The 72,089-nt window shown below is 37.6% G+C and overlaps 1 protein-coding gene across 11 annotated transcripts; it reads right to left on the bottom strand.

Annotated features, from left to right (window-relative positions):
- Window positions 1-10,175: 10,175 nt before the first annotated feature.
- LOC131043578 (transcription factor ILR3) lies at window positions 10,176-40,762 on the bottom strand. 11 transcript variants are annotated; one of them, XM_057976801.2, is made up of 6 exons: window positions 40,664-40,762; window positions 40,189-40,359; window positions 17,801-17,863; window positions 11,358-11,438; window positions 11,007-11,169; window positions 10,176-10,805 (listed from the first exon to the last, which is right to left on the bottom strand). In XM_057976801.2, the coding sequence occupies exons 2-6, from the start codon at window positions 40,302-40,304 to the stop codon at window positions 10,539-10,541; spliced, it is 690 nt and encodes a 229-aa protein (XP_057832784.2). In that variant the 5' UTR covers window positions 40,305-40,359; window positions 40,664-40,762; the 3' UTR covers window positions 10,176-10,538. The 11 variants fall into 11 exon arrangements, with proteins under 11 accessions (XP_057832784.2, XP_057832788.2, XP_057832783.2 ...); XM_057976805.2 differs by having other exon boundaries at window positions 11,358-11,435; window positions 40,664-40,758; XM_057976800.2 differs by having other exon boundaries at window positions 40,594-40,724.
- Between the last annotated feature and the right edge of the window lie 31,327 nt (window positions 40,763-72,089).

The raw sequence follows: 72,089 nt of genomic DNA on the forward strand, positions 1-72,089 counted from the left end.
AGGATGATGCAAATGAACATAAGAGTCACAAACTCTCACTTCTCCGGGTCCTTTTCCGATCACTCCTCTGTGAGGTAGCCCTGCATAGTCGAAACTCCTGATCAGGGCATATATGACATATGAGCTCATGTGGAATGATTTAGTAGGTCTTAGTCTTCTCAACTGCACATCCAGACAATGGCTAATAATTCTAGCCCAATGAATCGTTCCTTTTCCTTGGACTATCACTTGGATGAAGAAGAACATCCACTTTTCGAAGTAGAAGGCTTGAGGAGCCCCTGTAACTCGATTGAGAAAAGTTATCAAATCTTTTTACTCCTCCTAGAAGTCGATCCTATGTGGTGTGTTGGGAATCTTGCTCAGGCAAGGACGACTTTTGAACAACCAATTCTTATTGATGAGATTCAAGCAAGTGTCGGGATCATCTTCATACATTGACTTGGCTCCTCCTAAACTTTTGTAAATCATATCTTTATGCTCTGGAAGATGGAGAGCCTCACTTATAGTGTAATGCCCCGCCAGGAAACCCCGAAGGGATAAGCTAAAATAACAAGAATAGAGTGCAAATTTTTTTTTTTAAAAGTTACAACACATAAGATGCATCAAGATATCAAAGATTCAGATACATAGCGGAAGACTTCAACTAACTCCTAAAGAGTTTCCCAACGAGATTACTTAAATTTTACAATTCACTTAACTCACACGATTAATCCAATAAGCTAATTATCTTAACAACGAGATAATTCATAAACAGGATAAGTTTCTTTCAAAGGACGGAAATATAAATCACAACAAAGATTCATCCATTAAGATCCATTCATCAACCTCATTCAAGCTTTTCAATTTAAAATTACAAACCATACATCTACGTTTTCTAATGCACTAGGATTTCATCATGACATAGGAGATCTTTCCAAGCATATTTAAATTCCTTAACAACAACTGAGTATAATTCATTATTCTAAGATACATTATTACATATTCCAACTTATTGCATTAAAATGACGATTTCACACATGCATTACGATAAATCGCATCTCAACCAATTATGCATTCGATCCACATGGCATTCAAGATAGAACTGAATATAAACATTTAAAGTTATTTCCATTTATCCACTTAACCATTCTAACATAAGTTAATCATACATGATAAAGCTGAATAAAGGAAACATAAGAGAATACACTACATAACACCATAATGATCTCGGAGTTCACCCCTAAAGGGCTACATCTCCGAGTCTGCTCAACTGCAAGACCCCCTCTAATAAATAATAAAGGTTAAGAATACAAGAGGTTACACCATTTCAATCCAGCCATCAAGGCGATACATAAACAATATACAAACGACCACATCGGTCAATTAATACATAAACGATCCTTACAAGGAACAGGATCCAGCTGAACATAATCAAAGCTAATAACATAAGAGTCCATGAGAGCATCCATAAAACTGAGCCATCACCACCCAAGGACTAACATGAAACCGACACTCACAAGGGCAGAGACAAAAAGGACGACTCACAAGATACTCCTAACAGGACAAACGACAACACACTAGCGAACGTAGGGACAAGTGTCATCACACGACCTGGTATGGATACCATGGCAAGTCTTCATAGGTCCCGACCCATACACTGGTAACCCTGGCAACCTAATCCGAACTTCCGGCCCATCCAAGCCTCATGTGGACCCACACATCCTTTTGTGAAGACAAGGAAGATGGTTTGCCATTTCAGGCCTTCTCACAGTATGCCGAATCTATGATAGCATTCGTCCCATGTGTGAGGCACATTATCTTATTTAGAGATTTCATTCTAATCTATTTAGGTTATCACTTATTAGACTCACTTTCGACGGGTTATCCAGCAACCACTTTGGGCGCGGCCCCCAATCGAAAGCCACTTTCCCATACGACACTAGACTAAACTCAGACGAACTCAAAACCAAGGAATACACATGGTCAGACGAACGGAGTTCAAGAAGAGAGATACAATCATCTGGTCAAACACGACTCAAGGGTAATCACTTACTGACAGTATTCTAACTAGAGACCGGACCAACGACGGTCAACCACAATCATCATTTGACTCTCACACAAGGAATATGACCAACTTTGACAACATCACAATACAACAGTCAACTCGGAAATCGAGGACTAAAACAGGTACCCCAAGACAATCCATACGACAGGGTCCTTTTAAACAAAGCAAAACATGCCATTTCATAATTAAAGGCGAATACAGAGATAAAACTCGCAATGCAATAATCAGAAAAGACAATATTTCCTCACTTTGATTTAATCATTAAACGACGATCAAGTTTTCTACAAGATCTAAAACAACTTACAGTTATCTACCTTATCAAGGGATAAGTCGTTCTTGGTTTTCTAACTCGTTAAAATTCAAAGCATAAACAGACATATAAAGCCGTGAAGAGTTTTTAAACCAATTCATACTAATAAATTCAGACAACCATTAATCAACTAAAATAAGATATTTAATCTCCAACAAACATCAATAAGTAATTACATCGTATTTCAACGATCTTCCAATAACATATTATTCTCTATTTTGTTTTTAAACAATACTACCTTAATTAGCCAACTTCCCTAATCAGCTAGCAGGTAAGGTATAAACTTATTAATCCAAGATTGGTCCAAAATATAGCCAATTAATATTCGATTACGAAATTATCAATCTAGAACTTAATTAGACAAGTGCATAAGCCACGAAATGGAATTGAATAATAATTAGCTTATAAACTCCATTATAAAATTAACTAATACCCAAATCAACATTTAACATGACATTCCACCTTTAATCATAATTAAGAGTCTAACTAAACTTAACGTTAAAAATACTTTCATTTAAGCGATATAAAAATCACATGCATTTTTTTTGAGTTAAAAGAAATTACATTAAAAAAAACATCTTTCGTTATACATGATACTTATCTCATATGCATTTTTTTTTAAATTACTAAAAAAATACATTAAAAAAAAAAACGATTTTTAAAAAGAACTACGTTTTAAACAAGTAAACGCATTTAAAAGAAAAAGTGGAGGCGAGCTGGGAAGGGCCGTGCCCTAACCCTAGCGCCGCCCACACCATACCGCAGGGAAGCCCCTGCGGGCGGCGCCACTGCGGTGCCCGCAGGCTCCGCGGCGCCCTGCGGCCATCGCGGACCTACGGCCACCGCAGTGCCGCGGCCACCAGCGGCTGTGAGTGCACCAAAGGCAACGGGGAAAGCGAACCAGCGGGGGAGCGAGCGGGGGAGAGGGGAGAGGAGGAGCGGGGGAGCTCCGCTCCCCGCCTCCAAACCCCAAAACCCAGTTTAAAACAACTCGCCCAGCTCAGGTTTTAACACCGACGCCCAACATAAAAAGATAGAGAATTTCGGTTTAATAACAATTCGTTTTAATAAACAAAACTCGCCCAAAATTCGGTTTTAGAGCGTTTAACACAGCGCATAATAATAACAAACACAATTCGAAAATTAATATATTTCTTTTAAAACACAGTTCGGTGCAAAACAACATGAACGCCCACAACAAAATTGCATAATGAATATGAGCTTCGATTTACAATGAGTTCGGTTAAACGAACTGGGTTTGATGTCTCATTTTCTTGATGGTTTTGCTCATCCATAACAAACACTCAAGGGTTTCAAACGCCCAAAGGAAAAAGAGGAATTAACAACACCTCAAACACTTCCAGCCAAGCTGGTTAATTTACCAAAACAAATCATAAGCATGGCATTCGAAGGAGAATCTAAAACCAAGATAAAACCCCCATTTTCATTTTAAACCAAAAACTAAAAATGAGAGTTGGATCCTACCTGATCTCGCATTCCTGGCAAGATCGGCTGAAGAATCCCAATCTCAACTGCCAAGTCTCCAATTTTCCATCTCCAATCCAAAACTTCCCAAAAATGTCCCTCCTCTCCAATTTCCCCAAATTTGGGTTATATGGAAGAGTTGACCCAAGAATTCCATTTTTGGAATAAAAACTTTTATTTAAAAATAATACTCAAAAATTAATTCTTTTCAACAATATCAACAATATAACTTGCTTTTTCAATAAAAAATCGATTTCCTCATTTAAACAAATTTAATCTTTCAATTCAAATAAGCCAACAGAACACAATTAACTCTATGGCGATAAAATCTAAAACTTTCTTTTCAACAGCATATATAAACGCATTAATATTCAAAATCAGACATTAAATCGAATCTACTCCCAATTTAAAACGAGCAATTCATTAACAACGAAAATCGCATAACGAATTCTCAATCAATTTAATCCATTAATCATCAATGCACAAATGCATATTTAATCAAGATAATTACTAAGGACTAAATAATCAAATTAACCAAACACACCAAGCACGCAAAACGAGAAGGTCAACCAAACAGACGACTCGCAAACCCAAACAAGAAGGGGATTACCGACGATGACCGGCGATGCTCACTGGAGCACAACTAAGGTCAACTAGGGTCTTACGACCACCTAATCCAACTCTAAGGGTTACAAGAGGTACACTCAAACCTGCAATCTAGGTGAAGACGAACCTCGCACTCCAGCGGCATTGTACCTGAAATTTCCTGCAACCAAGAGTCATACGTGCATACATATATAAAATTTAATGAAAGCGTTAGCTCGATGTTAAAACCATGAAATAGGTACACTAACGACTAGCATACAACTAGAGTGAAGACCACATCAATAGCTATGCGTTAATTCAACATCTGACTATAACATAATATTAAGATACTCTAATCAAGATTAAACCAAGGTTAGAGATCGATTACGGTAGGGGTACTACATATAGCCTCCTCTGAAAGGTAAGCCAAAGTGTTTCCTTCCTTGGATACGATCGATCTCGATTGTGAGTCATAATGGCGGGCACACTCGATCATCAGCTCATGACACTGGACTGCTGGAGAGAAACCGACCGCCTTGATGATGCCACTTTCAATTATTCTCTTCGCGACAGGTGATGGCTTGCCAATGTAGGGGACCTCTCGAAACTTCTTCACACTGAAGTTTCCCAAGTTGGTATCTCCGATATTGCTCCATTTGGACACAATCCTGGTCTCCAATTCTTCGTTCTTCTGATCTTCCTTCATGAGAGTCGGGCGACTAGTGGATGCTCCCGCCTTTGGAGTCGCCATCTTGACACCTACATAACATTTCACAATTAGTAATATATCTTGAAGTGTAGAAATATAGAGTAGAGAGGAAGATTAAAGATATTAATTAGGAAACTTCATGATAAATCTTGAGTTATCATTTCCTAATTAACTATGCCAAACTTAGAATTTTCAAAATAGAAGTTCAAAATTCAAATCTTCAACAATGGTGTCAAGATGATTTCGCCATACCTCCTCTTGAGTATTAAACTCTAAGAAATGATGCAAAATAGGTGAATTTCGCTAGGCAAAATGTAGATCAAAGCTCTCCCTTGAATAAAATGCACCTCCTTTAGCCTTGACAAGAATCAACTCCACCTCCTTCTAGCCTCCAACACTTGAAAGAAAATCGCTCCAAGCAAACCAGATTTCGCACCTTCAATTAGCCTTCCAAATTCGCACTTTGAAGCAATGATCGAATGATTTGAATTGTGAACAAACACCTCCAATATATAGAGCACTCACCCCTTTGCTCCCTCTAGGCCGACTTGGCAAAAAGAGGTTAAAAAAATAAATAAAATTCCAAAAAGGAGGGCCCGACTTGGCAAAATAAACAAAAATAAGACCTTAAGCGCTCCATATTTAATTTTGATTTAATAAAAAAATAATTTTAAATGCCTCCAAGATAGAAGTTCGATTTTTAAGGCTTAAAATTAATTTATTAAATGCCAATTTAATTTTAATTTTTTCAAATGCCTCAAAATTAGCAATTTTGGCGATCTAACGCAATTTGGAGGATATTAATTTTTTTAAACAAGGCTTGATGAAATTCCATGATGATTTCGCCCTGGACCCTTAGAGAGGGTCAGGAGCGATTTTCCATTTTAGGCTTATAATCCACCTAAATTTGATTGTTGAACCCTCATCGTTATTCCCAAGATCAATTTCCTTGCACAATTGGGTAAATTCATCGAAAATCTTGAAGGCAAAAATGTCTTTTGGAGGAATTTCACCCTGGACCCTCAGCAAGGGTCAGGAGCGATTTTCCCAATTTTGCTCAAAATTAGTATTTTTCAACGTTCTAAATCTTTTCCAAACATTCCAACTAGGCCTTCACACTGACTTGCAAACTTGGCTCCATCAAATTTTGGAGAAAAAGTGTGATTTTGAGATTTTTCACCCTGGACCCTCAGCAAGGGTCAGGAGTGATTTTTTCATTTTTGACTACAAATCCTCATTTCCTTATCAAGACACCTTCTCAACTAGCTAGATTGTGTTAATGCCTCCAAAATAAGCAATAAAATTCTCTTTCAAGTTTTTTCGCCCTGGACCCTCAACAAGGGTCAAGAGCGATTTTTGCTTCCTGGCTTAGCATCATCAACTTCTCTAGGCAAATCATCATCCATCGTGTTTTTTAAGGGCTTTTCTTCCTTAACATAATCTTGCCTTAGCACAATTTTGAAGGAACTATGCTGGTTTTATGATTTTCGCCCTAGACCCTCAGCAAGGGTCAGGAGCGACTTTTGGTTTTAGACCTAGCCCTTCATCCTTTAGACTCCAAATTGCCTCTAAGGCATAACACATTGCGTCCTCCTTCCATCCAAGCAAGATTTTGTCTTAATTCTTCAAATAAAGGAGAGAAACTTAGAAATTCGCCCTAGACCCTGAGAGAGGGTCAGGAGCGATTTTGATAATTGCCTTCAAATCTTGCATTCTTAACATTTCTTCTTCACTTTGAGGCAATTTAAACATCATTTCAAGCTCATGCCTAGGCTTAGATTTATCCAAACTCGAAGAAAAATGTCCAATATTAGGCTTTTCACCTTGGGCCCTCAGCAAGGGTCAGGAGCGATTTCTCAAACCTGGCTTGATTGCTTCCTCGTTGATTGTCCAGGTTATATTCAATGGGTAAAACACACTTGCTTTCACCTATTCCAATTATAAAAATCACTTTGACTTTGCAAGAAAATGTGCCTTTTGAAAATTTCGCTCTGGACCTTCAGAGAGGGTCAGGAGCGAATTTTGCCCTCTAGACCAAAATGGTTCACTTTTCATCATGAAATGTCTCTGCTAATGAAGATTTCATCTTGTTTCACGCTATGAATAAAAGTTCAAGTCCAAGAAAGGTCTAAAAATGTGCATATAAAGAATTTCGCTCTGGACCCTCAGAGAGGGTTAGGAGCGACTTTTACTCCTCTTGGGCAAAACTCCTTCAATTCATCATCTTCAATCAAGTCTGGACACTTTATCACACTCATTTCATCCTCCACCATGCCTTTGGTATCTCAATTTGACCAAACAAGGTCAGGAATGACTCCAATAAGTTTTTCCGCCCTGGACCTTCAGAGAGGGTCAGGAGCGATTTTGATGATTCCAACAAGATCCTACATCATTTCAAGTTAAAACTCCTTCAGGTGGGTGGAGAAAGTCATTCATTTTCCATTTATGCCCAACACTTGGTCCTTTTTCACTACCAGATGAGGGAAATCAAAATTTCGCCCTGGGCCCTCAGCAAGGGTCAGGAGCGATTTTTCCCTTAGCCTTCAAAATTCATCATTTTTCATGCCTTCAAGTCTTCAAAAGCATCAATTCACGTCCAATCATCCCTCCTGGAGACCCTGCACAAAAGAAATTAGAAAAGTCAGTGACAAATATGCCTTAAATAACATTTTCGCCTTGGACCTTCAGAGAGGGTCAAGAGCGATTTCACCCTTTCTGGCTAAATTATTCAAAATTTAAGTCTCCAATCACTTCATAAAGCAGAGTTAGGTCATTCTCAAGGCCAGGAACCAGTTAGCAAGCCTTCTCAAAACAAGAATTTGTGTTTTAGGATGAAGTTCGCCCTGGACCCTCAAGAAGGGTCAGGAGCGACTTCTCTATTTCAAGGCATCATTTTGCTTTCAAAAAAATCATCAAAACTTCCCCAGGCAAGAACACACCAAAATCCTCTTAAAACATCTCAACACTTAGCCAAAATTGTGAAGGAAATCCAGCCTACAAGGTTTTTCGCCCTGGGCCCTCAGCAAGGGTCAGGAGCGAAATTGGCATTATCAGGCTCTTGATCTATTTCCTCACTTATTCAACTTAGCCCACTAGACTCACTTTCTTCACTGACTGTGTTTAACTGACTTAGACCAGGAAACAACTGGACCTTACCGTAAAAACCTTCAATCTAGACCTATCCTGAGACCTATTTGACTCCCCTGACAGGCTTACCTTATTTCACAATCTCAATTCTTCAGGAAGACACTTAACAATTTTCCAAAATTTGATTGGACTTAGTTTGAATAACGCCAAAAGGGACCCTTAAGGTTTAGCCCTAGCCCAGACAAGCCACTTACTCACTCAAAACCCTTAAAGCAGAGAGAAGAACAAGCAAAACAAAAGCCAAAAAGAGGGGGTCCCCATTCTAATGGGGCGATGTGTGAAATGGTCACAACAGGTACTAACTATGCTAAAAAATATCTAACCTTAATTACTCAACCACCTCTACTTCATCAAACATCAAGCATTGACCTTTAAAGTGTTCATTTTACTTAGCAAGGACATCTTCACCTTAGATGACCCTGGAGGGTCCACTGACTGAGCAAGGGAGAGATTGGGTTTTGGAGGAGGCACTAACTAGAAAAGTTCAGACTTTTGAGGGGTCGTTGATTGTCAGTTGAGAAAGTTCAAACTTTCTAGGGGTCGCTGACGATAAGCTAAAGGTCGGGTGGGGGATTTGGGGGATCATTGACTGTAACTTAGCCAAACTTTGATCGAAAGTCACTCGCCTTGCCAACTCAAAGGGTCCTTAGTCATTGTTTGAAGCCTTCTTCACAGTCTAAGTCTCCATACTACATCAATGATTTCAATCTCATAGCAATTCATATTCTTGATTCTAATATCTTCATCTCAGGTGATAATCACATGAAATGGTCATCATCTATCACCCATAGTCAAGGTGTTGAGGCACAATCCACTCAACTTCATCTCATCTAAAGGCAGTAGTATCTAAAGGATTGAACTACTGCCTGACCTAACTAAAACCCTCAAAACTAAAGCAAAAGAGGGGGTCCCCATTTGAGATGGGGCGATGTGTGAAATGGTCACAACACTACCTTTCCACTGTGGAGGGGAGGTAACATATATGAGGAGAACAAGAGGCCTAAGGGTCCATTCAAGTTGGGTAACCCTGGATGGGGTTGGGGAGCTGAATTGCGGGTGTCATTCCGTGCTCTTGGGCTTGGTGGACAGCTTCGAGGTGCCTTGTAGGATTTCCTAGGGTGCTTCATAATGTGGATAGGTTATTGGGGAAAGCTTAAGAGAATTACGCATGTACATTATGAATATTATTGAATTGATTAGAATCCTATATTTAACATTGTTGAACTATATGCTTATTTATTTTGTGATAACTAACCTGGTGGCAGGCTCTAAATCAAGATACTAAGTTGACAATTTACATTCTTGTGCATAATCAGAACCCTATTTGGGAATTCTAGAGAAAATTGAGTAAGTCAATAGGGGGCATTACAAAAATCCAACCCATCCACAACCAAACAGCTTGACTTGGCACAACCCCAAAAAGACATGCTGGTTTTCCATGCAGACAATGCCAAGATAGATCCCACCACTGCCTCCAACAAAAGATATTAACCCCAAACCTTACAGAAGCACATGTAGCCACAGCCATAATTTTGACACAAGGAATCAATTCTCTACAGCTCTGTTACTCATATTTTTTACAGCACACATTCGATCACAACTGAACTGTCACATGTAGTTATGCATTCAACTAGAGAGGAATTTCATATCTCTTATACATTTCATGTAGGCATAGGGAATGCGTTGAGAAACCAAACCCCCATACAAAAAATACATCACAGTCGAAGGAACTAGAAAACCTTAACTATCAAGTCAGAATACTACATACTCAAGTAAGCAATGGTGAAATACTAAAACAAATCTGTCAATATCACTCTCAAACACACGCTAATCTTAGTACCCTTAAAACCAATCAAATTGAGGTTAACAAATTGTATGCATGTGTACGAAACATGTGAATAATGCAAACCATAACGTATTAAAACAAAATTAATTTGGTACAGTAATGGAACAACTACTGGATTCACCAAAACCAAAGTTCTTTTGAGTAAACATAAGCAATTTGCTTGGCTGGAGATAAATAGCCAACGTAAGCTCAGGAATTGTTCCATTAAACTCTGGCTCGGTATTTCTTTTAGAGATGCACCTAGGAGTTCAAACTCCAGTGCAGAAGGCTTGCAGGGCATTAGAAATGACAAACTACTAATGAGACAAAGCAGCTTGTCCACAGCCAAAACCTCAATACTTGTGATTTTCACATGATCATAATGGTCACAGATGATAGCAAGACAATTATATCAATGCAAATAAGAACATGCTTAGGCAACAGGAGGCCTTAGCACATGATCCTGAGATATGTCAACTGCAGCTGGAGGCATCCATTGCCACATTGCCAGTCCGGGATAACCAGGAATTGGGACAGTCTTGTTCTTTGCTGCTTGACATTGAGCTGCAAATGCATGAATTGCGGCTGGATGTGCCATGAACCCTGGAGGCATTGTCATCATAGCCTTTATTTGTTGTTCTAAGACTTCCTTTTCTGCTTTCAATCTTGTCTTTTCATCACGTATCTCATTTTTCTCTGTCTGTAGAATAGAACAATCCAGGCTAATTAAATTAAAGTTCAGTTGAATGAATCACTGAAGTTCACACCCATAAGAGCTATTGATTTGTAGTACATACATAAGCCTTCCAACCTACAATCATGAAATAGAAAGCTACAGAGAAGAGTAACCATTTTGCTGCTAAGTTGGGAATCCTGGGAAGGAAACTTAAAAATAGCTTGCCTTCATTTCTTTAATAGCTTGCCGAAGTTGTTCGTTTGATTTTTTCATCTTGCAGGCCTCATCCCGTAGTTGATTCACAGCAGAGATGGCATCACATAAGATTGTAGATTTATCTGTCTTTGGAGGACAGTCTGGTTCCAATAAAGCACTTAGCTCCAAGAACCTGCAACCACCAGCAACCAGAGGTAACAAAGTTCACTAATAAATGGTTTCCATGTAAAAATATTATATTGGAGACGCATAAAAAATTGGAGGATGTTCTACACAGAAACAAGAAATCATAAATGTGTATGATGAAAAAGAACCTGTAAAAGTTTAAAATCCATGACTTGTAAATAGACAAAAGCAAACCTGTCGTTTAACCTATCCCTTCTCATCTTTTCTCGGCAAGCTTTCATGCCAGATTTGCTACAAGATTCATCTCGTGACCTGCTGAAAGCAAAACATGACAACTATTTTTTATCTGCAGAATAGTTAATGCTACATTTTATGCCATTGATAATTCTAAATTACATCTCAAACATAAAACATCCAACATACAACCATTTAATGTGACTTCTTAATTGCAACACATGTTTCCGATCATATCAGTATTGGAACTTATGTAAAAACAGAAATTCTTTCTGCATTTAGATTTCCACGCAAAAATATAAATTACTCATCAGTCAATACATGTCATCAGTATAGTCATTTTTATTAAGAACTTTGAACATATTGATGATCGTCACTGCATATTCAGTCTCAAAAACAAAAATACAGATACTGTCCTAATTAAGAACTCAATACATATAGGCAAAATAATGAAAACTTGACAGACTCTGGTTCAGAAAACTTCTGCAACTAAATAAAATCAAACAAGATGTTCTTGCTGAATCATAACAATACATATATAACATAGCTATTGTAAATTAAGCATGCATAATTAATTTGCAATGAATCAGTTTGTGTTCTGTTCCAAAACTACCAGAATCACAAAAGTATATAATATGCATTTTTCACATTTTGATTGATCAATAATATCATCTCTCCTTGTGTTTTCTCCCTTAAAATCTCACAAATAGTATCAGAGCTGGAGAGCTACTAGATTACAGAAGCATCAGAGTATAAGGTATGGAACAGAGGGCAATCTTTGATATACATCTGGAGCTAATAAAAAAACCAATAGCGCAGAGACAATTAAATTGTGACGAGCTGAAGAGATTTTCAAATAGGAAAAAAGGCCACCAAACCAGGAGACAACACAATTAAGAAGTTAAGCATAGAAGGCAGTTAGAGATTCCAAGTACGGTTCAGTCTCAAAGAAATTCATCTCAATATCAGTGGATACTCCTTAGAAGATTCTGAAAAATTCAGACCCAAAAAGTTTTCAGACAATTCTGAATAAGGCACCAGAAATGTGGACCAGAACAGACACAGGAGAGCCGTCATAGTCTGAAAAGAATAGACTGAAACAATCTATTTATGCAGATGACAAGACACTTTATTTTGTTATATATATCAGGATATGCTGAAGACACCAAAGACGCATTGCAGAAAATTCTTCAGTGTTCAAAATCACAGAGAAGAATGCTAAAGAAATTTCCTCCATGGTTGAAATTTTCTCAAGAAAAAATTGTCAGTCACAGGTTTGTTTTTGGGTTTGCTGTGTGTTTTCAAAATCAAGACATGAAATTTGCTGCCACATTTGCTCTGAACTTGGTAGAATCGGGTCTTCTCTCCCTAAATACAACAAAGTTACAAATCATTTCCCATACAGAAACTAAGATTAGAACAAAGATGATCTCAGTTATAGATATGCATTGATCATTTGATGATGTTTTGAAATTACAGACCCTCCACACCCTAGATGCCAGAGGTACAGTGTATCCCTTGTATTACTTCCTGAAAAAATAAGTTTTCTGTTTATTTAAACATCAAATTACATAGTCGATCTGACCAAATTAATAAAGGCATCACGCTCACATAACCTAAATGGCTATAATTTCCAAGAATATTAGACAAGATAGAGAAAATTTTGTTTGAGAAAACAATGTTCAAGAGTGTTTTGCTGGGATGCAAGAAGAAATCTGTAAGTGATGATTCTTGTTTGTCATCACTAGTGGAATCTAGAGATCGAATGGTATCAGAGCAGTTCATTTGATTGGGAGAACCAGTTGCGTGCATTTGAAAGGTTAAGCCCTCCACAAGATTGAGTGGAAGCAAAAACTTTGTACCTTTTGAGCACAAAATTGGAAGAAGCGAGTGGTTATTGACAATGATAATGGCAAGGGAAGATGAGGAAGAAGTTTGATTTAGGAAGTTGGCAGAAGATGTTGCAATGATTTCCAATGTTGAAGGGAAGGAACATAGACAAGAAATCATGACGGTAGTCTTAGAGTCTCTTGACAGCCAAGTTGGGAACACCAAAGGCACCTGATGAAGAAAGAGAATCTGAAAACCAGAGTAAGAGCAAGGAGAGCCTTCATCTACTAGATTCTTCAAAGCTAAAGCAAACATCAATATTCAGCCTTATGATGGCGAGATTAGTGCAAAGAAGGTTGATCAATGGGTGTACAAAAGGTGATGATGGCTCCTATGGTGAAGAGAAGGTCACTTAAATCTTCCATATCAAGATCCAAGTAAGAGGCAAGAAAGTGGATGCTATGTTTTATTTGTGCTCACAAGTAAAACCTCATTTCTTCTAAGTTGGTTAGTGAACCCGATTTGGATCTCTTGGATCATCCCCATCCATATGGATTAAGATGGATGAAGAAAAGGGTAGAGATGAACATAAGCAAGCAACGAGTTGTACTTTGGACTTATTCCTAAGTTCATGGATAAAATCTAGAAGGATGCTGCTTACTTTAAAAGAAAGAATCGGTATATCAAAACAGTGCTGAGATTGGACTGCACTCTCATGGAGGTAATGACCATTGGGTTTAGTGAAGCTATCTAAGACTTGTGCAAATAGGTTTCCTTTCAGTTTCCATGATGTTTTAATTAGAACAATCAAGAGACCATTGAGTCTTTGGTTCATATCAGCTTGAAGGGCTTTTTTCCAAGCAAGGCCAAGTTGAGTTTCAAAGAGGAACTGATGAAATGTTTTCCTCACTTGGTGAGTACTTGAGCTTTTGGACCAAAATTATCCCTATGGTGGAGGTATGATCCATAAATTGGATCAGAGAAGTTGGACCATTAGGGTTAAGTGTTGTCACTGCAGTTGCAAGAGGTTGTGTTAAGCTTTGTGATCAAGAGTTTGTCATCATTTGAGGCAATAAACTGTAGATAGGATTGTATTTTTTGTCAAGGAAATGTTTGGAGTGAACTAGAGCAGCCTAGGGATAACTTAAAAGAGAAATTCAGCTCTTTAAACTATGCGGAAAACCAGATTGAGCGAAATCACCAGTTTGCATAGACAACATCTTTGTCATCAACTGCAATGAAAACATTTTCACCTCCTAGCAGAAGTAAGAAATTCATTGCAGTGTGAGCATGGCATGGAAAATGAAGAGATTTGACGTTTGATCTTGCCTTCTTGACGTTTGTGTTTGCTGCCAATCTATAACACTACCCATCCTAATATAAGTAGAATATAATAGTATATACTATATACTAGATAACTATAAATGAAGATCAAAGGATGCTTTATTCAAAGGTAGTGCTTGTAAATTCTAATTGTAGGTTAGGGAGGATCATGTATCAAATCAGAATGCCTTCCCTAACTAAAAGAAGCAAGTTTGAAGTGTTCAAAAACTGCCAAACAGAAAACAACCAAATCCTAACAACTACCCACAAGCCAACAAGTCAATAACAAAAAGTCAAGCACAAACATATCAACAAAACATAATAAGTTAATTTTAAGGACTACAACATCCCTCTCAAAAAGAAAAGTCAAATTCCTGGCCAACAAACAAAAAACAAAATTTAAAAATAATACAAATCAAGTAATATCATGAAAAAATTTCCAAGTTGGTGGATCTAAAGAGGAATATGGGCCTCCATGTTGATGTTTTGCTTGTTCAATGAGGAAAATTGAATCATAACATAAATGTTCCAAAACAAAGTATGGGCAGAAAGCCACCGAATGTGGAGTTGTCAACATAACCAGCTTGAGTTATGAGGCAGCTTGCTTGAGTTCTACCTTTGAAGAATTGTTTCCGAAGACAAGCTTCCAAAGAATGTATGGTTCTTTTTAATTTTTAGTGATTGTGTTAGTATGTTTTGTTTTTAGTACAGTAGACCCTAAGAGGGGTGTTAGAATGTAAGGCTTACCTTTGTAATAAAGTGTTAGTATTGTTATTTTTAGCATTTAGAATCTAGAATAGCTGTCAATGTTATGTTTGTCAGTTACATCTCCCAAACTCTAAGATGAACCTCACTGTAATTGTCACTCCAATATCTAATAGAATAATATTGTGTCCTATGTTTTGCACCATGGCCAATGGTTTTGAGGGTAGAGCTAAGCTGTCATAACCAATAATCAAACTTCTCATGTCACTTACCAGGCTTCTTTCCATTTATTATCTGCCTCATATCCCCCTAAAGCCTGTAAAGCATCTCTTTATGACCCGGTCACAATGATACATCCTCAACATGAAGATTGCTCCAGCTTGGATTACACATACACACGCATGTGCCCACACACATATACCATATGCAGTTATAAAATTAGCTAGCTCAACCTTTACAAGGATTATGGAGTTCTACCTTGTCCAAGAACTATTTACAAAGAAAAGCTTCCGAAAATATATAGTTCTTTTTAATTTTTGTTAATTGTGTTAAATTGTTTTGTCTTTAGTACAATAAGCCTTAAAAAGGGAGTTAAAATATAAGGCTTAAGCAATATGCTAGTATTGCTAATGCTATATTTAGCATTTAGAATCTATGACAAGCATCATGTTTATCTTTGTTGGTTACATCTGCCAAACTCTATATAAGGAGGTGAACCTCATTGTAATTGTTACTCCAATATCTAATAGAATAATAGTGATCTAATTTTTGCAACATGGCCAATGGTTTTGAGGGTAGAGCTAAGTTTCCATAACCAATAATCCCTCCATTACGGTCATAAGATGTTAGGGCTTATCATCAATAGTATAGACACCATGTCACCAGCATGAGCCATATATCACATTTATCTCATTCATAATATCCTCCTTTATGCTTTCTAAACACATTTATAACAGCACCCTCATTGTCCCCCAGTCCCATAGATCCTATGACTTCTGGACATTACATGGCTCTAAGGCTTATGTCGATCATTGCATTGGCATATCATTTATAATTTGGAAATACTGTTGTTTAAAAGCCATTAGCATACAACACACAGCATTATTCATGCATCATAAGGCATCACTGTGGCACACAAATCAACACCATTCAGCATGAACCTTCATAATTTCTAGAAATTAAAATGAATATAGGGATGGAAACACTGTACATCATAAAACGTCATTTCATAATGAAACATAACTTTATTCAACATTTGCTGGGCCAGAATGCATTATATTATCATATAAATATTAATTTTGACTAAATGATAAGGGGCAGTCCTCAGGGGATCCAACCAAAAAGTCGTATTTTATGACAAGCAATAGCTCTACACCTAGCAAACAAAATCATACATGTAAAATGCAAGCACCATATTTTTACAGCCAAGAAAAGAAAGAAAAATACCTTTCGACACAAGCTTCTGCACCCTAATGAGGGAATCAGAAACATGCTTAACAAATGCACACCAGGAGCATCCACTTCATGTATGAAGATTTGAAATTAAGGTTTTCAGGTACTTGTGTATTTTCTTGGTGAAATTGGGCAGTCATCTTATGAAAGAAAAGGTCTAGTTTGGTCCCATGTATCCATCATGGGCACTATTAAAGAGATGTTCTAACTTCTAACTAATAGATGGTTTCCTATCGTGTTGCAGTGCTGTCTGTGAGCCTCATAGTATTTATTGTTTTTGTGTGGCTTTCGTAGAGGGCTTAAAGCCTTTCTAGGTGATTTTATTATAACATGGCTCTGTCTAGTTCAATCATCTTAAATACTATTTCAGATCAAATGTACCATATTCATGCTGATCTGTAGATTTATTCAACCTTTTGTCATTGTAACATGCATAAACAATTCAAAATTCTGCAGAATAATTGAATTCACTGATATGATGTTTCCTGGTTATCTCTTACAAGTCTTAAAAAGACGAATTCATGCTAGACAGAAAACAAATAGACAATATTCAATTACTGATATACAACCACCTTATTCCTGAACAAATGGTCAATAAATTGATTATTAATATGCCTATTCTTTATTGTATTGAATTCTGCTGGAATCAAGGTCATAATATACCATGATATAGTCCACGTGATGAGGAGCAAATACAAAATAGACAGTTCATGATGCAAATAGAATATGGGAAAAACATAGTAGGTAAATGATATTAAAATTAGATTCTATTTTTAAAATATTTGGAATCCTTCTAAAGAATCTTTAGATTCACCAAACCAAACAATTGCAAATGGCTGTTACAAAAGTATCTTTTGATAAACAGATGACTGCTTGCAATTTCCATTTAACTCTATAAAATAGAAACACATAATTGAAATATGCATTATAAGCCTACATTTGGAAACAATCAAAATATGTGATATAATTCGATGCACAAAGAATCTTAAAAACTGAAAATTGTAAAATATGAGCAGTCATCAAGAGAGAAAATAGAATATATCATAACTAGGGTCCTTCCTGATAGAAAATGAATGTCGCTTTTTGGAGAAAAGGGGTAGTTAAACAATTGAAGTGATCAATCTGAGTATTACCTCTTTCTAGGACACAACTTTTCTTGATCCTCTGTATCATTTCTGAAACTGTTACCTTTGTCACTGGCAAAGCATAGCAGTAAAAAGGAAAACTTAGTGACTGAACAAAAGATAGTCAACAATTAAAGCAATATTCTCTATGATATTTCATTCAGCTAAGAAAATTGACTAATCTATAATGAAAGATAATTAAAGCTCGAGAAAATTCTTTATGAATACAGAATGTTTTCCCTACAATATTCCGAAGAAGCACCTTTCAGCAGTAGTTAAACATCAACTATACATCAGATTTGCACACTAATACCTTTTATAATTAGTAATTCCGATTTACTTCAACACAGTTCCCAATTTTTATCACTATATAATTAGTAATTCCAATTTACTTCAACACAGTTCCCAATTTTTATCACTATATAATTAGTAATTCCAATTTACTTCAACATAGTTCCCATTTTTTATCACCAAGTATATATTGCTAACTATCCAAAAATGAATTAATTGTCAGAATGATTGCAAACTATATTAATATTCACTTGTTGAAACTTGACTGTTAAAACTTGAATCCTGCTTACATTAACACATCTTCAACTCCCTTATATGAGAACTTTTATCTTTTACTATAGCATAAAATAAAAAAAATTGAGTTGAACTCAAGGTTCAGCTTTTTTTACATGATTTCCTGTTTCAATTCTTTTCCCCAGCCTAACAAACAGTCTAGAAACTTTCATCAGATTGATCCACAAAAATTAAGCACAGACTTCTTGCAACTCCAAATGTATTATGGATACATCTATAAATCCATCTCATTATATATGTTAGCGCATTATCATAAACGCTCCATGTGTGTCTCATTGTCTGACTATCCAAAAAGGAATTGACTGTCAACAAAGTCACAAGACAAATAAGAATTCAAGGCAATGCATGCATTGACTTACTAGAATTGGGATAAAATTTGTCATTGACAGTGCTAGAATTAAAAGTATGATTACATTCACACATCTTTAACTCCATCTTATGAAAGATTTTCATCCTTTGTTAAAGTGAAAATGATGCAGCATGAAGAAGAACCCTGCCCTCAAACTTCACATACAAATCATCAACAAACACTGTTAACAAGCAGAGACTCTCTGCTAATAACAAATTCAGAATATAACATAATAGAAAATACATCCATATATTCAAAGTGAAACCACTGGATAATCACATTACAAGAATGGCCTTCATGGCCTCACAATCCAAACAAACATTCTCACATTCCCCTGCATTCTCTATTCTACCCATGGACTCCACAAGCTCTCCATTCTCTCGTTAATGGCAACCCCACACTATCCCAACCTTCCTGGACGCTGCCAAACTCTATTGGCCACGCTACTTGCTACCCTGCCCAACACCCAGCACCTCCTTTTCCATTTTTTCTCTCCCCAGCCACACTTCCACTTCATTTCTCTTCACCACTACCCCCTACACCAATCCTTGATCCTCCTTAAATTGCCTTCAATTGCTTTTCTAACAAACTGCAGCAGCACATGGCCAATCATAAGTGCTTGGGAAGATTCTCTGAATTCTATGAGCATGCCAATAATATATATATCCCATTATTACATACCCCAAAACAGAAACTTTCAAAGCGTTATGCATAACACCTGAATTGTTTCAGAAATCTTTCAAGCATGGTGATAATGTCTCTTTTAAGGACTGATGCATTCCTTCAAATTATAACTTTCCCAAAATCAATAGACACGTAGACCTTCCATATTCATGCATTGGTTTCTCACTCATTTCCAGCTGTCAAAGAACGATCCCTCGTATTAACATTCAATGAATGTCCATATCATGTTTTTGTTGCTCCCATTTTACCACGTGTAGGCAGATGCTCCTGCATCAGACCACTCAGTAGAAAGTTTGTGAGCATAAACTCACAAAAGTGGAGTTGAGTGATAGAATCACCCTTTTAGATTGCGAACAATCTGCAGCGAACTCCATCGCTGTGGTAATTGCATATGAAATTATTTCTTTTTCCTCTTCTTCCAACATTTTGTCAGGACAACTGTCACCTTTCTCTCGCAATTTTGGTTACCACTCTTACCTCCTCTCATTTTGTATTCACCATATCCTGTCCGTCTTGGCCAATGGTTCTCTCCACTCTTCTTCTCCTTTGTGGGATCCAACCCACCATCAACCAATCTCCTCCACCAAATATCCTTTCCACTCTTCCTCTCTTTTGTGGATTTGAATCCACCATGAACCGACCACCTCCACCAAGTTTCACCTGCACAATCTTTTACAACTTCCACCAACAAATAGGCAACATCTTTATTCCACCTTGTCACCACACAATCCTCTTTTTCACTTACTTCAACACACAGATCCATCTCAAATTCTTTATTAAAAGTTTATAAAAATTTACCTCCTCATCATGCTTCTAAAATTTGACTTTATCAAAGTTATCAACTACTGCACTTATTTCCTCTGTCTCTTTACTCTCATCTACATCAGAGAACACATAAAAATTTGATTTTACTTTACCTTCTGCTGCAACCTTTGTCCCACCTGAAATCAGCTCTTCCCATAATCTATCAACCGCTTCAATATGCTTCAACAAATCTTCCTGCTCAACTTCTTCTTAATTAGCTTTAGCAAAACCATCAGATTCCTCTTTTACTGCAATATCATCCTTCATCTCAAATTCACCTTCCAAGAAGCTATTGATTCTTCTAATCTCCTCTTTCAAGATGGCATCCTCATCTTCATTAATCTGCTCCTCAAACAAGGGGCCCTCGAAGTGCATCATCTTAGCTTCCCCATCTTGGCTTGTCACAAAAACTACCGTGTCTTCTATACCTTTACCTTCTTCAAGCATTTCTTCAATCAAACCTTCATCTTCAAACCTATGACTAAGCATGATGTCATTATTGTTGTCCTTTGCACTGCTCAAATCTGCAACACTTGATGTTGTCACCTCTTCAAGATAACTCTCACTTCCCTCTCTAGTTTCTTCTAAACCGAACTCTAAAATTTTATTCTTATTTCTGATTTGTTCAATTAATATGTACACTCTATTCATGAGATCCTTCATCCCATTTTGCACCATCTCTTTCATATTTGCAATCTTATTCTTCTCATTGATTTTCTCCTCCTCTTTTCCAACATCACTATGTCTTTTAATCAAAATTCCAAAAGTCTCTTCCATTGTTTCTTCTATCTCATCAATCATACATGCTATTTTTCTTATCTCTATTATTTTTTTATGAAGTCTACAGAAATTGATTCTCTCTTCTAAGTCCAAAATCCGAACTCTTGGTCTCACATCTATCCCTTTCATTGTGTTACAAGAAATACTTACTTTACCTCGATCTTCTCTTTGCTACTCAAATCTTCAAATCCTCAATCTCGCACATGTAAACTACCTCACATTCGGCGATCTGTTTACACTTGGAGGAGCCTCAACTCCTCAAACCCTCTAAAAAGTTCTTGCAAGTTGCATGTACGCATGCAACAAATCTCTCACACAATCCAACCCTCAGGGCCTGGTGCAAACTGCCTCCAATCGGCGCTTCTGCCTGCACACTCAAGAACTCCCGCTCTGCTACCACTGATGCAGCACGAAGAACCCTGCCCTCAAACTTCACATACAAATCATCAACAAACACTATTAACAAGCAGAGACTCTTTGCTAATAACAAAATCAGAATATAACATAAAGAAAATGCATTCATATATTCAAAGTGAAACCACTGGATAATCACATTACAAGAATGGCCTTCATGGCCTCACAATCCAAATAAACATTCTCACATTCCCCTGCATTCTCTATTCTACCCATGGACTCCACAAGCTCTCCATTCTCTCTTTAACGGCAACCCCACACTATCCCAACCTTCCTAGACGCTGCCAAGCTCTATTGGCCACACTACTTGCTACCTCGCCCAACACCCATCACCTCCTCTTCCTTTTTTTCCTCTCCCCAGCCACACTCCCCACTTCATTTCTCCTCACCACTACCCCCCTACACCAATCCTTGATGCTTCCTTAAATTGCCTTCAATTGCTTTTCTACCTAACTGCAGCAGCACGTGGCTAATCATATGTGCTTGGGAAGATTCTCTAAATTCTATGAGCATGCCAATAATATATATATCCCATTATAACATACCCCAAAACAGAAACTTTCAAAGCGTTATGCATAACACCTGAATTTTCAGAATCTTTCAAGCATGGTGATAATGTCTCTTTTAAGGAGTGATGCATTCCTTCAAATTATAACTTTCCCAAAATCAATAGACACGTAGTCCTTCTTGTTGTGACCTACTCACACATCACCCCATCCAAGATAGGGACCCCCTACCTTTTAGGCCCTTTTGGTCGTTTGGTTTTGGTTTTTTTGTGGGTTTTGGTGGCAGTCTCGTTAGTCTCTCGGTTTTGCGAGTGTTTGGAGGTCGATTTGATTAAATCTGCTTTTCGTTTGAGTGATTTTGGTGAAGTCTAGGGCCTGTTTTGTCAATTTTAGGGTTTTTGCCTTTAGTCCTAGATTTTTGGGGTTTTTTTTAGGGTTTTGGAAAAACTAAACATACAAATGGAATCAGGACCCTTCAAGGAACCTCCCAGTAAAATTTGAGCCAAAATGGAGCAACTTCCTATTTTTAGAAAGTTCCTATTTTTCAGGGATTTTACCGAGTCCCGGAATGTCGTCATTTTGTTGTCACGTCCCCTCCTATATACTCTTATTTTGATACTTAGTTGTGTTGATGCCTTAGATGGATACTGGTTTCTGAAACAATGATTTTGATGCCCTACAAGATTTTGGTTTTGCTAATAGTGGTATTTGATTTAACAATGATGCCCTAAATGGTATTGAATGCTAGAAACAGTGGTTTAGCCTAAATGATGCCCTAGTTGAAATTGCTTTATTTCTTATTTTTGAATATTATAAATATATGAAATGTTGTGATGTTTCATTTACGTAAAGTAATGTTGTAACTCATCTTTTGATTTAACGAATATAAACATTAAGGTTGAATTGTCGAGATGTCGGACTAACTACTCTAGTTTGGACAAGTGGATGCAAGAATGACTTGGCCTCCAAGAAGAAGGGGAAAAGATATCACCGGGAAAGAGGGAAGAGAGATGGTTATAGTCAATGATTGTATGGTATACAAAGACTGGTATGTACTACCTGGTGTCAGTTAGTGTGACCTTGTCAACCTAGGTTTCCCTACTAGGACCATGGGAAATATGTATGTTAGTGTCTCCGACTTGCTCCATGCTCGTTTGTTTAACCTTGGTACTGGCATTGCATTATCATTAAATGTACCTTCTAATATTGTCTAAATTAATACCTTTATTTAGAAATGTTTTCAACTTGAGAAGGTAGACTCCGTATATATTCACGTTTAAAATATATATTTTGATATATCTTGATCAATTGTTTTAATGATTCTAATAAAGGTTTAATATTTATTAAATTTAAATTGATTTTAAAAAGGAATATTTATTTACCTTTATTATTAACTTAATGTAATTATTAAAAAAAAATGACTTAGTTATCTTGATTTCTCTTTAACTTATTTACGCTTCTCATAAAATTTAATTCTATATAACATAAGTTCGTTTGGCGTTATAAGGTTTTATTACCAAGATTATTCGATACTCTTTATCGGGGAGTCATTCATTCTTTTCGAAGGAGATACCATATTAATTTTGGGGGTATGACTTAAGAGTTCGAAATTTTCTTTTCTTTCTTCCTGGGACGCGGAGATTGCTTTCCAGAACCATGACGGGAGATGGCAGATTTGGTGCAACTCCTCCGTTAAACATTAGGGTGGCGGAGCATTTAGGAAAGGAAAAACGATTCTTTGCGGGGGATATTAATTTGGTCTTCTTTCTTATTTTACTTCTTTCTTCTCCTTCTTCTTCCTTCAGCTCTATTCTTCTTGGCTGGACGGGAGAACTAACGGAACAGAAGGGGAAGGCACTGTATTTCCTGGTTCCTCTGTAGTGGAAGAAAGTGCATACCAGCCACCGTAGTAGCTAGAACTTCTCAGCCAGTCAAGCTGTTGCAATATTCTTCTTATTACAAGCACGTGGTCTCTCTGTCAACTTTCAATTTCAGTAAAGAAGCATATTACTGTTGCAATGAAGCATTGATAATGACTCGAAGAGCTCTTCAGTTTAGCGTAGTGTTCTCCTGAGGAAAACTTGCTAGATAAATTCCTTAAGCAGCTCAACAAAAGCTCTTTCTTCCTTTCTTTCTTTCTTCTTCTACATAATTGTTTTGAAAGAGACGTTTGGTGAAACTTACTACTGGTGTTTTATTGTTTATTTACTGTACGGTAGGGATTTTGGTTTCCAGCATTTCAGAAAATGAGAATATAATTAATGCAGAAAAGAGTGTCAACCTCACCAGTAAATTAGGAAGAATCCTTATGAGTTACTGTTTCTATTTTTTGTTAATAACCTAAGAGTGCAAGTCGGATAGGGTGGAACTGGCCCACATGTAATCTTGTAGACAAATCCTTGGCCAAGGTGCACTAGCTGCATGTAGTGCTTGTCAGTTCTGAGATTCCGAATACAGTCATAGTCAGGAAATTATACGAGTTAGCAGGTAGCTATAGGGTTTAATTTGATTACGGCTGTAGGATCTTACACTAGTTCCAGCATGACTTGACGTAACCATTTTCCTTTACCCTTACAGAGGGTCGGGCCACTTCAGTTAGAAGTGAGCAAGGGGGATCGGAAACGATCTAAAGATGGGTGGATAAAACCCTGGTGATATCTTTTTCCCCTCCAAGATTCAGAAAGAATTTAAAGATGAGAAAGTTTGCTAGAAAATAAATGAAAAGTACATTCTAAACCCTTCATCTTTTCCTTTATATAGAATTTAGTTGCAAACGTATTTTCTGTTCATGTTTCCAAGAACTAATGTTTATTTTGTTCAATGAAGAATATTTTTCTTCTTGCACTGTAATTTTGTTTTTATTATAAAAAAAAACATTGATGATGGCATCAGCTTTCATGTTCATTATTTTCTTTTTAAAAAAAAAGGGTAAGTAGCCGTTACTTGCTTTCCTGTTATTTAATGTTCTTTAACTAGCCGTTATATGCTTGAGTTTTTATGTATGTTATATTTGCCAAAAACCAAACTTACTATTTTTAGTAAGTTTCTATTTATAGTAAGTCATTATGCGTCCTGTTTTAGGGTCTAACACTAACATTTTTAAAAAGTTTCTATTTTTGGAAAGTTTGTTCTAACAGGACCATTCAAGCAAGGTGATGAAGATCAAGCATTCACGACTACTTCTAATTCCGGAAAGTCAGAAAGCAAACAGGGAGAGTCAGAAAATGGTTAAGTGTTGGGAGCCCATTCCTGAGGTGGAAAGCTCAAGAAATTTGTCTCTATCCAAGAAATCACCCCCAAATCCATATATGGTGGCCTGATTCGAAAGAAGCTCTGAAATCCACCTAAGTCCGCAAGAAGCAAATAAAGGATGGAATTCCCTCTTCAAGTCAAAAATCCGCCCCAAGCCAAGTACAGGCGCCAAAATGAAGCATGCATGGAGAGATGGAAAGTTGCAAGAATCCATGCCCAGGGTGAAACAGCGCCATGAAATGGAATTGGGCGCTAAATTTAGGTTGCCTTGGAATTCACAAAAAAATCAAAATTCCTCCTCTATAATGAAATTCCGCCCTACTCCTCAGGAGGGCGCTAAAACACACAAGGCATGGAAAGCAGGACAAATGATGAATTCCATGACCAAGGCAAAATCCCACCCAAGAAAGTCAAAGGGTGCCAAATCCAAGGGATGGTGGAAAGTCCAAACGAAGTATGAATTCCTCCACAAGCAAGAATTCTGCCCTAGGAGTTGGAAGGCCGCCAGAATGGAGTGGTCATGGAAGGAAGAAGAAATTGTGAATTCCTTCTCCTAGGTGAAATAGCACTTAGACACTATGGAGGGCGCCAAATTGAAGAGCTCTTGGAATGCCCAGAGAGTTAATGATTCCTTGGCCAGTGCAAAAATCCACCCCAAGCTAAGGGAGGGCGCTAAAGTTGATATGCCTTGGAGAATGCCCAAACCCATGAATTCCTCCTCCATGGAGAAATTGTGCCCTAGGGTTCATTAAGGCGCCAAAACACACAAGGCGTGGAAGATGGAGAAAATTCAAGATTCCAAGGAATGGAGGGATCAACGCCTTGGTTAATGAAAGAGATATCAGAATGACTAAGGCATGGAAATGATGAATTCCACCATGCAAAATGAATTCCATGCTCAGGATTAAAAACTGAAGAAATTTGTCTAAGGCATGAAAGTCCAAGGGTCAAGGAGGAATGAAAAGTAAAAATCCCCTCGTGAAAATTTTTGAATTTTCCATTTTTAGACACCGAATCTTATTAGAATCTATAAATTTTTATAGATTCGAAATCGTGAGGGATTTCTCTATCCAATGGACCCGGCTCCTAAATTTTAGGAAGATCCCTAAAAGATAGGGGATGTTGAAAAAACATGAAAATTCCTTCCAAAGCAGAAAAGGACAAGTTAGAATGGAAAATCAAGTAAATCTTGAAGAATCTGTCAATTTCCCTCCGAAATTTGAAAGAATGGAAAGTTAATGAGTTGGCGAAGGGAATCTTCCAAGTATGACGCATAACTTAGTGCATTAAGTGAAACTTCTAAATTAGAACTCACTCACAAGGGAAGTTTCTTTTGCATGGCGCAGTGATTGGGAAAGTATGATGCATAATAAATTCAATTGCTAAATTGATGCCTCCTAAATTAGCAGTATGATTTGAAGAATTCTATATAAGCATGGAGAGGCATTTCATTTCTCACATGCAGGATTCAAGAAAGAAGAATTGGAGAAGTTAAGAGAGGTCATACTTAGTCGATTTTTCATCATTTCCAAGGTGCTTTTCAGGATGGCGGAATCAAGCAAGACAGCTACCCTCACCAGGCAAGCAAGCATTGATCAAGGCGGAGATGAAAGGTTTCCTTCCTCGTTCCCAGATGAATTCTAGATGGAAAGAAATCAGCGATACAAATTTGGGCACATTCAATCTGGTTGCGTTCAAGATCAGAATGTTCGAGACAGCAGGGCATAGTCCGTCACCAACAGCTGTCAAATTTGTCAAGAGCGGAATTGTTGCGGCAGTTGGTTTTCTTCCTACTATTCAGTATCCAGACTTGATTTTGGAGTGTGCAAAGCATTATAATCCGGAGCGGAAGACAATTTCAACGTCAGATGGCAAGCTGCTAGCGACATTGACTCCAGAGTCAATTGGTGAGGCTTTCGGAATTCTTTCACACTATTCCATGACATACAGGACCAGCAGCAGAGCTAAAACAGTATATGAAGCAGGTCCTGCCAGGTGTGCTGACTTGATTAATAAACAGTGGTTGCTAAAGCCTAGGATGCATGCCTCCAAAATGCCAAAGACTCACTATCTTTGAGTTCAAGCATGAATATGTGGACCTGATAATGATGTTGAGCAGAGTAATGAGGTGTTCACATTCTGTGAACTTTGAAACATGGATGTTCTTCTACATAGGCGAGATCATGAATACAAATGGGCTAGTTAACTGGGCCAGATTGTTTGTCATTACTTGCATGAACAGCTAAAAAACTTAAAAGAGACAAAGTCTCAATCCTTCTTCATGAGCTCCTACCTAATCTATATGCTTGCGCGAAGGGGAGGATTTGATGGTCTGCCAAAAGTGGAATCATGGGTTGCGGACCAGCACAGCTGAAAGTGCATGTGTTATCCCCAACTGCATCTTCACAATGTTAGTTCTTACAGGCTGGCAAATGACACCTTCACTATGTACTTGACACGGCTTATGCAGAAGCAGTTGCACGTAAGGGTGTCGCTGCAAGCAAGAGCCTTGGTCCAGAGGTATGGAGCCACGTTCTTACAATTTCCTAGATTCATCTACATCAGGACGTGAGGATTTTCATTCCAGTCATACAAGTTGCCGAGGTATCCATCAGACAAGCTCATATTGCTAGAACTCATGAGACAGTTAACAACTTATGATCAATTACAGAAGAAGAAGAAGAAGAAGAAGAAGCAGTCTATTGAATTCCCAATTGTTTTAGGTGACTTCATGGAAATGTGCCCAGGTTTGGAAGCAGCTAAGAGTGCAGCAGAGGAGTTGGCATTCTATCGCCTGCCATTTTATACATCCAGGGCCCGGTATGATCCTTACCGCCAAGTGAGGTCCGGAGGAAAATGCATTCCAGATTGCCCCTTGACACCATCAGGATAAGTGAAATTTACTAGGTGTCGGATCAGGTGAAAGAGGATTCAGACTTGGTGCAACCTGAATTTGAGAGTGAAAGATCAGCCCATTCAGTTGCCAAACTGGTCAAAGCCCGAAATTGATGATTTGAATGTCCTGGCTAGACCGGTGCTGAAATTCACTAAGCACTAGGTTGACCGACAGATAAGGAAGTTGGCGGAAGGAAATGTTCATTTAACATATCAGCTAATGGGAAGTCTAGATTCCCACAGTGAAGCAACCGAAGGTTCTTCACAGGGCCAGGCAGGAGGGGAAATCCGGATTGATAAAGGGAAAAGTGCCCCAAAGAAACCAAGGACGGCAAGGAAGAAAGATATCCAGCAAGAAGTTCCACAAGAAGTTCAACAAGAGGTGCAACAGGAAGAACCTCCGCAAAAGAGAGCAAGGATAGAGAGGGAGCATTCACCGGCAAGTTCCTCGAGTGTACAGGAAGTAGAGATGTTTGCACATCTAGCGGGTCCACCTCCAGAAAATACTCCAGCACCAAATATACTCAGCGTTAACGCTTCACACGGACCCAATCAGCCAAGACGTCAAAGACAAGAAAGTTCTCCACACCAGGAAGAGACTCGTCAGGATAGCTTCATGGGAGTCATCCTTGGCGAAATGGAAGAAGAATCACAGGAGCAGGGGCACGCGGAAGTCCATGGTCACTCCATTCCCACTCCAGATTGGTTGATAGGAAGGCTGAGGAAGAAACCAGAAAAAGAAATTGATCCAGCTCGGGAATTAGAAGAATTGTTGAAAAAGATGGATCAACCAACAGAAAGGAAGGCTCCCTGGAAATTTTCTAAGGTTGTGAGGGATGAGTCTGGATCCCGAACCCTACACATTGTTGAGCCTACAGTGGATAAAGACAAGAACGAAATCAGGCAGGAGGATTATGTTATCAGACAGGTTGATCTTGGTCCTACTTCCACAGGACAAGTAATTGGAGACTTCGAAGAATCTTCCTTGGCCATGAAGGAAAAGATGCTGAAATCAAAGACGAAGTGTAAGAGGCTGAGGGAAGAAAATAGAGCTCTATACGAGTAAATCAAAAGTTTTAAAAGGCCACTCAGGGAGGCAGGTCCTTCATTCATTCCTCCTCCTTCCCTTCCTAAGGAACTTGTTGATGATGCGGAAGTAATTAGAGCAATGGCACAGAATTCTAAGGAATGGATAGAAGATGTTTACACTGAAGCCGGAAAATTCATCGAAGACCTGGCTCATCTTCATTCAAAGTTCGTAGCCTTCCTGAGAAGATTGGAGACACCGGAAGGATTGTGGGAAGATGTGCACGTATACCAGGACTTAACCATTCCGCACCTCAAGGCTCTGACAAAGATTCCAAGGCAAATTCTAATTGATGGGAAAGTAATTCAGGAGAACGAGGTTTATGACTTTCCCCAATGGTTCTGCGTCATTTGCTCAGGAAAGAACACCTTCGATAAATTCAGCATGGAGTCTTTAACTTTGAAGCACTCGATCAGAGGGGTGCAGGAGGAAATCATCAATCCAATTGAGGCATTGTTCGCAAGGAAACTCAATGATAGTGGAATAACAATGAACTCCTTGAAATCTCAGTTGCACGAGTTCTTCTTCATAGGTTCATTCCCTAAGGAACATTTTGCAAATGTTTCTTCATTTTCCAGTATAATGAAGAAGACACAGAAAATCATGATGGAATGGGAAAGCTTCTTTTCCAAGAGCAAGGAAGAAATTGCCTTGATGGAATTCGATACTGAAAATGTGCCAAGTGTCTCCATCGGAGAGCTGGAAGCAGTCATCAGCAAATTCATTGCATATGCCATAAATGAACAAGATAATGGTCGTCCATTCTTGGATGAGAATCTTTTAGTTGAATAATGGTGGCATATTTACTGTTGGAATGTTTTTGACTAAGTGGTGGTCCGATCAATGCATGTTGAATGCATGAGGAATCTTCTTGCATGCTGCCGCCTTATTAATGATTCTATGACGGATTCTCTGTGCATGTCGTCGTCGCATGAGGAATGGTGGGCATTTATTTCTTGCATGGGAATGTTTATTGTATTTTGAGCATGTTCGATGTAATGGGGTGCATTTAATGCACTAATGGGCACCATTTTTGGGCTTTTGGAATAATTGTATGTATTTATTACTGATTCCCACCTTGTTGCATCTTGAGTGGGGAATCTTCTAGGGTGAAACCCTAATTAGGGTTTGCATGGCCTGAGGCCTATATAAAGGGGTGACCCCCCTCATTTGTAAGAGGGGAGAGATTATTATTTGAGATTGTTGCATCAGGATTGTTGAAGTAGCCAACTTAATACATTGTTCGATTTTGATGGTGTATTCTTGTTCTATTTTAGCAATCTGCATGGTCTTGCTCTCTTCATAGATTAGATTTGCTTTAATGTTGTTAGAAGAACTGGATTTGATAGGATTACTTGTTGCAGAGTCCGAGCTCATACTTTTGGTGTGCAGCTGATTGTTGCATACTATGCAAAGTTAGCCTGAGCCCTTTGTTATGTGTGTATGCTTAACTTCGATTATCAGTGGAGATTGTTCGATTTGATGGTCTACATTGGTGATCTGAATAACCTCTACACACCCTTTGAAGATTGCACCGCCTTCGCGTAGTTGTGCTTTGTTGGCGAAGCGAAGCGTGGTTTGATTTTGCATGAGTGATCCTGTCTCTTGTTCTTAGGATTAGATTAGACTTAGCATAGTTCTCTCTACCCTACTCTCATTTACTTTCAGCATATTTCGAAAATCCAAAAATCCAAAAAATAGGGCTTTCATTCCAAATCATTCACATAGAAATCCTTGAACTTGCATGAGTTTGTTATCCTCTTCAATTGAATACGTAAGACCCCTTGGGTTAACAACAAACCCATCAATCAACTGAGTCACGTCCACGCACTGAAGGAAACCTTGGAGTTAGCCATTTGAACTTTTTGTGCAATCTTAGCATACGGACTAATTTTGATCAAGAGAGAGTAAGGTGACTGTTGGTAACTTTATTCTGTGTTCGACGCTGTCATAAAAAACACATCAACACTTCCATATTCATGCATTGGTTTCTAGCTCTTCATTTCCAGCAGTCAAAGAATGACCCCTCATATTAACATTCAATGAATGTCCATATCCTGTTTTTGTTGCTCCCATTTTGCCACGCGTAGGCAGATGCTACTACATCAAAGAAATAACTTTTCAGGTTGATCTCAAGATTTTGTTTTGTTTACAGGGTATTAGTTTCTCTATTTTGTCCACATCTTAACAGTCTCATAAAGTTTCCTAAGATTGACCAGCAACAACCAAAAGGTATGTATAGGCAACAAATTAGCAACATATCTAAATTGCTTCATTTACCCAGATCCCGAATTTCAAGTCATGCTAGCTGATGATGGAACCTGGTCGTTTTGGTAAGTGCCACAACATCAAGATATTTAAAGGTGATAAACAATTTGAGAGCACCATGTTTAAAATGCCTGAGGGTAGAGAATACATGGTTTTGCAAGTACAACGGTTCACTAAGTTAAAACACTATTGAGATGAATTTTCAAGAGATTTTCATACGATTTCACTTTGATGGCCAATATTTTGAACTTCAGAAGCAAAATCTCCTCAAATGGTAAGTTCCCACTAGATGACAGAGTTTAAAGGGTTAATTGTATTCATTAGAGATCCAACAACTTGCAACAGCTCCACCATCAGTTCCTCAAGTTATATTTGACAAGCATTCAATGGTATTTGGAGATATACCAAAGAGTCTTCCCCCAAGAAGAGATCATGGCCATGCTTTCCAGCTTATTCAAAGAAGTCAAGCATCCAAAATCAAGCCATACCACTGCCCATCTGTACAAATGAGTGAGATTCAGTTCATTGTATGGGTGAGAAAATCTATCTGAGATCTTATGAGAGAAGATCCACCTGCAAATAACACACATGCAAACAAAAAATCAAAACTAGAAACACATGCATGCTACAAAAATCTACTCCATTGCACTCCTTAAATCAAGGTTTTGTGTTTTTAAGATTTTTGCTCTCAAAGCACTATGCACAAGAGGCTATGACTTATTGGAGATTTAAGATGAAAGATAAACAAAATAAAGATAACAAGATCAAGATATGCAAGATGAAAACTAGCTAATGGATGCTAAGAGTGCTCAAGAATGCATAAACAACGAATGGATGCTCAAAATGCCAAGACAATAGATTTTGAATGCAAAGTCATGGATCCCAAAAATGGGAGAGGGGCTCTGCTTAAATCAGCATCCTCAGGTGGATCTAGATTATGGGATGAATGTGGGATAAAGAATAGGGCTTGAAAGTTTTAATCCCACATGCATAGGGTGGATGAAAATGGGTAGAGGAGAAAGCATAAATGAAGTGTATATGCTTATGCGTGTATTTGTAAAAATAAGATATTATTATTAAATATATAGATGATAGATTGATAGATTAATAATATTATTAAATGATAAATGGAAAATGAGATAATAATAATAATATTAATAATGGATAAATGATAATATAGATATTATTGATGATATATAATAATATTAATGAATTAATGATGGATAAATAATAATATTTAATGGATAATATTTGATGGAATAATGCATGAAAATGAAGTCGACCTACCCGAAATTAAGATGACAAATTTTATGTTTCTACATTTTGCCTCTCTTTGAGACAATGCAACCTGTCACGTTGTTTCAAAGAAAATGATCAACTGATATATGCCCCAGAGATGTCCTAGTAAGGGTGATGATTGATTTGTTATGCCCCCTCGAGAGATTGATTGAACAGATTGATGGAGATCCATCTCTCGATAGATTATGAAAAGGAGATTGGATGATTGATATTGCGCAAGTGATTAAATTGAGATGTACATTTGATGGAAATGCACAATTGATGAGGTGTAACTGAACAATTGATGGAAATGAATAGTATAGCCTGGTTGATAAGCTGAGTAAGCTGATAGGGATTGATGCTAGCACAAGATAAAGTGATCCAATGATTGATTGGTTGATTGATGCAGGGGCGTTGAGATTTCAAGAAGCCATTTGATTGATTGATAATAATGGATAAATGATAATATAGATAATATTGATGATATACAATAATATTAATGAATTAATGATGGATAAATAATAATATTTAATGGATAATATTTGATGGAATAATGCATGAAAATGAAGTCGACCCACCCGAGATTAAGATGACAAATTTTATGTGTCTACACATTGTCCAAGAAATGCTAGAGGTCAAGATCATTCAACATAGTCAAAGTGCCCACTCTTCCCCAGTGGTGATGGTTTGCAAAAAGAATAACAACGGATGCATGTGTCTAAATTACCACAAACTTAATAAGCTCGCTTTTAAAGATAAGTTGACTATTCCTGTCATAGATGATTTGCTGGATGAGTAAAATGGGATGATGTTTTTTACTAAATTGGATCTCCAATTTGGTTATCATCAAATCAAAATTAGAGAAGAAGACATTCCAAAAGCTACACTTCACATGCATGAAGGTTGTGATGAATTTTTGGTCATGCCCTTTGGTCTTGCAAATGCTTTGTCCACATTTCAAATTCTAATGAATTCTTATTCAAGTTATTTCTACTGAAATTTGTACTACTTTTCTTTGGTGATAATATCATTAAGCAATCCTTGAGATGAACATCTTCAACATGTAGATCTAGTGTTGCAACTTATGAAATAGAAACTTTTTGCCAAACCCTCAAAATGCTCATTTAATGTAACAAAGGTGAGATATTTGGGTCATATAGTTTCATATGTAGGTGCAAAAATGGATCCCAATAAGATCAAGGCAGTGCTCAACTAGAAGGTTCCTGCAACACTGAAGGAATTACAAGAATTTAAACATCTTACAACCTACTATAGAAGATCTATCAAGAGCTATGATTGTGTAGCTGCTCCACTTAACAAAATTATTGCAAAAGGATGCAATGCACTGGAATGAGGAGGCCACACAAGCCTTTGAACAACTCAAGAGAGCTATGTACACAACTCTAATTTTAGCTACTCTTGATTTTACAAAGACATTCATTGTGGAATGTAAAGCTTTGAGGCATGGTATCGGGGCAGTGCTAATGCAAGAAGAGATACCTAGAGCATTGTAAGTTGACAACTCACAGGTCAGAACATCACCCAGCCCATTCATCAAAAGGAAATGTTAGCAATTCTTTGTACAATCAAGAAATAGCAGATTATTTGATGGGAAGACATGTTAAAGTCAAAACAGATCATGACAGTCTCAAATACTTTTTACAACAAAAGCTTTCTTCATGGAAGCAACAAAAATGGGTTACAAAGATATTGGTGTATGACTTTGATATTATATATTAGAAGGGAAGGAGAATAGTGCAACAAAATCATAGCGCATCAAAACAAAATCTTTGGAGAGGAAACTTATGGTACAAAGATAATTTACTTCTTTGTCAAAACTCACTTCTCAATAATATGTTGTTGGGAGAACTTCATGCATCTCCATTGAGTGGACATTCAAGGTTCTCAAAAGCACATCAACTTGATAAACAATATTCTTTTAGGATTATCTCAAGGGCGATGTAAAGAAATTTGTCACTGGATGTTTGGTGTGCCAACCAAACAAACGTGAGATAGTTAGAACTCCAACCCTTCTACACCATGAGCTTCATCATTAGTTTACCCAATTCAAAAGGGAAAAATGTGATCATGGTCATAGTATAGACTCAATAAATATGCTCATTTGTGTGCCTTGTATCATCCCTTCTTAGCTAATACAATTTTTGTGACTATTCAAGCGACTGTTCAACAGCCACAGGGCATTCCAAAAATTAAAGAGTTTTTCTTTATATGTAAATTATCTTTGTTTTTCTACTTCAACTGCAAGGAAAAACATTAATCAACAGGGCAAACACAAATAAGAAACTATAGAATCTGTAATCAATAAACTAGGGCATAGCAGCATACAATTGGCATTACTCGTCCAATTGTCATTTCACTTATTTTCTAGCTACAACGCTGTTAAAGCATCCATGTGGCTTGAATATCATTAAGCTTTGCATTTTAAGATTAAGATTAGGCATAGTTGTGTATTTCTTGGTTGGGCTTTCTACTATCTATTGATTTGGAAAGAATGATCTTCCATTCCCTGTAACCATTGATTTGGAATGAATGATTTCCCATTCTCTATCTCCATTGATTTGGGAGTTATGGTGATTTGGTTTGCCTGAATTTTATCTCTGGGTATTGCATGCTTAGGTTGTTTTTTGTTGGGGTTTCTTGTTTCACTGTCTGGTAATTTAATGAAAAACAAATTTGTTTGCCTTTTCAATCGCATTCTTATATAGGCCTAATCCCAATAGGTTAATTCTACTCATATCTCTTGACAGGATAGTTTTTACTAGTCTCTTGAAAGAGTTATAGTTGTTGAGCAAGACTCTTACTATCAATCATAAGGTTGGATAATGGAATGGCACATGTATTCGTTTTGTAAAATTATAACTGGTTTCTGGTTTAGTTGATGTATAATACTTCACCAAAAAGATATGCAACATGAAGATTAATTGCCATCAAAAGAAAGAGGACATCGCAATGTTAATAACCACAAGGAAAGATGGATTGTGAAGTATGGTATTGCTAAGTGACGTTATTACTGGATGGTAAGAGATTGCTCACGTGGCAACATGGAGAATTCCTTTCTGAAGCTTTCTACTAAATTGGTATATGGTATAGGGATATCTCAATTACATGGGAGGCCTTAAATTTTGGTTGTGATCTGTGAGTATTCTATGCTCCTAAAGAGTGCCTAGAACATTTCTTTTTGTGAAGAAATTTCAGAGATTCAATTGTTCTAGACGATAAGTGTTTCCTCGATAATTGTAAAGTTAAATTTATGTTGTTCAAAGTCAGTCATCATTGCCTCTGTTATCAGAACTTCTGTTTTGACGTTTGTAACATCTAGGGGTGTCTTTTATGTTTAGTCGGTACATGTATGGGTGCATGCATGTGTGGCTTCTTTGCTGGAGGGGGATCAAAAGTAAAACCGTTTCTGTTTGCTCAAAGCTGCACAATCTTGTTGCCTTTGGGTATATATAAATTTTGAACAGTTTAAAACATAGTTACCAGGAGACCCGTCTCCTACCCCTAGAGACCCGTACCAGTACCGGAGACGCATCTCCAGAATCGGATACTTCTCCGGAAACTTCTTGACACATAAGGTCCTTTTGGCTACCGTCTCCGAAGTCTCCCAACTAAAAATTGACGTCTCCTAGAAAACTTAGGGCAAAACGTAGTAAAAAGGCAAAAAAAATAAAGAAAACAAATAAGATGAGCTTGCAACAAAGTAAAGTCATAGGGAAATGACTAACAAGAAAACTATTTCATAGGAAGACAAAAATCCATGCAAAGTTATAGTGATCGGATCTATTGACACTGTAGACTTTTTGAGAGGACTGATTTCTTATCATTGTAATAGTCTAAAGAGAAATTGTCTTTACTATTTAGCCGACAATATTGAGTGTGCTCAACATCTATATTACCTTACTTTCACTAAAAAATTTAGACGGGCAATGGTATCAGCAATATAAGCAATTTTAATTTCAATTTTTGTTCAATTTTAAAGTTAATGTTAAACTTTACCACTGTTCTTGTTTTCAAAGTTCCCTGTCATGATATGTTTTGGAAATTATTAAATATTATATATCAAAAACAATTGGCGTCTCCAAGTACCCGTCTCCTATTTTTCAAAATTAGTCGTACCAATACCGGTACTAGTCTCCAGAGTCTCCAAGTACCCCCGTCTCCTGGTAACCTTGGTTTAAAAGCTTAGAATCCTAACAAACTAGATCAATCCATTTTTGATATGTTAGGGAAATATGTCAGTTGAAGATAACCAGGTCAGTTTGTGTTTATATCATCTGTGAGTATTCTATGCTCCTAAAGAGTGCCTAGAACATTTCTTTTTGTGAAGAAATTCCAGAGATTCAATTGTTCTAGAGGATAAGTGTTTCCTCGATAATTGTAAAGTTAAATTTATGTTGTTCAATTTAGAAGTCAGTCATCATTGTAGTTGTTGAGCAAGACTCTTAATATCAATCATAAGGTTGGATAATGGAATGGCACATGTATTCGTCTTGTAACATTATAACTGGTTTCTGGTTTAGTTGATGTATACTTCACCAAAAAGATATGCAACATGAAGATTAATTGCCATCAAAAGAAAGAGGACATCACAATGTTAATAACCACAAGGAAAGATGGATCGCGAAGGAAGTATGGTATTGCTAATTGATGTTATTACTGGATGGTATGAGATAGCTCACGTGGCAACATGGAGAATCGCTTTCTGAAGCTTTCTACTAAATTGGTATATGGTATAGGGATATCTCAATTATATGAGAAGCCTTAAATTTTGGTTGTGATCTGTGAGTGTTCTATACTTCTAAAGCGTGCCTAGAACATTTCTTTTTGTGAAGAAATTTCAGAGATTCAATTGGTCAAAGGATAAGTGTTTCCTCAATAATTGTAAAGTTAAATTTATGTTGTTCAATTTAGAAGTCAGTCATCATTGCCTCTGTTATCAGAACTTCTATTTTGACGTTTGTACCATCTAGGGGTGCCTTTTATGTTTAGTCAGTACATGTATGGGTGCATGCATGTGTGGCTTCTTTGCTGGAGGGGGATCAAAAGTAAAACCGTTTCTGTTTGCTCAAAGCTGCACATCTTGCTGCCTTTGGGTATATATTAAGTTTTGAACAGTTTAAAAGGCTAGAATCCTAACAAACTAGATCAATCCATTTTTGATATGTTGGGGCACTATGCCAGTTGAAGATAACCAGGTCAGTTTGTATTTATAGTATCTGAGGTGCATTTTAATTTTTATGTTTAAGCTGTATATGTATGGGTACATGCATATGTGGCTTTTCAATTGGGGGAGGGGGGGGTGCATACTAAGTGAAACCACTTCTGTTTGCTCCGAGCTGCACATCTTGTTGCCTTTAGGTACATTTAAGTGTTGTACCGTAAGTAGGTTCTAGATGAGTTTTCTTTGTGCCACTCAGCATACTTTTGTGTTTATTATTATGTGTCATCCACAATTAAAAAAATTGAATCCGAACAAACTGAATTAATCCATTTCTGATATGCTAGTGCACTAGGTCAGTTCAAGGTAACCAGTTCAGTCTGTGTGTGCTTCAATTCTTGCAAACATCTGATGAACAAAGGTAACCTAACCAAGCAGGCTTTTTAGGTGAATAATTAGATTGATGCCAAATGCATTGTTGTTGACATTGAGACCACGTTTGTTTGTCAATATATACTTTCGCTTACAATTAGGCCTAGACTGCTTCAACCTATTGTACGGATGGTATGTTTTCTCTGAAACTTTAGTTTATTAGTTCCTTTTCTGATTTTTACCCAAGAATTCTTCATTTCTCGAACCTGTGCCAAAACTTTAAAATTGATTAAAGTTTTAAACTACAGCAGATTAATAGTTGGAGAAACGGTAAGTTTACCGTAATTGATCCTTTGAAATTTGACAAGTTAAGTGAAAGAAGATATGGAATACATATATATCAAGAATGGTTAAAATCTAACAAGAAACTTGATTTTCAATGATTTGCCTATGTATACTCATATTGTCTTAGATGACTTTCAGGATATCAATAGAACAATGTTGGATGAAAAGCAATCGTATTAGTTATGGGTATAAAGAGCTTTTTTTAGTTGGGGATCCTCATCAAGCTATTCATGGATTTCAGGTAGCAACCCCTCCAATTAATTTCCTCTTCCAACTCGATCACAATGAAAAATTAAACGTGTTTGATGAAGGCAGTTTTTTGGCTTGTTTATATGCAGTTTATGTACAGATATAGTATATACATTTATGGAGATAAGTGTTGACTGGAAATGCATTTTTCCAAATTGTGACATTAGTCGTAATCTTTTAGTATAGAAAGTCTGATGATAGACTGAAAATCTAATAGCTGAGTTGTGGAAACATTTAAAATCTGAATTCTATTGTGTCACGAACAAAAAATTCTAACCTCACAGTTTAAAAATGGCTGAAGGGTTGAAAAAACCAGTAGATAAGAGCTCATAAATGTTACAGCAAGTTATGATTTATGATAACAGGCAATAAAATGACTGGGTCAGCTATCCCTAAAGTTGTGTTTGGCCTCGTTGATGTTAAAAACTCTCTTCAATTCTACTCTTAATCATTTCTTCCAAATCAGTCGCTTAAGAAAAATGAAAACCATTCTTTCGAAACAAATGGAGAAAAAATATTCCTGTACATCTAAAATACAACCCCAATGTGAAACGCCCACTGACATAAATCAATGGGCGTGGCTAAACTGGCTCCAAAACCATGATGTTGTACGATGCAAAACCTTCGTATTATGCAATGCAGACAGAAAATTGTAGAATAGGCTCAGAATGGCTGTGGGGCTCGACAGAAGCGCTGCGGCTGCTGCCCCTGTGTATAACAGGAAGGTTTTTTTGGGTGTACGGCAATGTAGTGGGACATTTTTGGAACCAAAATAGCCTCAGCCTAAATCAATTAGGCTAGCTAGTTACAATTCCTTAAAAATCAATGCATAAGAAAAAGAAATTTCATTCTTTCCAAATAAATACATAAAACTCCAGTCATGTAACTAATATCCCAAAATTATATTAAAAAAAAAACTGATATCCCAAGCTTGAAAAAAAAGAAAAAAAGAACTAACATCCCAAACTTAAAGTACAACCCTAATGAGCAATACCCAAAAAATAATTCATCGAGGCTTATTACCATTCTTTCCAGTACGATAAATACAGGAAAAGAAAAGCATTATTTCCAAATCAATGGATGCACACTGTGATTCCAGTAACTGGAACTAAAATCTCAAACATAAAAATCAAAACCAAGCGAGCAACCATGAAAACAAATCTAAGCTAATATCCATTTCTTCCAACTCAACAGGTACAGAAAACAAATTTCGTTCTTTAGCAGCAAATGTCATTTAAAAAACGAAATCACGACATAAAAGAAAACCCCCCAAACATAATTCAACTGACATAATCCAGCATTCACTCAAAACAAATAAATGCTTTGAAAAATGGAGATCGTTAGGCCTACCTGCAATCTTGGTGGTCATTGATGGGCCATAAGAACGAACTAGCCGGCTGACCCACGACCTCCAACAAATTGTCTTCTAGAAAGGACATCCACCTACTGTTCTGTGGAGATCCCATGCTGCCCAGTTGTGCCTACTGGGCCAAAATGATACTACTACAGATTCTCTCTCCGCTGTCCCTCGGAATAGAACAAACAAGCAACAAATCATCCGAACAAATATAACTAGGAAATTATAATTGATTAGAATTTATCAAATCATAAAATTTGAATACCAGGAAAAAAGTTTACAGTGCATTTTTATAGCAGAACGAGAAGGAAAATTAACGCGTTTATCATAACGTTAGTTGCATTAAAAAAGTGGAGGCCTGATTTTATTCACGAGATGAGATTATTGAAAGTATTTGCCTTTTCGTAAAGCAACGGGGAACCCAGTCAGAAGGATAAATAAATAAATGCTCCCCAGAAGTTTATGCACCTTTCGATTTGCGGAATATGCAGATATGATGCTCATTCCTGGAGGACAAATTGCATGAGATAATCACCAGATTAAGTATAGTTTATATGCAAAGTGCTAATATTTTATGTTATTTATCTGTCCCCGAGTGTTATGCTCCCGGGCTTTAACGTGGCTTCTAGGTTTTTGTGCCGTGTGTGGGGTACCATCTGTTGCAACTATTTTCATTATATGAGTATTTTATTAAGGCTGAAAGTTGATATCTTAGTAGGTGATAGGAGGAGAAATTTGAGTGCTATGTTTTTCACTAATTTTATGTTTCGTTTTATCTTTAAGGTATGTCATTTTGGTATTTAAATTGGTTTTTTTTGTTTTTTTTTTATTTCACTAAATCCTAATTTTAACAAGAGACGTAATGCATCAAGTTCTTATCAAAATGTTTAAGGTTGTTGTAGAGTTTTAGTTGAAGAAATATTCGGTCTAAGCTTTTGTACAATAGACTATGTTGTTGGAGAGGAGACTATCAATTTGATAGGAGAGTGTGGTTATATATATAATTTTGATATTAAGATTAACAATCCAAAGAGTCTATGGGATGACCAAGGGTAATTTAAGGCCTATTGGTTGTGGGAGGGTGTTGAGAGATGAATTTGGTAAGTTTCATTTAGTGGTGGCACTCCCTCTGGGAAACCAAACCAATCACCTAGTTGAAGAGGTTGTTGCTTATAACTCCATTAAAGTTGCTCATTCACAAGGGTTTAAGAATGTTTGGGTAGAAGGAGATTCCCTCAACATCATCTAGTGCTTGAAGAAAATCTATAAGCCTAGCTAGTCTATTGAGAGTTTGATTAATGACTCTCTTTCCCTCATTAGTTCCTTTGATAATGTTTTTATCTCCCATATTTTTAGGGAAGGTAAATGTTAATATTCTTTCGGAGTGGTTCGTGTGCGGCATTTTGGTAAAGTTTCGGCTCCTTCCTTTAATTTTTGGCCTGCTCTCCTGATCACTCGCGTGTGTGCCAAGTGGTGTCTCGATGTTGCTTTAAGCGGCTCATTTTTCTCGCTCAGTGTTGAGAGGACGCAGAGCCGCCGCGTGGCATGGATCTTTTTTCTATGGCATATGTTTTCCAACCCCACCATCTTTCGTATGCTGGCAGCAACACTTCGTGCCTCCGCGTTGCATGTTCTAGTTCCCTTTTTGCATTCGACTTCGGGTCTCCCCCAAGTTGTCGCATGTCTTCTTTGATGATTCGTGAACCAGAATGTTGTTTGCATCGTGATTTTCTTGTTTGGCAGGTGTAGGGGTCACCATGATGCGGTTGGAATAACAACATTAAAGGTCGTTTTCTCTTGCTTGCATCTCTATGAGTGCCACGTAGGGAGATTCTTGATTGGAAGCGGTTGCTAGGATTTTTTCTGATGCTTTCGTGTTGTTTGTTGAAGGTCGAGGGTTATTTATAGGCCTTCTTTCTGCTTTTTTAAGGGTTTAGACTTTCATGAGAATGGATTAGACTTTGGCTCATTGAAAAAGCCTTTATGTTAATTGAATTGGGTGAATGATAGACATATCAGATTGTGCCTATGACCTATGTGGTTGTTTTATTTGAAGCTTAATAAACTAACTTTTGTGTTGTATTCAATTTAGTAACTTCTATGATATATGTTATGAGACTCTACGGATTAAACTATGTTTTAAGACTTGTTATCTATTGGATGAATGGTGAATATCATATTATGTTGAATGAGTTTAGTTAAATTATCTTCTCTAATAGTGTTGAGCATGTAGGTTGTTGAATGGGCCTCAAAACTGCATGTATCTGGGTTTTCTATGCTGCTAGTATCCTAAAAATATTCTAGCATATCGCCTAAGTAGTGTAGCATTTTTTTTTAGTTTTCTCCTCCCCCTTTTCTCCCCAAATTGTATGAAGAGACGACTTCTTAAACCCAAAGGTTATTCAATGACTCTCGTGCAAAAGGTCCCTCGTCACTGAATTTCCCATAAGGTTGTTAGCGTTTAATGTAAAATTAGTAGTCAATAGTTCTTTTTCTGGCACGCTCGGTGGGACATAATTTTGAACAAGCCTAAGCAAGTTTATGAGCCATAGACCTGTTACCAGGAGTCAAACAGCTTCAAATCCTAGTTTGTTTCTACCACCCTTGGTAAGCATTCATCTGATCGCAACTACTTCTTCTCAGAGTCCATCTGTTATCCCTGCGATACCTATCCCCATAGTAATGGCTCAAGTTCCTCGTAGAAATTGTGTGAGTTGGAATAACAGTAGTCCTCTCATTCCTCCCATTCCACCTGCAGTATGGGGGCCAATTCCTACCTCCGCGCTAAAAGATGTCCCTAAATTCACAGGAGAATGTTCCAAGATGTCGAGGGAACATCTACAAGATGTGGTCGATGTTTGCACTGTCCATAACATTACAGAGCAAAATGTGGCTCTGAGACTGCTTGCAGCTTCATTCAAAGGAAGAGCTTTAGATTGGTATAGATCTCTTGCTCCAAACTCTATAACCGATTGGGACCAGCTGAGTGATCGCTTCTTTGAGAGATTTTCCGATAAGGTTGATAGATCATCTCTAATGTAGCAACTGGTTACCATCAAAAGGGCTCCTCAGGAAGCGGTGACATAATTTAATATGAGGTTTCAGAGAACCTGGCAGAGGATATTGTTATCCGCTCATCCTCCCGTAGATATGGCATTTGTTTTTTATCTGAAAGCCTTCAATTCAGATATATTTGTGATGATTCACTCTCTCAAAGGAAATACTCTCCCAGATGCGTATGACTTGGCGGTCCGAGCAGAAAATAATTTAATTGATGCTGGAAAGCTTGCACCACAACCGCTCATGTCGGTCTTCCCTGAGTTATCAAATCAAGTTCTTGAGCAGGTCGTGCCTAGTTGTATGTGTATCCCAGATCCCAACAAGCAAGCATGTCTTCCCCTTCATCTCTGGTTGTGGAAGTCAATGATATGAAAAATTTGTTGAGATCTTTCTCAAATGAAATCATTAATTTGAAAAAGATCCCAAATTCCCCCTGCTAGACCTCCCTTCCAGCAAAACTTCCAAGGGAATAGACCCCCATATCAACAAAACCAATATGTGAATAACTGAGCTTCCTCAAGTCAGTCGAATGGCCAGATAGTTCCAGTGCCCAATCCTTTGCAAATTGTCTATCCCAGCACCAATAAAGAGTTAACCGTAGGACAAAATAATCTAGCGGATGACACCAATTCTTTGTGTTTCCCACGTAACAATGGCCATGCCCCAAGAAACTTCCCGAAAGGCAATTTACAACAAAAAATTGCCAATCAGCGAGGTCCAGGTGTTGCCCCGGATGTTTCAATTTATGCTTCCCCTGGCATGGACAATGCGGCTCTCATCATTCAGATGCAAGGCATGTCAATAGAGAAAGAAATGGAGATAGCTCCAGACCATGCTTTAATCTCTTGGATGGAAGACGAGGATGGCGTACTCACAAATGACGCAATTGCATCAAGCTCGGGAGCTCCCCAAGTGCAGTCTGACTACAACCTCCGGTCAAAAAGATGTTTCACAGGAGAGCATGTAGGCACGCAAGGGAGGTTCATCCCAAATAAAGTTCATGAACAACCTGTGGTTGTCACCACATATCAGAGGAAGGAGTTCGTCCCCTATAAGTCGAGAGAAGCAAAAGCATCGGTGCCATCAATATTGGACGTGGTGGAGAAGCTAAAGAAAGCCTCGACTAACGTTTCCTAATGGGATCTCCTTAGCATCCCAAAGCAAAAGAATCGGTTAAAAGAGACTCTAGTAGAGGTGGAGAGACCTGCTGACAGGAATGCTACCAGCTCTTCACAGGCCAATGAGGAAAGATTTGCAACCCCCGCAACACAATCGCACTCGCCAGTTGTACTGATAAATGAGGTCGCATCACCTAGATCCCAAGTAGAAGGTAAGCCTAAACCAAACCCTTTCTATTTGACCCTCATAGTAGGAGACAAACTACTACATAATTCTATGATAGATTCTGGTGCTAGCACTACCGTCATGCCTAAGCAAATTGTTGAGGTTTTGAACATCAAATACGAGCCTCTACGTAGGGGTGTTATGCAACTAGATGGAAATAAAGTTCAAACCGTAGGTCTTATTAAAAGTCTTCCGCTGAGATTGTTTGCATGTCCTAGTGTCACCATGTCCCAAGAGGTAGTAGTTATTGACATCCCACCTGTTTTTGGCCTCTTCCTCTCCTGAGACTTTACTGCCAAGATAGGAGGTTACTTATCTTTAGATTGATCCCACCTCATCCTTCGGACCCGACATGGTACTAAGCTCAAAATTCTTTCAGAGCCCCTACACACCAAGCATGCAGTTGATCAGGCTATGCTCAACTTTGAGTCTACTCATACCTCTATCTCTAATGAGGAGAGAAGAACCGTAGAAATTCTAGAGGATGAAGAAGTGACCGGGGATATTACACCAGAGCAAGAAGTTTTCCTCAATGAATTCATAAATTTTGATCCATATTCTAATTACCACGCCATGGGTCTTGGTACCTACTGTATTTTTTTATGAGGATCAGATTATCCCAAAATTAACCAAGGAGCCACTAACCAAGGAGGAGCTATCCTCTGTGCTTTGAACCTTGCACTTTGATGGTGCAAGATGCAAGGTAGGTTTGGGTGCAAGAATTTGTCTTACTTCACCTTCAGGTGAACAAGTCCTGAGGTCTTTCTAACTGTAGTTTGCTTGCTCCAACAATGAAGTGGAATATGAGGGGCTAATCCAAGGCCTAAGTTTAGCAGAACATATGGGAATAAAACAACGGAAAGTTTTGGGTGATTCTGAGCTGATAATGTACTAGGTCTGAGGAATCTCAAGTGCCAAGCAAGTCCACATGAGGTCTTATCGCCATATGACAAGGGATTTGATTGATATCTTTGATGCTTTCAACATCCAGAGGATTCCTCGAAAGGCAAATGTAGTTGTTGATCAGATGACCACTATTGGGTCGCAATTCGACCCTGCTGTGGATTTGCTCGCCAACCTTCAGGCGGTCCGCGTGGTTGTTCAGCCAGCTATTCTAGACAATGACACCCACTGGCAAGTTTTTGAGAGTGATGAGAAAATTGCTCTGTTCATCCAAAATTCTGGGGAGTTTGCTGATCAAATGCAGTCTAAAGTAAAAGAGGCTTATGGGGATTAAATCATTCAATTGAAATCCAATAAGCTCCTGAATGGATTGATCACCCTGGAGAATTTATTTGACCATGATGATGCTAAAAATGACAAGCAAAAATTCATAGCTGATAAGGGTGAGTACACCGAAATGTCAGTAGGGAATGGGAGAACAATTAAGGTCGGAAAGGGAGTTCCCCTAGAGGACCGAGAAAGGTTGGCTCGATATTGTTATGAATACATGGGCGTGATAGCATGGTCGTATGAGGATTTGAAAGGTTACAATTCTAACATCATTCAACACACCACTGAACTTTTCGATGGGGCCAAGCTGGTCCGATAGAAGCAAAGACCTGTCAATCCGAAGATTCAGATTCTCATGGCGCAAGAGTTGAAGAAATTAATAGAGTCCAAAATTGTCCACCCCATCAAGCATAGTACATGGATATCAAATTTAGTATACGTCAGAAAGAAGAATGGGGATATCCGGCTCTGTGTGGACTTTTGTGACTTTACCAAGCTTCTCTAAAAGACCATTACCCTTTGCCACTAATGGAACAATTATTAAGCACCATGGCTGGGTCTGAGATGTTTTCGATGCTGGATGGATTCTCGGGTTATAACCAAGTGTTGGTAAAGCTAGAGGACCAACATAAGACCACCTTCACAACCAAATGAGGAACATTTGTTTACCAAAAAATACCGTTTGGATTGTCAAATGCAGGTGCCACTTTTTAGAGGGCTATGGATTTGGCTTTTAAGGAGATGATTAATAAAATTATCCTCATTTACTTGGATGACTTGACGGTATTTTCAAAGCATAAAGAAGATCATTTTGATCATCTTGAGCTAGTTTTCCAAAAGTGTTTGGAATTCGGCATTTCATTAAACCCAAAGAAATGCATCTTTGGGGTCCCGCAAGGAAAGTTATTGGGACACGTAGTGTCAAAAGAAGGGGTCTCCATCAATCCAGATTGAGTTTCCCATCAACAATAAGGGCATCCAGTCCTTCCTAGGCAAGGTCAACTTTGTTAGTCGTTTCATCTCAGACTTTGTTGGAATGGTGAGGCCTATCACACTAATTCTCAAAAGGGACATATATTTTAAATGGACTCCCGAAGAAAAAGAGGCATTTGAGAAAATCAAAGACGCCATCTCTTCCACCCCGGTACTCTCAAACCCTGATATGCCTAGAGATTTCATAATGTATGTTTTTTCTAGCAATTATAGCATTGTCATGGTACTAACCCAGAAAGATGTAGACAAAAAGGGTGAGCATCCAATAGCCTTTCATTCCAAAACTCTAAAGGAGTATGAGGCTAAATACAACTTTGTTGAAAATCAAGCACTGGCCATTGTCAAAGGCCTCAAAAATTTCAAGCATTTCATTGCCTGCAATAAGACTATTGTGTATGTCGCTCACCCTTCAGTTAGGGAATATATAATGGAGGGTGACATTACAGAGAAAAGGGCAAACTGGATTACCAAGATCTTATAATATGACATTGATGTCAGGCCCACTAAGGTAATCCATGGAAAAGGCCTTTGCGAATATATAGCCCAAGAGTCTGACCCTCGAGAAGTCGAGATTACTGCACAAGAAGTTGTGATGTTCGCCTATGAGTAAACGGAAGTAGGTTGGATCGAGAGCCAAAAACACTTCATGGAGACTGGAATCTTCCCATCTGACATCTCTCCTGAAAAGAGGTGATTCTACATGATGCAGAATAGTGGCTTTCGCCTTATTGAAGGAGTGCTTTTTAAAAGGAATTTTGACAGGATTCTACTGCATTGCGTAGACCAAGACCAAGCCCGCAAGATCTTACACGAATTCCATCATGGCCTTTCAAGGGGCCATTATTCAGCGCAAACCACCATCATCAAGATTACCCATGTTGGGTATTTCTGGCCCTCAATGTTTAAAGACACACATACTCTGGTAAGAGAATGCAAAGAGTGTCAATACTAAAGTGGTAGATGCAGGAAAGCAATAATGTCATGTTAATCTTAGAGGATTCGGTTAATATTGAGAGGGAGGGTGAATCAGTATTAACAAGAATTTCAAACTTAAAACTCAACCTTATAAAACTTCACCAAATCAATCATAAAGCAGTAATAAACTCTTTACAAGTACCGGTAATCACTGATAATCATCTGCCAAACTGATTAATCATGTATGCACATTAAGTGTTCATTTACCATGCATTAACTAAAAATAAAACATAACAACACATAAAAACATTCACCATATGAACACCATGTTTTTCATGTGGGAACCCAAATAGGGGAAAACCATGGTGGGAATTGGTACCCACAAATATTTTACACTCTTTCAAAATGCGCCTTGTTAGAAGCCAAGCCCGGTTAGAAGCTTACAATGATGCCCTATTAGGAGAAGACCCTGTTAGGAGTCACTTGATTAAGGGATTTTGATAATGAGCCCTGTTAGGAGTTATGACCTATTAGGATCAACCTTGCAAGAGGATTTAACACTCAAATGCTGAGCTACCTGGTTAAGGGATTTACAATGTAAGGCCTATTAGGACCTACCCGGTTAAGGGATTTTAGTTGCTACAATTGTTAGAGAACAATAGTGAATGATCTGGGTATAACACTTAACTGCTTGCTTGATCAAATCCAATTCTACTCCAAATCTGCAACACTCTGGCAAATCTCTCACACTTTGGTTCAGCTTCACACACTTCTCAAAACCACCGACACAACAAACATCAACTATACCAACCTAAATAACCTTTACAACTTAGTCGGTTACAAAACCCTAAGACTTACATCATAGATCATCACAGATCTTTACAACTCATTACAGATCATCATATGGATCATTACGATCAATTACAAATCAATATCAACCATTGAGTGATCGTAACTCATCACAACAACTCAATTTGATATAAAGTGAAACCCTTAGCTCATTCCACTAAGCACTTTGCACATTCCCAAGAACTTCCATCTTGATCACACCAAAAAATAATTCAAACACTTCACACAGGTTGTGCCACGTCATCACCAATATATGAACTTGATGTAGATCACCGCCAAACCAAAAATCATTACCCGTCAAGAGAATTATTTATCGGTCCTTAAACCCTTCTTAAACCCTAGCAAAAATATAATAGAAATCATAAACATGGCTTCCAGTAACCAAAACATGATGCGGTTCCAATCAGATACATATTACAATAATGCAAACTCATATTCCAAACTGCAACACTTCAATCATCACCAGTCTCCAGAATCAATCAAAACATCTCCTCATTTACCGGCTAAGGTCCTAATTGTCAGTTCACTATCCTTAATACTGGTAAGGCATTTTCAGTATACCAAAAAGACTAAGATGACAAAATACAACATAGTAGACATCAATTTCCATCAATGACAACACAAATAACTAATCAAAGTCATCCAATCATGCAATATCAATCTCTTCATCACAATGTCATCACAAACAGTCCTTTACTGGTTCAGTTATCATTCTTCATCTGCATCAGTTATGCCAAACATGTCAACATTATCCCCCTTTGGCATTGATGGCAACACCAATATAAACACCAACATTTTCAACTGAAATCATGCTTCTCAAATCTGGAACTTCACTACTGCACTTCACACTTTTGTTGAACATCATCTGTCGATATCACTCCTTCACCTGCTCAATTTCTTCACTTTTAGATCATATTACTTCTCCTCCTTTCTCTTACAGTTTTTCTCCCCCTTAGGCTAATATATATCTTCTCCCCCTTTGACAACAATTCCAAAGGTGCATAAGCATCACCGGTCATCAAATCTGTTGATGTTGTTGTCTGCAAACTCATCTAAGTTGCTCCCTCTGCAGAGTAGCCACCATTTCATCAATCCATAGTGAAAAATATTCATTAAGTCCACTAGATTGATGCATCTCCTGCATCCTAGTTTTTCTTGAGTAGGGGTTTGACCCCTATTTTACCTATGAGGTACTCAAAGGTAGTCTTCAACAATGGTTTTGTGAAAATGGACCTGGTAATTGTTCTTTGTTGGGCACATACTCCATTTTGACTTGCTTCTCCTGGACTCCATCCCTCAGAAAGTGATATTTCAATTATATGTGTTTTGTCCTTGCATGTAACACATGATTTTTTGAAACATTAATTGCACTTGTATTGTCACAATAAATAGTTACCGGTTTAGACAATCAAGTTTAAAACTTTCTAACACGTGTCTCATCCAGATTGCCTATGTGCAATTCATTGATGTTGCAACATACTCTACCTCTATTGTTGACTATGAAACACAAGTTTGCTTCTTACTTTTCCAATCAACCAATCTACCTCTAAGAAGAAAAACTCCATGGTAGTACTTTTCCGGTCATCAACATTGCCTGCCCAATCTACATCAGTAAACACCTTCAAAGAAAAATCATTTTTATAAGGATACCATAAACTATAATCTATTGTGCCTTTCAAGTACCAAAATATCCTTTTCACCGCTACCAAGTGAGTATCCTTGGGATCCTTTTGAAATCTAGCAACCAAACCAACAACATAATGTAACTTACCAATCATGGACTTGTATTGTTTTTCATCAATAGAGGGTGAATCATCTTGTTTAGACAATTTACAATATGTCACCATCGGAGTACTAACCGATTTACAATCTTCCATACCAAATGTTTTCAACATTTCCTTTACATACTTACTCTGACAGATAAATATTCCACCATCCAATTGTTGGACTTGCAACCCAATGAAAAACTTAATCTCACCAATAAGAGACATCTCAAATTCTTTCTACATCTCCTCAGCAAATGCCATACATAAATCATCATCACCTCCAAAATTATATCATCTACAAATACTTCGGCTATCAATAAATTATCCATCACTCTTAAGATATATGTTATTGTCCTCACTAGTACAATGGAATCCTATCTTAATATGATGTGCCTGAAATCTTTCAAACCATGCTCTCGGTGCCTGTTTCAATCCATACAGTGCCTTATGCAACTTGCAAACCATATCTTTATCCTCAAACAAAGCAAATCCATCTGGTTGTTCTATGTACACTTCTTCCTCAAGGATGCCATTAAGAAAAGTTGATTTAACATCCATCAGGTAGACCTTAAAGCCTTTGAATGTAGCATAAGCAATTAACATTCTTACTCCTTCCAATATTGCCATAGGTGCAAAGGTTTCTCCATAATATTCTCCTTCTTGTTGTGCATAGCCTTTGCATACCAACCTTGTGTTATTCCTCACAACCTTGCCTTCTTCATTCAACTTGTTTCTAAAGACCCATTTAGTGCCAATCACATTCTTGTCTTCCGATCTAGGAACAAGTATCCATGTCTCATTCTTCTCTATTTGATCCAATTCCTCATTCATAGCATTGATCCAATCATCATCCTTCAATGCCTCTCTTACTGTTTTAGGCTCAATAGTTGAAATCAGACATGAGTTTTCTCTGATTTTCCTTCTTATTTGTACACCACCATTTTTATCTATCTCCTATAATTTGTTCTTCTGAATGATTCAGTTTGACATACCTTGGTATTAGCGGTTCTGGTGTTGTGCCTTCTACTTCACGTTCTTCATCTTCTTCATTGCTATCTTCATTTACCGGTTGAGCACCTATTTCTGCATTGTTCTGCTCATCATTCTTTTGTACCTCCCGTTCAATAAACACAAGCTTATCTTCATCTTTCTCGGGTTCAAATTTGTTGGTCTCGTCAGATTTCTCAGAGAGTTCATCTACCTTCACATTAGCACTCTCAATGATATTTTTTGTTCTCTTGTTATAACATTTGAAAGCCTTACTCTTCGTAGAGTATCCAAGAAAAATACCTTCATCACACTTTGCATCAAACTTTTCAGTGTAATCATCATGTTTAATGAAACATCTACTCCCAATTTTTTTAAAGTAACTTATAGGAGTCTTGCCATGCCATAATTCATAAGGTGTTTTGTTGTTACCTCTCTTGACAAGTACCCAATTCAAAGTGTAAATAACAGTGCTAATTGCTTCTCTCCAAAACATCTTTGGTACTTTACCTTGAATCAACATGGTTCTAGCAACTTCAACAATTATTTTGCTCATTTTCTCTGCTATCCCATTCTGTTGTGGAGTTCTAGGAGCTAACATCTGCCTCTTGATTCCCTGTTCATCATAGAACTTCAAATTCATCAGAAGTAAATTCTCCACCTCGGTCAGATCTTAAACATTTCAAATTCTTCTCGGTTTCTTTCTCAACTAAAGCTTCGAATGCTTTGAATTTAATGGAATGCCTCCTACTTTTCTCTCATAAAAGTTACCCACATCATCCTAGAAAAATCATTAGTGAAAATCATGAAATATCTATCACCAAAATAACTCTTAGTCCTCATAGGACCACAAAGATCAATATGAACCAAATCAAGAATATTTTCTGAAGAGAAAGACTTACTCTTGAAAGATACAGAAGTTATATTACCCATCTGACAGTCTTTACATAACATATTATTCGGTTTAACAAGCTAGGGAAAACCTCTCATAATGCTAGACTTACTAATCTTTATCAAATTGTCAAAATTCACATGACAAAATCTCTTGTGCCATAACCAGCTGTCTTCAATCTTTGCCACCAAACAACTATTCACATTAGTATTCAGATGAAAAAGATTACCTCTTGTTTGCTTTCCAGTAGCAATCAATTCTCCATTATTTCCAAGAATCCTGTACACTCCACTTTTAAATTCTAGAAGATAACCCTTATAATTTAATTGACCAGCACTCAAAAGGTTATGTTTCAATACATCAACCCAAAATACATCATCTGCATTGCTTTTTCCATTTAATGAAATAGTTCCTTTACCTTTAACCATGCAGGGTGAGTTGTTACCAAATCTTACCACACCACCATCAAATTCTTCAAGTGATAAGAACTTGTTTTTATCACCGGTCATGTGGTGTGAGCAACCATCTATTATCCATTCATCACTGCTACCCATGTGAGACACCGATGCCTTTTCATCAGTCAGATCTTCCTTCACAACAACAAACACTATCTCCTCATTGTCATCTTCTTCTGATTCTTCATCAGTCAGACCTTCATCAAATGCAACAGAGCAATGTTTCTATCCTTTTCATTTAATATTTCTGAACTTCTCTTTCTTATTAGTGTTAGGACAGTTAGCAGCTATGCGTCCAATTTTATTGCAAGAGAAATGCTTCAAGGGTAATTTACCTTTATACTTACTGGTGCCTCTAGGAAATCTTTTAACCAATAGTGCCTCAAGTTCCATTAGATGATCTTCATTATCATCCCCTGTTCTACTACCGCCATGACTCAACCTGCAGTCATGATCATGACAAATATCCTTTCCTTTCCTAACAGATGTACTGGTAACAAAAGCTTTAAAAGCAAATTCAGACTGTTTTGAAACACTGTTATCAAAACTATTTAACTTAAATGCAGTCAACTTTCCAATGAGAGAATCAATAGTGACTTTATCTTTAGAAATAGATCTTAGTTCTTGAATTGTAGAAACTCTAATAGCATATTGTGGTAGGAGAGTTCTAAGCCTTTTGCTAACAACATCATCATCATCAATCTTACCTCTGACACTCTTAATACCACCTACAACTTCTTTAATCCTTTGACCATATTGTGCAATGTTCTCATCATCAACCATTTTCATGTCATCAAATTTGCCTCTCAAACTTTCTTCCTTATCTCTTTGAACATACTCATCTCCTCCATAAATCAATTCTAATTTCTCCCATACCTCAAATGCAGTTTCTAGTCCATGAACATCTATATACTCAGAATTAGATAAAGTACTTACAATTGCTTCCAAGGCTTGAATGTTTTCTTGTTGTTCTTTAAGCTCATCTGGTGTCAAGGGGATGGTAGTAGGAGCAACATACTTGTTTACTGCATGCTTCCAATACTGAGCACCCAATCCTTTAATATATATCTTCATCTGGTCTTTCCATATCCGGTAGTTATCCTTGGTAAACTTGGGACCCTCCTTCTTCATCATCTTTCTTTAGGATCTTTCCCTCAAGTTGTTAATCTTTTTGCACATAGAGGACCAATGCTCTGATACCATTTGTTAATCTTAGAGGATCCAGTTAATATTAAGAGGGGGGAGGGGGGTGAATCAGTATTAACAAGAATTTCAAACTTAAAACTCAACCTTATAAAACTTCACCAAATCAATCATAAAGCAGTAATAAAATCTTTACCAGTACTGGTAATCACTGATAATCATCTGCTAAACTGATTTATCATGTTTGCACATTAAGTGTTCATTTACCATGCATCAACTAAAAATAAAACATACAACACATAAAAACATTCACCATATGAACACCATGTTTTTCACGTGGGAACCCAAATAGGGAAAAACCACAGTGGGAATTGGTACCCACAAATATTTTGCACTCTTTTGGAATGTGCCCTGTTAGGAGCCAAGCTCGGTTAGAAGCTTACAATGATGCCCTGTTAGGAGCCAAGCTCGGTTAGAAGCTTACAATGATGCCCTGTTAGGAGAAGACCATGTTAGGAGTCACCCGGTTAAGGGATTTGGATAATAAGCCCTATTAGGAGCTATGACCTATTAGGATCAACCTCACAAAAGGATTTAACACTCAGATGTTGAGCTATCCGGTTAAGGGATTTAAAATGTAAGTCCTGTTAGGACCTACCCGGTTAAGGGATTTTAGCTGTTGCAATTGTTAGAGAACAATAGTGAATGATCTGGGTATAACACTTAATTGCTTGATTGATCAAATCCAATTGTACTCCAAATCTGCAACACTCTGGCAGATCTCTCACACTCTGGTTCGGCTTCACACACTTCTCAAAACCATCGACACAACAAACATCAACAAACATCAACTGTACCTGTATACACCTAAAAATAGTCTGAAGACAATTAATTAAATAAGCAATTATTTAATTAATCCCCCTTCCCAATTTAATTGAATTCATTAGCAATTTGATTAAATTCCCCATTCATATGCTTATTAATAATTCTAAGGATCTATTTAATAAGTTCATTTCAATAGTCCCCTTTGATTAATTAAAATAAATCAATAATCCTTCCCCCATTTAATTCATTTCTTCTAATCCCCTAATTAATTAAAACAAATCACAGTTATGAGTTGTTGAAAGTTAATTAGCCTTTTCTTATTATTTGAATTTTTAAATTCAAATTACCCACATGCCTCCTAACTTCTAACCACCTAACCTAACAATCCCCTAACCTAACCCATTCCACCTAACCCTGGGTTTAACTAACCCTATCCCATCTTTCACATCCTAACCTCCTATGGGGTGGATATTCTCCCCTTGAGACACATGGCACTTATGCCACATGTCTCCTCCATTAGACACTTGCCCTCTTATGAGAAAGGCTCCTTGACACTTGTCACCACAGAGATGACAAGTGTCCCTTCCTCCAACCTCTTCTCCAACCTCCTCCAATTTGACCCTTGATATCTTCAGATTCAATCTTGATCATTGATTCCTGCCACCTCACCCCTGCCCTTGGAAATCCTATAAATATCTCCCATTTTGGAGCACAAAGGGTCCCATATCATATCATTTTTGACATTTCTATTATAGGTGCATCCCATCTCATTTTCATCTCAATCATTGTTATTATATGCATATCATCTAAATCTAGCTTAATTTGATCATATTCTAGCGTAATTGTTGAATCATATAGCATAATCAATCTCTTTTTCTAGCTTAATTGCATCATCATCTAGTTTAATCATGCATATCATTAGCCTAATTAGTTTCTTGGATCAATCTAGCAAAATCATACATTCATCTAGCTTGCACATCATATCATTTTAAATCCTTTGTGTAGGTGTAGTCATGTCACTGGGATTGCTCATCTAGCTCTGAGAGCAAATTCATACTCGCATCAAATAGGAGGTGATAGGTCGCTTTGTCATGGTTTATCTTTCATTTGATTTCAATTTGCTAACCATGCTTGTAATGATCTATTGAGTGTTTGTGTTGCAGCTACAGGTATCCTACATCACACACACGACATTTTGGCACCCACCGTGGGGCAGGAAATCTAATTTCTTGGTCTCTTGCATCATCAAATCTTCAATCTAATGGGTTTTTGATCGGGCCTGCTTCAAAATCTCGTACGAGTACCTTTACAATACCATATGAGTTTCTTTGTGCACTCGTATAGGTATGTGAGAATACTCGTACTAGCAGGTGAGAATACTCGTACGAGTTTCTGCTTCTGGGTTTTCAAAACAGATTGCATTTTAGGGTTTTTTATGCTTCAATTTGGCTATCACTAATGCTAACCCTGGTCTGTTTGTGAGTTTTCTAGCAGCCTAACTAGTTTTTGCAGGACGATTATCGAAGATTATGCTTGCCAAAGATTCAATTTCTCAAAACAACATGATTACTAACATATTTGTTTTGCAGGTTGCCTAAGAAAAATCAACAAGACTTTGTGTCTTCTTAAAGTTTTCTAGGCACACTTAATTTGTTATTGGTTAATGAACATCTTGTTTTCTATGCTTGAGAAGTTGTCTAAAAGGTAGGAGAGTATGCTCTTGTCCATTTAGACAATCAGAAATCTCAACTCTTGAAGCGCTTCTATGTTTGAGATTTGAATACTTTTAGCGGGCATGTCACAGTGGGAAAAAGTAATCACCCTGTGAGAATGACCCAAGTGAGTACAACTAGACCTAAGCTTTTCAACTCACTCTAAAAAATAGGCCTCTCGGGATTAAAGTCTAAGAGGATGGGATTATTTGAGTTTTCTCTTTTGATATCTCTCATATTGAACATTTAGTAGGGCCTTGCGGTCTCAATCACGCTTGCATGACTACTTCTTGTTTCGGTAGCTTGTTGGGCTATAGGCCTCAATCGTGCTTGCACGACTACAAGGGATAATTCTAAATGGAAATCCTTACTACGAACCCTAAGATAGAAGCTACCCGGTTCACCTACGAAAGGGGGATAATCTATCTGCAAGAGAGATAGTAACTCTCTCAAGACACTTGCCATATCGTGCCCCCATTAGCGTTTGGAGTTGGGTAATACAGAGTTGAGAATCCATTGCGTGAGACTCAGCGGCTGTATTCTGATTAGCTATTGGGTGTGTACCTAAGTTTGTAAGCAAAGGTTTTCTCTCTCAGCCAACTTCCTTAGGATTTAGCATGTTGTGCTTGAGGTCACTTATCATATCACGTGCTTGTTGTGTTTTCATACTTGAAATAGAAAATCAGACATCTAAAATTGGAAAACAAAATCAAAACATCAAACATTTCTGGCCAAAAATCTGTCAAAGTAATTATTTTGTCTTTGCTCTTCCCTCAATCGTACGAGCTTTCTAGTTTGTCATAGGATAAAGATAGTTTATCGTCTGGTTCTATGGGGATTGTCGTACGAGTCAGATTAGTAGAGGTTTATTTGTTATCAGTTGTCATCTGGTTTTGTGGGAAGTGTCGTACGAGTTTGGGCCTTTGTCGTACGAGATTCCTAGTTTATCGTATGGGTCTATGTGAATTGTCATTTGGAACTGTTTAAACTGTCGTACAAATTTCTGTCTCTGTTAGTCTAGAGCTGTCTTCTTGCATGTCTTTTTCAGATCTGTCATGTTTTCTTGGTCAATTTACAGTGAGCATAAACACCTAATATCTATCATTTTATGCTTAGGTTGTCTTCTTGGTTTGCTCGGTTAAGTAATCTTCTGTCAAATCAGATTCTAGAACTAGACACCCAAGGTTTTTCAAGTATTCATCTTCAACAAGTTCAAGATCTAACATCTCAAAGTGCATCATCACCCTCTTTGATAAACTGATCACTCAAAACATAGTTTCTCATCAGAATCTATCATCCTCTATCATGTAACTACAACGTTTGGTCAGGATGACCTCGTCCCATATCGTAGGATATATCATTCCTATTGGACTTGGTCTTATCAAAATCATCATCATTGCACTCCAAACCGAAGATTGAAAAACTTGCAAACTTTCAAATACTTGAATTATCTTTTCATGTCATAACACTCTATCATATCTACATTGATAGTTGGTCACTTATCGAAACACCTTCTAGACAATTGAATCCTTGAACAACATTCAACACACATGTATGCCCATTTTGACTAGAGTGTAGAGGTGTAAGATCGTAGAAATGAAAATAGAAACATTCGAAATAGCTGAAGATCATAGAAACATGGCATACCAAAGCAAAATACAAGAAGAAGACATAACAAGTCAACATGTCAGAGAAATCAAACAAGTCCAAAATCAAAAGCCAACTATGTCAAAACCTCACAAGGATTCAAATACATCTTCAAAGAAAGGTAGCTCTTTTATGCAACTCCTAAAGAGATCCCTAAGGGATTTTGTTGAGGAAGATCAAAATCGCGCACCTATGTCTAGCAATGGCTCATTCCCCCATAAGAAAATTGACTCTCCAAAGGCATCTATTCCTACACCTCTTGAAAGCTTGCAAGAACCTTCCATATCATCCTCACCAAACAATACGCCCAAAGATGAAGTTCCCCAAGGGATACCCATAATTGCCATCAAACCTATTTCAGAGGATCATATTCAAAGCCCATCCCCTTCATATCCAAGCATTGATTCCTTGCAAATTGAAGTCCTCATTCATAGAATGCTCGTTAAATGTGTCCTAATAGATGGGGGAGTTGGCCTAAATATTTGCTCATTAAGTCTTGTCCGTGCTCTAGGTTATTCTGAAGATGCAATGGATCCCTGAAAAAAGACCACAATCAAAGCATATGATGAAGACGAGCGTTCCTCCAAAGGAATTGTGATATTACCCCTCAAAGTGGGACCTTTGCAGAAAGACACAGCATGCCAAGTCCTAGACTTGGATTTATCATACAACATACTCTTGGGAAGACCATGGATACATGACATACAGGCTATTCCATCAACATATCATTAGTGCTCGAAGTTTCCATACAATGGGCAGGAAATCATGATCTCAGCAGACTCAAATCCATTACACTACTGTAGTAATCTGAAACCGGCTCAAGAGGTTATGGTTCCACATAACAGAGAGGCATCATCTTCAAGCACACAATCCAAGGAAAAATCATTTGCCTCAATTTTGTCAAGCATGGAAAAACAAATGTAGCTAAGAGATCGAGGGAACGAAGAATATTCACTATCATGGAAAAACAAACAAGAGCAATTTGAAATTGAAAGGGAAGAAGAAGATGAAGGTGTCGATGTAGTTCATGCATATGTAGGGAAAACATTAGGAACTAGATCACTTGAATTAAGATCACATTCGATTGATTTGGACTTAATCGAGGACGATCAGGAGCTACTTGCGAGAGGTAATTCTAATGAGAGTATCGTTCTAGACATTGAAATGCATATTGAAAGCTCTGACATCTCTATCATGACCCCTAATATCTTTGAAACAATTCAACCTGATGATCCTTTACCCTTAATCCATCCTGAATTTATGGTCTAGGAAAATGAAAGACATACCACCATTGATACCTTTCCTAATGATCATGCCATATCCTTATATCTTAATGCGATCGAACCCACAACAACTTCCACGAGATATTTAGCTAACGTATCTTCGAGTCAAGTGGGTGCCAAATCTCCTAGTTGCAAAAAAGAAAATAAAGAAACAATATCAGGTCTAATACTGAAAACCCTTTATTGGAAACATTAGATCACGAAAAAGTAAAAAGAAAGGACACATCTAACGGTGAAAACCTCCTCGAGGCACTAGAAGATGGGAGATTCGATACCTTAACTGAATACTATCAAGAGAGGTCATCTATCCTGATAGAACCGACAGAGGCAGTTAACATTGGCACAACTGATCTATATCCAACAACTTCTCTATCAGAACTAGAAAGACAAAAATATTTGGAACTCTTCAAAAGGAGACAAATCAAAAGGTGGTCATATGCAGACATTCCAGGGTTAGATCTAGATCTTATAATACATCACCTGAATATCAGTTTAGGAGCAGACATCAATAATGGAACACAACATGGATCGGGAGCAAGCATTCTATTCATCACACCACAAGGTCATACAATTCCAAAAGCGTACAAATTAAGCTTTCCATGCACCAACAACACAACATAATATGAAGCTTTGGTCACAAGAATCAAAATGGTCATAGAATGAAACACTACATAACTTCAAGGCTTTAGAGACTCTCATCTTGTCATCAATCAAATCAATGACGATTATCAAACAAAGGATGAAAAGCTTATGCCTTATAAGAAGATGGTTGATGATGTTAAGAAATACTTTGTTGAAATAACTTTTGAGAAAATTTCGAGGAATGACAACAAAGTAGTAGATGCCATGGCAACACTTGCTTCTCTACTTCGGACACAGGAAAATCAAGAGCGTTATGAATTCCTGGTGGAAGAGTTGTTTTACCTTGCTCATAATTGTCCTGATTCCCAAACTATTTGTCACCTTGTTCAACATGATTCCTTTCGCTATGACCAAACTTATACATACCTGAAAGATAACATCCTCCCTCCAGACTTGTCAAAGAACCAAAAGAGAAACTTTATTCGCCAATCCTCTCATTATACTCTTGTCACAGATACCCTTTTTAAACGAGGTCTGGACGATACTCTCTTAAGATGTCCCGAGCAAGAAGAATCTGAGAAGGCCTTAAATGAAGTCTGTTTATGGTGAAAATGGATAACAACAATATTGAAAGACTAAATGAATTCAACCACAAAACCCTAGCCTAACAACAACAAAGATCCACCATAACATATGAAGATTACCTAAGACAATGCAAATCAAATGAAATGACAAAGATTATACCATCACATGTCTAATAGGGTTTGGATCTCCATTCTTCCTATCTCCATTGATCTTGCTTGATATATTTGCTCTCAGATTTTATGTGTGCACAAGAGCTCAACAAAGAACGGAAATGTGATTGCAAGTAGGCTTGACTGCATATGCAAGTTCGAAAGCATAGTCGGGGCTGAATGCATAGTGAGTTAGTCAGGGTTTGATAATGAAGGAAGCATCTCATTATATAGAGGACACTCTATGAAATGGAGGGATAAGATTGAGAGGTGTAAAAGAGGTCGACTATGATTAGAGGGTAGGTAAAGGAAATAAGAAAATAATGAGAGGGTAGGTAGTGTATGAATTAAGAGATGAATGACATGTGTCATAGGTAGAAAAGGTTAATGAATTAATAGAAGAAGTGGGATCAATTAAATAAATAAAAGTATTTATTTAATTTAAGAAAATGATAATTTAAATAAATAAATGTATTTATTTAAATGAGAAATAAGGCTAGAAGAGGATAAATGAATTAATTAAATAAATAAAGATTTATTTAATTAATAGAAGAATTAGGAGAAAACAATTAAATAAATAAAATATTTATTTAATTAGACATGACAATTTTAGGTGTCTACATTTTGCCCCTCTTTGAGACAATGCATCTTGTCGCGTTGTTTCAAAGAAGATAATATGAACTGATACAAAGTTGCCCCAAGATGGGAATGATATGCCCCCTTGAGAGATTGGATGAAAATGTTTGAAAAGATCGCAGACAATCTCTTGATAAGAAAGGAAGGCTAGAATGGATTGACTGGATAGAGTGACAGAGTCATGGGATAAAGAAGACTGAATCAGGAGACGAGGTCTAGGGCTAGGGCTAGGGCAGTCTATAAAATAGACCACAAGGGGAAAACATCCTCATTGTCATCCACACATCTAAGAGATCAGAGTGCAGAGAGAGAATAGAGTAGCAACAGTCAACAGTGATGGCATTGGTGCATAGATTCAATCGCGTTCACCGATATCAGAGGCTAGCAGATGCAAGAGAGCCAGTAAGTACCGCAAAACCTCCTTTTACTTTGTCACAATAAATGTTGTCATCAATGCATTCTAGGTAGGGTAATAAATGATTTTTAGAATATGTCAAACAATGTCAAAAAACGCTGAGGCGTGTTTATGTCAAAAATGTGCATTTATGTCTTCTAGGGCAAATCGACAGTTCTGTGATGAACATACGCTGTCGATTGGATAAGCTGCTGAGAGGATACACTCAAGAAGGTTCTCTAGGGAAGACTAGGATAGATCGAGGCACTTTGTGATGAACAGTGAGTACCAAGACAAAGTACTTTGTGATGAACAAAGAGTACTAAAAAAAAAGAGCAGCACTTTGTGATGAACAAGGAGTGCAAATGTAAGCAACACTTTGTGATGAACAAGGAGTGCAAAAACACGTAGTACTTTGTGATGAATAGGGAGTACCACTAGGATAAATAGCAACACTTTGTGATGAACAATGAGTGTCACTAGGATTGACACAGTTGATTTGCTTGACTGCAGGAGGACCTACCTATGCTGGAGTCATGGGAGAGATTCCCATCGTCTCAGAGTTTACGACTAGAGCTGACATTTGAAGATAGAGTAGTGATTGAGGTTATGGGGTTGCGCCATATTCTGTATGTGCCTGAGTTTCGGGCGAATATGGGATTGCTAACTGCATTAGCTAAAAGATGGCACTTAGAGACTTGTACTTTCCATTTGTCAATGGGTGAGATGACAGTCACCTTGGAGGATGTATACAGGATTATGAGGATACCGATCGATGGGGAGTTGATACCCTATGATCGAGACGGAGACAGGGACGCCCTGAGACGAGTGTTTCAGGATCCAGGACTGGAGATGAGGGCTGGACACGTGGCATGGGACACGATGACACAGATAGGATTGACGCTAGCTACGGTGCTAGTAGAAGTGATTAGTGGGTTCCTTTGTCTGGATAGGGCGACACGAGGATTGGCTGCGGGATGGGGGAGGAGGAGGAGAGGAGGAGGATGAGACAACTAGGCTCAGGAGATAGAGGGGACAGGAGAGATGATCATGGGGTGGGTCCTTCTAGGGCTCAAACTCCATCGAGGCCAGTCGACTTTGAGGGAGGGAGTTCATCATAGCCTTAGAGGGCTCCCTATGTATCAGTTTTGTACCATTTTGTATGATGATGTAGACACCTTCGGGTGATTTTGCCATATGTATTTTGACATCATTATATCATGACACTTATGATTTTGATATATTTATGAGATGATTCTTTGCGGCAACTATATGCATGTGTACCTATGTGATGAGATGTTTCATGATGTATGTTTCTATGTGATGCTTATGTTATGGATGCAAATATGTACATAATGAAATGCAATATTTTTGTTCTTTTATATTTTATATGTTATGCATATGTGAATGTGAATGATGAGAATGTAAAATGTGCTAACATGTGTTGTGTGTAGGATATGGTGCAATTGTGATATCTATATGTATGTATGAAATGCTATATGTGGTAATGCAGGTGCAACTACATGAAATGCAAATGTTTTTGACGTGTCATTATACTCAGTCATGTGATAGCAAGCTACACGGGCTCAAGAAGGACAATGGAGGTCAACCAAGAAAGGAGGATGAAAGATAGAAGATATGGAAGTGAAAAGAGCTTCTTGTGCGTTATCACCATTGAGCTTTATTATGGCAAAATAGGTTATGACAATCGAGGCATATGTTCGACCCAAAAAGTCATTGTACCTATTTGAATGGAGATAAGATAGTCACAAACAAGGAATGCCCTAGTTCACACTAGACTCACAATGTCCTCATATCCTTGGACAAGTCATAGCATTACTAAGAGACAATCCACAGACAGTAAAAGAAAAATAGGTGACGATACCCCATCCTCGCCTTTCTAGTCAAAGACATCCTGGAGATAGAATCTCTAGTCAGAGACATCCTGGAAAAGCTAAAAGACATGTCACTAGAAAAATAAAATCAAAAGAAAACCAAGACTTGACACCAACATCCACTGTAGTCCTCAAGTTTAGTGTCTCTTGTCACTTGTATAAGTCTTATTTGATTATGGTCACAATGTTTTCTTTCACAAAAAGGATAGATAGCACTGAACCATATGTTGTCTGAGTCTGTTGAAAGATTTGATTTGTTGAAGCCCATTGTTATTGCTGTGTCTCATCTGAAACTGACTGAATCCATGCAACTGATACTTTATTGCGGATAAGACAAAACTTTATTGTGGATCTGTGATGCAAATGTTGCTTTATTGCGGATTGTGCGCGGATAGACTGAAGGAAACTAGAAGAAACGATACTTCTTAGAACGTGATGCTCTCAGTTCCACACCCATCACTAGACGTAGGATTTGCCTTAGCCACAGATAGGAGCTGATTTATTATGGATGGGAAGGGTGAAAATGAAGGTTTATTATGAATGGCTAACCAATCTTAGGTAGATCAATAACAAGTCATGATGGGAATGGGTGTTTATTATGGATGAAGAGGTTGTGAGTGTGTGCAAAGTGGAAGGATGAAATGGAATCCTGAAGGAGGGAGGAGCAATGTCTCTACGCATGGCGTTGGTGACCCATTTTTCACCATGGTACTTGCCCAGGGCGCCACCAAAGTGGTTTTCACCATTGGACGAAATATTTTTTCTGTTTTACTTTTTTAATTTTTAATTTTTAATTTTTTGTGTCACAAGGCGCTTGTTTGCCAGGTTTTCACCAAGTAATGCTTTTTTATTTTATTATTTTTTTATTTTTTATTTTATTATTTTTTTGTATTTTTGAATTAGGATACTCTGAAGAGCTATCTGTGAAACCTGCGAAGGTGCATGGTGTTGATAGGATCCTCTAAAGGTTCACCCTCTGTTGTTGAGAGTTGATATGCACCAGATCCATATGTTGTTGTGATGATGTAAGGACCAAGCCAGTTTGGTTCAAACTTGCCCTTCTTCTGTCTGTCTTGCTGTTTTTTAGGATTTTCCTTGAGAACTAAGTCACCCACCTCAAATGTATGAGGCTTTACCTTATGATTGTAGCTGCATTGTTCCTTGACTGAATGATTGTAGCTCGAGTGATTGTCTTCCTTGATGAACAAACTGAGATAGAATTACTAGTGTGTGGACTACGTAGGCCCATATGCATGTCACCTAAAGAAGTTTGGGTACCCCTGACAACAAAGTCCCATGAGGAAGCTCCTTTAAAGGTCCATGATGTATCGCCAAAAGGGAAAGGATGCGTGGAACAAGTGGATGAGTTATGAAGGCTTATGATTGTGAAAAGAAGTGAAAGTAGGATGGCATGATGGATAATTAGGATCAACAAGTATGCTTTTTGACTTGAAATTTTAGAACTTTTGCCCCCAGTTATTTTGGTATTAGGGGAGATCAACTCTTTCTCTTTTTTCTTCATACGATTTTTATCCTTGACTTTGATTTTTGTAAAGTCCAATAGCTTTTGATTTTGATTTGGACTGAAGGCCTTTTCTTTATTTTTAACTTTTAGATTTTTCTTTTCAAAGCTTGATTTTTCATCCCTAATTAGTAAGGGCTTTTGTAATTCTTGTTGATCCAAGTCTGGGAGCGGAGAGGAAATGGAATGAATGGATGATATGGTAAAGTTATGTGAGTTATCAAGAGGGTTGGCGATACACTCAATAGATTCTTCGCTGGAACCACTCTTAGGACTATTGATATCAAGGGATGCTTGCACCACTAGAGGAGATTTGCATTCAGACTTAGTAGCCACAACACTAGGTGGTTCACACCCAATTCCTTGGCACTGCCAATTGTTGATAGATTGTTCCTATTGACAAAATGTGCTAGGAGATAGTGGGAGTTGATCAACATGAAAGATATACTCACCACATTCCATGTCTTTAATCTTGAAATTTTCTTTGATCTCTGCTTGTTTTGACGTAGAAGCTTTTAAGGATTCTGGATCCACATATGTTGATGAAGGAATAGCTTCTCGATTGACTGGTATTGTTATTTCTGATCTAGGTCATAGATTGTTGCAATATATGAATGGATTTGGGTCAGCTTTGACGGTCACTTCAACTCCATTGTGTGGAAACTTGATACATCGATGATATGTAGATGGTACTGTGTTCATCTCATGAATCCATGGATGTCCTAGCAATATGTTGTATGTGAGATCGAGATCAAGGACTTGACAAACCACATCCTTTGTAACTGGCCCAACTCTGAGGGGCAAGGTGACTATGCCTTTGGATGAACACTCTTCATCATCATATGCCTTGATGGTAATTTTGTTTGTAGAATTCACAACTTTGTCGAAATATCCCAATTGTTTAATAGTGCTCAATGTACAAATGTTTAGACCTGCTCCTCCATCTATCAGGACTCGTTTTATTCGATGTTTGTGTATGAAGGCTTCAATGTTTAGTGGTGCATTATGTGGTTGACTTACGGAGGCATCATCAGCTTCTGTGAATGTAAGGGAATGTGGAACGGAAAGGTATCCTACCATGGCTTGAAACTGGTCCACGTTCAGATCAGTAGGAACAGCAGTGTCTCTCAAGATTTTGTCAAGAATGGCTTTATGTGCAGGAGATATGCGTAAAAGCTCAAGGATGGAGATGAGTACGGGTGTCTTCCCTAACTGTTCTACAAGATCGTACTCAGGCTTGGTTGATGAGGAAGCGGTGTTTTTAGCTGGAGCACCTTACAAAGTGAATTTATCTCAATGAGTTGTGACATTACATTCAGAGGTAGGTTCGGAAGAAGATCCAACGCCTTTTAGGACAATCTTGGGTCTTTGGGTAGAATTCTCAGGTGTTTTGTCCTTGATGATAATGGCAGAGACATAATTGTCCATCGAAATGTGATTGACAGTTGAATCATAGTTATAGGATGCTCTGGTATAGTTGGTTTGATCATCCATGGCTTTAGCTTTTCCCTTGTCATGCTTTGGGAATGGTTCCTTAAACATCTCATGTTCTTGATTGGAGGAATGTCCTTCAATCTCAATGTCACCTCTATCAATGAGATCTTGTATGATGTTTTTCATTCGATGACAATTTCCTGTTTTATGACCTTTGCTCTTATGAAACTCACAATACTCGTTATCATTCCACCAATTTGGTTTGACCTTTGGTTCATATGGAGGAAAATCTAGGATAGTGATTACTTTGTTTGACACTAGTTTCTTGAAAACTAGCTCTAGTGGTTCTCCCAATGGAGTGTACTTCCTTCGTGACTTTGAAGTTGTTTGAGTATTCACTTGATTGTTAGAGCTTGATCCAGAAAAAATGATTTTTGGTTGTATCGTATTGGCATCAACAACACCATCATTGACTGTGTTCTTATTTTTGTTCCAAAATCTTGGCTTATCTTTTCCTTTAAAGTCATCTTTGTTTTCCTTGAATATCTTAATGACTCCTTGTTTAATTAGGACCTTCTCTGTTGCTAAGCCTTTTTCAATGATGTCCTTGAAGGTGGACAAACAAGCTTTTCTTAGATCATAACCAATTTCTTTGTTAACATTCTGGGTGAACATCTCTACCATTTGTTTTTGTGGAATTTCACAAGAGCATCTGTTGGCTAGATTCCTCCATCTTTGTAAAAATGATGAAAAAGATTCTCCATCTTTTTGCTTGGTGTTGCACAAGGTAGTGATTGATATGTCTGTCTCTATGTTATATGAGAAATGTTGTATAAATGCCTCTGCTAAGTCACCCCATCACTTAATTCCAGGTGGAAGTTGGGAGAACCATTCCATAGCTTGATCACCTAAGCTTTGTAGAAATAATCTCATCAAATATGTCTCTTCAGCTGCTACCTCAATGCAAGTTGTGAAAAATTGTCTTATATGTGCCTTATGATCCCCTTTTCCTTTGTACTTATCAAACTTAGGTGTCACAAAGTGTGTAGGAAAAGGAGGCATTGGAATGCTCTTGTCAAATGGATAGGGACATATGTCTCTCATTGTGTAAGTTGGCTTCGGTGTATTTATGTCCTCCATTTTCTTTTGTAAGTCCCTGATTTGTTGCTCCAAATTGTTCTTCGGTGGAGACCGACTTCTTGGACCATACCCCATGCCTGAACCATCGGGTGGAGGAGGAGCATGTTGCATATATGGATGATATTGATCATACACATGTTCATATGGAGGAGGTCTATAATGATGCTACGTATATGGACCACTTGGTATAGAGTCATGTTGTAAAACGACATATCTGCTTTGTCCATGTATACCATACTCTATAGGAATGTCATGAGTTTGTTCTAGTGTGTTGCCCCCAAATTTGATGCGGGGTTTCCTTGTGTCCAAATTTTGAACATGCCTTTGGATATCCAATTGCTTTGGTGGTTGATCCTTAGCCTTGGTATGTGATTGAGTATATTTTTCTGCATAAGACTTCCATAATGGTTTGCGAAGGTGAGTATCATATGCTTGACCATGTGTGTGTGGAACCTCAGGTTTTTGAAACAAAGATGATGGTGATTCAGGCACCATATGTGGTCCTCTATTGCCTCCACTATTAGGCCTCCTTTGATCCATGTTGGAGTGAGTTTGTTGCAAAGGTCGATTTTCCATTATTTGAGACATGTCGAAATCATGAGGGATCTTGGCTCCACTTTGTGCCATCACTTATAAAAAGTATTGTCTATCTCTCCTCATTATTTCCTCAACCAATCTATTGAAATGGGGATTCATAATGGTGTCTTCCACTTCTGCTGAATGTACGGAGAAGTTGTCCATATTGTCATTGTGTGTATCATTGTTGTTTGTAGTGTCCATGTTCTCAACATTTGGAATGTTTCTATAGGCATCCATGTCAGGTAATGTAGTATGATCAAAATTGAAAAAGATATCATTGTCATACTCATAGGAACTCATGTTTGCGGACTCTTGAGCTTCTTTAGCTTCTCTCCTAGATTTTGGGAACGGGTTTCAACCATGAACTAGGTATTGACCAAGATGTGTGAGACTAGATGAAAATGGAAAGAGTATGGAAGACCAAGAGTTGGATGGAATGTAAATGAATCTGAGGTGTACTTGCAATGTCCAAAGTGTAAGACTAACTATGTATGTAGTAGAGTAGGTGTGGCTTCCAAAGAGATGATAGTTTCTCTTGATGAGGTAAGTTGACCTTGACTTTAAGTAAGACCAAATGAGACCCAAAGGTGATAGACCTTGATGAGGGACCACTTAGCAAAATGTTGTTGTATGTAGTGTGTTGACAAAGTATGATGAGGACAAGCAAGTGACCTTTTGACTCAGGTTTAGACAAATGTGTATGTAATGTAAGGTGTAAAGCAATGATGGACTTTGTGAGACCCAAAAATAGGTTGAATGCTAGATGAAAACCTGAAGAAATAACTTAGGAAGCTCAAGAATTTTGAAACTGATTGCTCTTGTTTGCTAGACTGTAAAATTTTCCAATTTGTGAAGTTGTTTTGTTGTGACCCAATCTGAAATTTTGACTGAATTTCCGTGACAAGAGGACACAATGTTGATGAAGACTCAATGTTTGCAAGTGTCTAGACTCAAAATGACTCAAAGAAAAATGTGTTGTTTGATGTAAATTTTTTTTGCATACACTTGAAGACACAAAAGACACAATGTTTTGTTGTTTGGTCTTGAATGTTTGAAGGTTCAAAATAAGTCAAGCACAATTCTTATGGCTGGCCAAGACAATAGTTGTTGATCCCACATGAAGTTTCCCCCGAGGCTACGCTATTCAAAGCGGATACTTAGATGCTTGACCCCACTGGCTCCACCCTCGGCACTCACTTCTTGGGGCAGCCAAGCATCAGTCCCCATGAAAACTCCCCGTGGTGAACTTTGTATCTCTACTAAAAACCGTATGTGTGTGGGCCGCTACCAGAGGTCCGACCTCCTACCCCAACAACTATAAGGATTTTGGCTTCTAAAACAAAAAGGTGCTAGTAAGGGCATCCGCTCGTGTGGCCATACATGTGGCACTTTCAGCTCTGTAAATACAGAAGGCTCCCAGCTGGTAGGGGTTACGCCCTACAACTGATCAAATAAATTTGATCAAACGGGTTTATGGGGAGACAGTGTCGGTATGTACTAATCAACACACGTTATCCATAGTTTTCACTATGAATACAGTTGTTTATAGTGGTTCGGAAGAGGTGGGTTTTCCTCGCTACCACTTGGGTCGTTCTCTCCTCACTAGTAGTCCTAATGACCACACGGGGAGACAGGCCCTCTAAAGATGAAACAAAAAGAGCCTATTTCTCAAGACACAAAAGACAATGGTTCAATTTTAGTGCACCAATTGAAGTGTTTGCTAGTCTATGAGAACAAGGCACACAATAAAGATCAAAAACCCTTGCCAAGGTCCCGCAACAAAGATTTGTTAGTAGTTTGGATTGTTTCAAATTATCACCCCTTCCTGCAAGCACACAAGTTAGGTAAATTTTAGATCCAAAAGACTTTGTGAAATAGGGGCCTTCAACAATGCATTTTGTTGACCAATTCAAATATCTGATTCATCATAAAAAAAGACCACTTGTAAAATTTCAAGAGATTTCCAGAAATGTAAGAAAATCCAAAAAAATTGCTAATTTGCTCCAAAAATTAGTTATTTATGGAAAATAATAAAAAATTTATATAAAATGCAAAATCAATCCAAAAAATCTAAAATTTTTACTAGAGAGTCCTGATGGTCTTCCAAACCTGCATAAAAAAATTTCTACAACAAATCCAAGCAGTTTGTGAGCTATGAGTAAAATAATGCAAAACCCTAATTTTCAAAGATCCGATTGTTTAGGAATGATTTTGCATCAAATTTAGAATCACAAAGAATAGATCCTATGTATAATTCTGAGAGATTTCCAAAAATATAAGAAAATCCAAAAAATTCGCTAATTTGCTCTCAAAATTAATTTTTTTATGAAAAATCATAAAAAAATCATATAAAATAAAAACTTGATCCAAAAACTTTGAAATTTTTACTGAGCTCTTTTGATACATTTCTTGACCTGCAAAAAACATTTGATGCCAAAATTCAAAGCTGTTTGTGAGATCTGATCAAAAAAATGAAAAACCCTAATTTTTAAAGATCCAATTTTTTAGGAAATATTTTGCATCAAAATTAAAATCACAAAGAACGGATCCTCTGTATAATTATGAGAGATTTCTAAAAATGTAAGAAAATCCAAAAAATTCGCTCATTTGCTCTCAAAATCAAATTTTTATGAAAATTCATAAAAAATTCATAAAAAATTAAAATATGCTCCAATAGATCTGAATTTTTATTTGAGAGTTCCTGATACTGTCTTCAACTTGCAAAAAAAATTTAGTGCAAAATTTCCAAGTCATTTGTGAGATATGATCAAATCTCTCCAAGATCTTGATTTTGTGTCCAAAACCCTAGCTGCATAAGGTTATTCTCCAAATTGTTTTACAAAACAACAATATAGGGTTAGAAAAATCTGCAAAAAAAAACACAGATTTAATAAAAATCCATGTCCCATGGGGCGTGCCAAAATGTTTATGGTGAAAATGGATAACAACAATATTGAAAGACTAAATGAATTCAACCACAAAACCCTAGCCTAACAACAACAAAGATCCACCATAACATATGAAGATTACCTAAGACAATGCAAATCAAATGAAATCACAAATATTATACCATCACATGTCCAATAGGGTTTGGATCTCCATTCTTCCTATCTCCATTGATCTTGCTTGATATATTTTCTCTCAGATTTTATGTGTGCACAAGAGCTCAACAAAGAACAGAAATGTGGTTGCAAGTAGGCTTGATTGCATATGCAAGTTCGAAAGCGTAGTCAGGGCTGAATGCATAGTGAGTTAGTCAGGGTTTGATAATGAAGGAAGCATCTCCTTATATAGAAGACACTATATGAAATGGAGGGATAAGATTGAGAGGTGTAAAAGAGGTCGGCTATGATTAGAGGGTAGGTAAAGGAAATAAGAAAATAATGAGAGGGTAGGTAGTGTATGAATTAAGAGATGAATGACATGTGTCATAGGTAGAAAAGGTTAATGAATTAATTAAATAAATAAAGATGTATTTAATTAATAGAAGAAGTGGGATCAATTAAATAAATAAAAGTATTTATTTAATTTAAGAAAAGGATAATTTAAATAAATAAATGTATTTATTTAAATGAGAAATAAGGCTCGAAGAGGATAAATGAATTAATTACATAAATAAAGATTTATTTAATTAATAGAAGAATTAGGATAAAATAATTAAATAAATAAAATATTTATTTAATTAGACATGACAATTTTAGGTGTCTACAAAGTCCATAACGAAATTTGTGGCACTCATTCAAGTGGTCTTACCCTTTCAAAAAAACTCATACACTTGGGATATTATTGGTCAACTATGGAACGAGATTCTTTTCAGATAGCTAAAACATGCAAACAATGTTAGATCCATGTAAATTTAATTTATGCACCATCA

The sequence above is a fragment of the Cryptomeria japonica genome, chromosome 1 (genome assembly GCF_030272615.1).
Source record: "Cryptomeria japonica chromosome 1, Sugi_1.0, whole genome shotgun sequence".
Taxonomy (NCBI): Eukaryota; Viridiplantae; Streptophyta; class Pinopsida; order Cupressales; family Cupressaceae; genus Cryptomeria; species Cryptomeria japonica.

Bases quoted from the DNA above. Each gene is read 5' to 3' on its own strand.
- LOC131043578 (XM_057976801.2), bottom strand. From the start codon at position 40,304: ATGGGATCTCCACAGAACAGTAGGTGGATGTCCTTTCTAGAAGACAAT. The intron at 17,864-40,188 runs GTAGGCCTAACG...ATGCTTTGCCAG, and splicing joins AATGACCACCAAGATTGCAG to TGACAAAGGTAACAGTTTCA. The intron at 11,170-11,357 runs GTTTGCTTTTGT...TGGTGGTTGCAG, and splicing joins AGGGATAGGTTAAACGACAG to GTTCTTGGAGCTAAGTGCTT.